The sequence below is a fragment of the Nicotiana attenuata genome, unplaced genomic scaffold (genome assembly GCF_001879085.1).
Source record: "Nicotiana attenuata strain UT unplaced genomic scaffold, NIATTr2, whole genome shotgun sequence".
NCBI classification, from domain to species: domain Eukaryota; kingdom Viridiplantae; phylum Streptophyta; class Magnoliopsida; order Solanales; family Solanaceae; genus Nicotiana; species Nicotiana attenuata.
In genome coordinates, this window is record NW_017673976.1 from 32,669 (window position 1) to 98,543 (window position 65,875).

General features: G+C 41.1%; 1 protein-coding gene across 1 annotated transcript; it reads right to left on the reverse strand.

Moving 5' to 3' along the window:
- Nucleotides 1-25,614: 25,614 nt before the first annotated feature.
- On the reverse strand, nucleotides 25,615-37,746 carry LOC109217745 (rootletin). The gene is made up of 3 exons (XM_019382013.1): nucleotides 36,549-37,746; nucleotides 34,744-35,430; nucleotides 25,615-26,564 (listed from the first exon to the last, which is right to left on the reverse strand). The coding sequence occupies exons 1-3, from the start codon at nucleotides 37,629-37,631 to the stop codon at nucleotides 25,980-25,982; spliced, it is 2,355 nt and encodes a 784-aa protein (XP_019237558.1). The 5' UTR covers nucleotides 37,632-37,746; the 3' UTR covers nucleotides 25,615-25,979.
- Between the last annotated feature and the right edge of the window lie 28,129 nt (nucleotides 37,747-65,875).

Sequence of the window (65,875 nt, forward strand, 5' to 3'; positions counted from 1 at the left end):
GCTACAATGTCCATATATTCGAGTAGCTGTTTCAAGGAAATAGAGAAGGAGGGAGAAGAAGTTCAAGGGGAAAGGAGTTAGTTAAAAAGCTCAACATCTGATCACCATATTTCAAATCCTGTTGGAGGAGAACATGGTGAGTTTTTACTAACATGTTTTTTTTTTGCAGGATATTATTTGATTGTACAAGTGATTTATATGTCAATTGAACTTCAATGGTGGTATTAGTGCTCAGCACTCATTCCAGTGGAGGGATATTACATATAGGCACTAGTACATTGGCTTGGCAATGCATCAGGAGAATGCCTAGAAGAAGTGGGCAGGATGGAGCAGAACACTAAAGGTTTCTCATACTATAAAACTGCTTCAATAAAAAGAGACAACAAAATGGTACTTAAAGTCAATGAAATTGTCAGAATGAGAATTGGGCAATCACACAAAAACAAAATGGACATGGGATACAGGGAATCAGGCAGATGAATGCAACATAAAGAACCAGTTATTGGAATACTCAAAGATTTGGTAGACACCATACCCAAATCCATATGGAGGAGGGGAATGTTAATGTGGTTTTGGTCTTTCCCTTGAACAAATCTCACTTGGTGGTATCAGTACTTTATACTCAATCCAAGGAGAGGCATTCAAGGAAGACACAATAGACAGCAGGAGCTACAAATCAAACTTAGAAAGGGCAAGAATTAACATGCACAGAAGAAAAATAATACCAACAACAACAGAAGCAAAGCAAGCAAACACATGTCACACAGATTAGCAATCCTATCTATACTCTATGGTTTAAGGAATCCCCAGGTGGTGGTATTAGTACTATGTACTCATTCCATCGGGGTGAACTTAAGCCTAGATTATAGTAACGCAACAAGCAAGTTTACAATGCTGGGTACAGAAATTATTGGATTCAATGCAAAATCATCACACAAGAAAGCAGGACATATTCAGACACGCAGTCTGCAGACAGCAAAGTTCTCTTTTTAACAGAAGTCAGCTGGATGATGCACATGCGAAAGAAAATAGTTAAGGACAAGGACATTTCAAGGTATTACATTCAGGGACTAGTCTTACAACATTCTACAAGGTTAGTAAGATTACAAACTTGTTTGGGAAGTATCACATACAATTCCACCAAGGCAAAAGCAGGGCGACTCATCGATCAATGGCAGCCCAACTGGAGCTTTGGCAACAGATGCTCTTCATAGCAACCGTAACAGCTAGGAGGGATCATCTTCAGGAACAAAGTCATCCCATCAGCACGGAGCAGTCCAATTCAAGAACATCCAGGACGATTCAACCAAGAAATGGAGCAATTAAGGAAGATAGGAGCAAGAATAAAAATGACAAATTGGAGTTAAGAGATTATAGGGGAATCGATGTTACCTATGTGAGCTACAGTGGGAAGGGAACGGATATAAGTGGAGCTCAAATGAAACATTACATGTAATAAAGAGATATATGCAAGGGAACACGTGTACATTAGGAAAGCTGAGTTTGAATAGGTTATTTTTTGCAAACAAAAGGAGAGGAATTTGGGCTTATTGGTGTGGCTACATATGCAAGTCAGAAACACGGATGGTCTGGGCTGGGGATTAGGCAGTGAAATTTTGGGCCTAGATAAGAAATTGGGCCGGCGATTACTGGATCAAATAACACTGGGCTGGGCGTTGATGCAAGGAACAATTAGGAGACCAATGTGGCTAAATATGCAAGTTGAGGAGATTGGAATCATGGGAGTAAATTGTGGTTATTTCTGCAAATCACCAACACTTTTTGAAGGGGGCTGATCAAGACGGTGACGGGCCAGTCCATTGGGCTTTTCAGGAGATTTTTCATTGGGCTAGTTTTTATGCAATGCTTATTAGAATTTTGTGATATCAATTTTGAGTACTATGCTCAATTTTGATAATAGGATTTATGTAGTATTCAATTTTTATTTTGTACACTTGTTAGGATTTCATGACACTTTGTTATGTTTTATATATATATAAATAAAAACTAGCCCTAGGCTCTGCCTAGTGGATTGCATAAAAAAAAAACCCTAAACCCTAGTTAAATCTGATCGTGTGCCAACAGGAAGTCCAAAGAGCAATTTAAACCTTAATGCTCCAGTTTTTGTTCCACAAATATATGCAACTCCTGTTATTCAAAATGCAGCAGCAACAAATGTGTTTCAAAAGGCAACAGGAGATATTATGCAACAGCCAAAAATGCTCAGTGAGGCCTTTACTGGTGATCGAATAGTAACAGTATTGCCAACATTTGAGAAGCAAGAAATGTGTAACAACTGAGCCAGCCATCTCATTGGAGGAGAGGGAAACTTTTGGATGCAATGGTAAGTTCTACTCCTCTAAAATCCTTTAAGTACAGCTACTCTTAGTACCGGTCGGGAGAGCAAGAGAGAATGGGAACAAGTGGGTAAAATCAAAACAACCACAAAAACAAGACTTATGCTGGTTAATATACAGGATGGAAAACACTCTATAGTATCTCAAGGAATTTGGTCAAGACATGCCAAATCCTGTGATTGGTGGAAAGAGACACATATGTTAAGGGTGAGGAAGGAATGAAATTCTAAGACAAAGTAGAGGTCCAGCAAAGCAGCACAAGAAAAAGTTGATTATCACCTATGCACAGTGACAACGTAAGAAGTCTCGTACAAGGGATAGAAGTTGGGACGGAGAGGAGTGAATGAGATGAGACAAACGTAAAGCGACTTCCGATGAGAAATGCCAAACAAAGACAGGTCGTCCAAACTACATCCACAAAGTCCAATCGTACAAAAGAAGAAAGCATGAATTTTGAAGAATTGATAAGAAAGGTAGAGGATGAAAGACAAGCAGACACAAATTGAAGAATTTCACAACATTGGAGAAGAAAGACCATCACTGTTACTTCTACATTATATTGTTTACCATCACATTAGTATTGTTCTATGTAATATCATCACAGAGTATTTTTATAAACTCGTGGATGATAATAGGAATATTTAGTGCTAGCTAGTTCTTTTTCTACATATTGTTAATAGGCGAGGCTTTTATTTGCCTCATTAGGATTGGTAAGGTAAGGTTAGCTTAGTATGTGTTGCGCTTGGTCCTATGCCTTTGGATTATCCAATTGGCATGAGATCTATGCCCTCGCTCTCTGCCGGCAGCTACACCATGATTCCTCTACATGAGGCTGCTATTTGGGCATTGTGAGGCGCAGAGGAGTGATTATATGGCCAAGGCATAAAGCAACACACTAGTGCTTATTGTCCCCCTTACTACTATACTTGTCCTAAACCCTAAACCTAAACCCTAACCCATGAGAATTTATTTTAATTTTTGGCTCACAAGAAGTTTTTACCGCCCTAGTGACACATAATCATAAGCTTGAATCAAAATTGGGTCAACGTAAGCTAGAGGTGAAGCAGAATGTGATTCACGTCGTGCCGTGGACGTTTAAATCAGGCACTTGTTGGGAGGCAACCCGACTTTACTACTTTTTTTATTTTCATTATTTTTTTGTATTATTTTTATAGTGTCAATTTTTATTTTCTAGAGACATGATATAAGCAAAATCTATTGGAATGATTGCCAAACAGCAAGCCAGATGTTTTAGAACTAAGTGTGGGGAAACCCGCACAAAAGAAAATATCTGGTTGAGTACCCCATGAGCTACTAGTACTTCGACCTTGACCTACCAGGGAGATTATTTTACCCTCTTATTAGTTATGGTGTGCACTAGGGACAATGCAAAATTTAATGGGGGTGGAGGGATTAAGGAGATTACCCTCAAATCGGAATAACAATATAAGAAAAGAAGTTTTAATGAATACGTGATTAAATTGGTACAAAGTGATAAACTAATGCAATGATAAGATAAATAAAGTAAATTATAACCACACGAATTGACAGCTGTAGCCTCGTGAGGGGCTATCCCTTGAACAAATGTACTCTCGAATCAAGTGATCAAGACACAAATTGAATAATAGACTTTAATGAAAAAATAACATATATTGCTTCTAAATAACGATGCAATTAGTAATCATTTACAAGTAAATCAGGACACACATTTATTATAGAAGGGAACCTAAGTTAGGATTTACTATTCTATAGTAAAAATCACAGATGCAGTTACCTATGAATACGTGCACGAGATTTATATGATCATAAGCAGTGCACATCCACACCGACCAGTCCTGGGGGTACTCCAGCCTTCATTATTATTTCAGTCTTTTTGTTAGAGTTTTGGAGAATGTTTCCTCGAGCTCGTTCGGAGTAAGAAGTCAATTCAGGGATCATGGACCCAGATTATTCTCAGGACGACATTCTGACCTCGTAATCTGGTTCGATTGGGACTCAAGGGTCAATATTCAATTCCTTACGTTCGGAGCCCGATCTATCATGTTGCGGATGAGCCCGATTTTTACCATATGAGATAGTTCCCCTCATTATTCGGAGAGTTAAACGAACAGAAATGATATGAGCTTTCGATTCTCACCTCAATATTCCGCGTCAAAAATCGACAATATGGACGACAATTGTCTCGTCGTCACGTCTAAATTGTCATTAAAAACTTGTTAGTTGCTGTCGGCCACTCATGGTATTTGAACCGTCGTTTGAACCTAAAAATACACCCTTCTTCATTCATTCAAACTTTACATCCAAACCTCTCTACTTTTGTTCCTTAAACATCTCTGCATTTTCTAGCACTTGTGTTCTGATTTCTGGAGATCTTTGTAAGTGAATCCCTTTAACTTCCTCTTTTCATCTCTTTCACTCTATTTAAAAAGAAATGGCAAAAACATCAAAAATAAGTTCCCAAAAGAGCTACTTCTATCTCAAAGATCGGTTGCAGAGAAGACTGTTCTGCGTACTGCTGTCGAGGATCCAGTAGCGGACCCCTCTTGAGCACGTTCATACCAGGTGGTTCTCGGTGCCGTCGATTTCAAGATTGAGAAACCTCCATCCATACGAGCCAGTGTGAGAAGAATATCGGGTACATCTGCTCGATCACTAAGAAACTCCCCACGTCAAAAAGAACTGCAAACTAGAGTTGATAAAGCATGGGGTGGTTCCAGACTCGAGGAAAGATATCACCACCCACATCAAGGAATATATTAAAGGTTACACTACTATCCCTTTACGCTTGGCCATATTGGACCCGGTTATCATCCAGTTCTGCAGAAGATACGAGGTATGCCTCGGCCAAATTCACCCTTTATCCTGGAGGATCGTGATCCTTTTCCGCGTTCTTCATGATCAAAAATCGATGATGCCTCATTCACCGTTGACCACCTTATGCACCTATACAGTTCCAACTCTTTGGGAGGGGGAGGGAACTGAATTAAACTTGCACGTCGGGCTAGTAAAGCTTCCATTCTCGAGCACCGATGAAGATCGGGATCGAGGTTGGCTAGGCCATTTTGTCTGCGTGAGGATCTCGGACCTGATCCCAGCCGAGTAATGTCGTTCCCCGAGAAGTGGAACACAAAATGTAAGGTAAATTTTCATTGTTGTCACGACCCGGCCGGATCGTTTTGAGTAATTACAACCATGTTTCCCAATAATACTTGATATTTTATGCCCAGGTATATATATGTGACTTGTCGCGGGGAGGTTTCAAGATGAATTAGGAACACTTAGTCCAATATTGAAGCTTAAGTTAAATAATGTTAGTAGCAACTAACGGTTCTTCACCGTGTGCCTTGCAATGTTGCATATCTCATTGGCAGCCGATGAAGAAGGAAGCGTCTAAAACGACCTGATCTCTTCTTGGGCAGCAGCAGCAAGAAAAGTTGATTTATCACCTATGCACAGTGGACAACGTAAGAAGTCTCGTACAAGGGATAGAAGTTGGGACGGGAGAGTGAATGAGGATGCAAACGTAAAGCGACTTCCGATGAGAAATGCCAAACAAAGACAGGTCGTCCAAACTACATCCACAAAGTCCAATCGTACAAAGAAGAAAGCATGAATTTTGAAGAATTGTTAAGAAAGGTAGAGGATGAAGACAAGCAGACACAAATTGAAGATTTCACAACATTGGAGAAGAAAGACCATCACTGTTACTTCTACATATTTATTGTTTACCATCACATTAGTATTGTTCTATGTAATATCATCACAGAGTATTTTATAAACTCTGTGATGATAATAGAATATTTAGTGCTAGCTAGTTCTTTTTTTCTACATATTTGTTAATAGGCGAGGCTTTTTATTTGCCTCATTAGGATTGGTAAGGTAAGGTTTAGCTTAGTATGTGTTGCGCTGGTCCTATGCCTTTGGATTATCCAATTGGCATGAGATCATATGCCCTCGTGAGACTTTGCCGGCAGCTACACCATGATTCCTCTACATGAGGCTGCTATATGGGCATTGTGAGGCGCAGAGGAGTGATTATATGGCCAAGGCATAAAGGCAACACTACTAGTGCTATTGTCCCCCTTACTTATACTTGTCCTAAACCCTAAACCCTAAACCCTAAACCCATGAGAATTTATTTAATTTTTGGCTCACAAGAATTTTTACCGCCCTAGGAACATAATCATAAGCTTGAATCAAAATTTGGGGTTCAATTCGTAAGCTAGAGGTGAAGGCAGAATGTGATTCACGTCGTGCCGTGACGTTAAATCAGGCACTTGTTGGGAGGCAACCCGACTTTACTACTTTTTTTATTTTCATTATTTTTTTGTATTATTTTTATAGTGTCAATTTTTTATTTTCTAGGAGACATGAAAAGCAAATCTATTGGAATGATGCAACAGCAAGCCAGATGTTTAGAACTAAGTGTGGGGAACCCGCACAAAAGAAAATATCTGGTTGAGTACCCCATGAGCTACTAGTACTTCGACCTTTGACCTACCAGGGAGATTATTTTACCCTCTTATTAGTTATGGTGTGCACTAGGGACAATGCAAAATTTTAATTGTGGGGTGAGGAGATTTTAAGGAGATTTACCCTCAAAATCGGATAACAATAGAATTTGTAAGTAGTTTTAAGAATACGTGGATTAAATTGGTACAAAGTGATAAACTAAATTGCAATTGAAATAAAGTATAATAAAGTAAATTTAAACCACACGAATTGAACAGCTGTAGCCTCGGGAGGTGGGCTACCCTTGAACAAAGTGTACTTCGATCAGTGTCAAGACACAATTGAATAAAGACTTTAATGAAAAAATAACAATATATTGCTTCTAAATACGTGCAATGAAATCTTTACAAGTAATCAGACCCCCTTTATATAGTAGGGGAGTCCTACTTTAGGTACAATTCTATATAAGGTAAAAATCTTCTGATTTCCTGATTTGCCAGTTCCTTATTGATACGTGCCGAGATTTCTGCCGTAATACCCGACCAGTCCTGGGGTACTCCAGCCTTCTATTATTTCAGTCTTTTGTTGGTTATACTGGCAATGTTTCCTCGAGCTCGTTCGGAGTAAGAGTCAATTCAGGGATCATGGACCCGATATTCTCGAGGACGGACATTCTGACCTCGTAATCTGGTTCGATGGGACTCAGGGTCAATATTCAATTCCTTACGTTCTGAGCCCGATCTATCATGTTGCGGATGAGCCCGATTTTAACCGTATAGAGATAGTCCCCTCATTTTTCGGAGAGTAAACGACGAGAAATGATATGAGCTTTCGATTCTCACCTCAATATTCCGCGTCAAAATCGACAATATGGACGAATGTCTCGTCGTCACGTCTTAATGTCATTAAAAACTTGTTAGTTGCTGGTCGGCCACTCATGGATTTGAACCGTCGTTTGGAACCTAAAAATACCCCTTCTTCATTCATTCAAACTTTACATCCAAACCTTCTCTACTTTTGTTCCTTAAACATCTCTGCATTTTCTAGCACTTGTGTTCTGATTTCTGGAGATCTTTGTAAGTGAATCCCTTTAACTTCCTCTTTTTCATCTCTTTCACTCTATTTAAAAAGAAATGGCAAAAACATCAAAAATAGTTCCCCAAAAAGAAGCTACTTCTATTTCACGGTCGGTTGCAGAGAAGACTGTTCTGCGTACTGCTGTCGAGGATCCAGTAGCGGACCCCTCTTGAGCACGTTCATACCAGGTGGGTTCTCGGTTGCCGTCGATTTCAAGATTGAGAAACCTCCATCCATACCGAGCCAGTGTGAGAAGATATCGGGGTACATCTGCTCGATCACTAAGAAATTCTCCCCACGGTCAAAAAGGACTGCAACTAGGTTGATAAGCATGTGGTGGTTCCCAGACTCGAGGAAGATATCACCACCCACATCAAGGAATATTTAAGTGTTTACACTTATCCCTTTACGCTTGGCCCATTGGACCCGGTTATCATCCAGTTCTGCAGAAGATACGAGGTATGCCTCGGCCAAATTCACCCTTTATCCTGGAGGATCGTGATCCTTTTCCGGTTCTTCATGATCAAAATCGATGGATGCTCATTCACCGTTGACCACCTTATGCACCTATACAGTTCCCAACTCTTTTGGGGGGGAGGGAACTGATTAAACTTGCACGTCGGGCTAGTAAAGCTCCATTCTCGAGCACCGATGAAGATCGGGATCGAGGTTGGCTAGGCCATTTTGTCTGCGTGAGGATCTCGGACCTGATCCCAGCCGAGTAAATGTCGTTCCCCGAGAAGTGGAACACAAAATGTAAGTAAATTTTCATTTGTTGTCACGACCCGGCCGATCGTTTTGAGTATTACAACCATGTTTCCCTAATTACTTGATATTTTATGCCCAGTTATAATTATGTGACTTGTCGGGGAGGTTTCAAGATGAATTGGAACACTTAGTTCCAATATTTGAAGCTTAAGTTAAAATAATTGACCGAATAATGATTTATGTATAAACGACCCTGGAACAGAATTTTGATGATTCCAATTGGTGATTTTGGACTTAGAAGTATGTTCGGAAAATTTTTTGGAATCCCGTAGTTAAATTAGGCTTGTAATGGCGAAAATAGGAAATTTAAGTTTGGAAGTTTGACCAGGGAGTTGACTTTTTGATATCGGGATCGAAATCCGATTCTAGAAATTAGAATAGGTTTGTTATGTAATTGATGACTATTGTGCAAAAATTTGATGTCAGTTCGTATTTATATCATAACAAGGTATCAAATTAGGGTGAGTGGAGAAGCAAGAAATGCAAAGAAAAACAACTTGGAGCATACTAGAGTTCGTGCAACGCGCGGATTGTGGCACAGCAGCCCTCTCAGCAACTTTGAAAACCAGTGCAGTATAGAGGTTTGGCGCTGGAGCTGGCACGCTACAACCTGAAGCTTTTCTTTTAAGTACTCATTTTGGGGTTTCATTTCCTCCATTCTTCTTGGACGAATTTTAGGGTTTTCCTCCTCTCTCTCAAGACCACCAACTCCTCTCTTCTTCAAGGTAAGCAATCCTCATTATCTTGGTGTGAAATTCTATCATTTCTACACTAGTTTTTATGAAATCTACGCATAAAATACTTAGACCTTCAAGAACTCAAAGGAAGGTTTTGCAAGATTTCTTCCAAAAAAGTAATCCTACACCCTTAGACTTACATGTACGGATTTATTATGGAAATATAAGTATGAATCAAGTATTAGAACTCATGGTATGGTGATTGGAAGCCATAAATTCCCAATTTAAATACGTAGCCATTGTAGATATAGAAAGATGATTATTTGATAAAATTTTGTTGGTTGGGTGTTGATGGATGGTCATGCATGTGATGTTGGAAGTAATAAATTGGTTAATAATGATGGTGTGCTAAATTGTTGGTAAATGGTGGTAGTTGGATGAACTAATTCTTTGGTTAAGAGATGTTTAGATTTATACGTACTAGGTGTTTGATAAAATGTTTAAATGGCCTAAACCATGGAATCGTTATTAATATTGGTTCCATTGGATGTTGATATTGTAGATTAAAGTTGCTTAGTGTAGTGGATAGTTGTAGTATCATTAAGGGACGAATTTCAAATATGTTGGCTAAATTTCTCTCTTGGAATTGAATTCCATGATGTTCTCGTATGTTTCAAGTTGGTTGACTTCGGGGTTTTATTTAAAGATTCGCCCATTATCATTTCGAATTGATTCCAAAATTTTGTGTGACTTTATCGAATTAATTGTGACTAGATACGAGGCATTCGAAGGTCAATTCACGAGGCAAAGGCCTATTAAAATAAAGAATTTCATGGGTTGATGTATATAACAGTTCTAAACTTGGTTCTGAGGGTATAAATCCCCGAATTAGGTATTATGTGATTGGTTTGGAGGTGATGCACATGCTAGGTGACGGGCGTGTGGGCGTGCACCGTATATTTGTGACTTCATTGATTCTATGGTGCTATGAAGTCGATTAACCTTGTCATTGTTCCCTATTTTCTCCATGTGTTATGGAGGCGAAGCTTAGACTCCTGTTAAAAATCATGTTGAGGCTATGTGCCAGTATTATTGAGACCTGCAGAGGTCTTGCTGCTGTTAAATCAATTGCTTAAGTTTCAATTATGTACTCAGTCATATTTATTCATTTCATATCATATCTCAATCTCTGTTGCCATTTATTAATGCAATATATCATCATTTTGGGCTGATTTTTTATGATATTTTTGAGCCGAGAGACTAGAGATATTGATGACTGAGTGAGGCCTAGGGCCTGATTGTGAGGATATTTATGGGATCGGGCTGCACGCCGCATCATATTTTATCGATTCATGCCATGATTGGCTTATGTGAGCGCAGGTACCTACTGAGTGCGAGTGCCAAGCGGTATGGGAGGATTGAGTGACTCTGAGAATTGAGTGACTGTGAGGACTAAGTGATTGTGAGGAAAGAGTGACTGTGAGGATTGAATGAATGGGAGGAGGAGTGAATTGATACTTAGAGAGTATGCAAGTGATTTTATCACTACATTACCTTACAGTTGGAATGCATAATAGATATGCAGATATAGAGATGAATAAATTCCTCATTTCAATATACTTGACACATTTTTCCTGTTTTGAGCTTAAACTATTTTTCTTGAAAGCAATGTCTACATTTCTGTGTTGTTATAACCGTATTGGGTTGTGCCTATTGAGCTCGTCACTACTTTTAGCTCAAGGTTAGGCTTGTTACTTATTGAGTTGGTTGTACTCATACTACACCCTGCACTTCGTGTGCAAATTAGGTACTTCCGGATACGGCAGTTGCTAGACTCTGGTGATTTATCTATTAGAGACTATCGAGGTAGCTGCCTTGGCGTTCGTAGACCTTGACTCTCTTTCCTTTTAGTTGTTTGTACTGTTCTATATTTCTAGACAAATTTCTTGTATCAGACAGACTATGTTATCCTTTAGATGCTCATGTACTCAGTGACACCAGGTTTTGGGAGTGTACTTGTACCAGATATTGTGGGATTTTCTGTTAAATCTAAATATTATGTTTTCAAACTTAAAAAAATTTGTGATTTATTGAGGTTATTGGCTTGCCTAGTATTGAGATAGGCGCCATCACGACATATGAGATTTTACAAGTTGGTATCAGAGCCTAGGTTACACAGGTCTCACGAGTCATGAGCAGGTTTAGTAGAGTCTTGCGGATCGGTGCGGAGACATCTGTACTTATCTTCGAGAGGCTGCATAACCCTTAGGAAAGTTTCACTTTCTTGTATTATAATTGTGCGACTTATTGATTCTGGGAACTAAATCTCTGTTATTCTATTCTCTCACAGATGGTGCTGACACGTGCTACCGGAGCGGGTGGACAGCCAACAGTACCACCAGTTAGGGCCACGAGAGGTCGGGGTCGTGTTAGAGGCTGAGGTACAACTAGTACAACAGCTAGAGCAACACCTATAGACCCACTAGTTGCTCCAGCTCAGGAGAAGATTCCAAATATAGTTGAGTCGGTGGGACCAGCTCAGGCGCCAACTATGCGTATTGTGATTATAGGCCTTTAGGAGGCCTTGGCCCAGATATTGACTATTTGCACTGGCCTTGCTCAGGTGGTTTCGGCTCAAGCCGCACCATCCAATTCTCTGGCCGGGGGAGGTACTCATATTCCCGTTGCTCGTACTCTAGAGCAGGTAGTGCAGGGACTTCAGATACCGGGGGTATTACTAGCCCAGCCGGTTGCAGCTGCTCAGGCCCAGGTGGGTCCTATTATGTATGATGATGAGCAGATGATACTAGAGAGATTTGAGAGACTTAAGCCTCCATCATTCAATGGAGCTAAGTCAGAGGATGCTCAGGAATTCTTGGACATATGCCAGTGGATTCTTCGCACAGTAGGTATTCTGGAGACCAGTGGGGTCTCATTTACTACTTTTCAGCTAGCCGGGGTAGCCTTCAGATGGTGGGAGACTCATGAGAGGAGCAGACCAGTTGGTACATCACCACCTTCACGGATTGAGTTCTCCGTATTATTCTTAGAGAACTTTTTGTCACTGACTCGCTGAGAGGAATTGCGCAGACAGTTCGAGCAGCTTTGTCAGGTAGACATGTCTGTGACTCAGTATGAGATGAGGTTTTCAGAATTGGCTCGTCATGCAGTCTAGTTGGTTCCCACAGAGAGGGAGAGGATTAGGAGGTTCATTAATGGCCTCAACTATTAGTTACGGTTATTGATAACCTAGGAGAGTTCACCATGTGCAAAGTTCGATGAGGTAGTTGATAGTGCTCGGTAGCTAGATATGGTCCGTGTTCAGGAGCGTGAAGAGAGAGAGGCCAAGAGGCCTTGTAGTCCAGGTAGTTCCAGTGGTGGTCCTTCTGGGGGGAAGCCCTATCACATTAGGGGTCGACCTTAAAGGCCCGCTCAGATGACTCGTCAAGGTCATCGTGGTGCATCAGCTAGCCACGATTCTTACAGTGCTCGTCCGCGTCAGTCATATCTCAGTGCTTTTCCAACTCAAAGTTCATCTGTACCAGGTCATCCTAGCAGTTATTCTGGTTCTCGTGGTCCGATTCAGTTCCCACCACCACTACCACCGGGAAGTTGCTTTGAGTGCAGGGAGTTTGGGCATTTGTGGAGACAATGTCCGTGCTGCTCGGGAGGTCCAGTTCACTAAAGGGGTCAGGCACCAGTTACTTCACCACCCGTTAAGCGAGCTCGGGGTGGGTCTCAAGTAGTTAGGGGTCACCCTTGAGGAGGAGGCCGATCAGGTGGTAGTCAGGCTCGATTCTATATTGTTCCTGCCAGGCCAGAGGCCATTGCTTCAGATGCAGTGATCATAGGTATTGTTGCAGTGTGCCATAAAGATGCTTCTACATTATTTGAACCTGGTTCTACTTATTCCTATGCATCATCATATTTTGCTCGTTATCTAGATATGCCCCGTAAGTCCTTAGTTTCACCTATACATGTATCTACGCCGGTGGGCGATACTATTATTGTGGATAGTTTGTATTGGTCGTGTGTGGTGACTATTAGGGGATTGGAGAGTAGAGTTGATCTTTTATTGCTTAGCATGGTCGATTTTGACGTGATTTTGGGTATGGATTTATTGTCTCCTTGTCATGATGTTCTAGACTTTCACGCTAAGACCGTGACATTGGCAATGCCAAGCTTGCCAAGGATCGAATAGAGAGGTTCTCCAGATTTTGTTCTCACTAGGGTAATTTCTTACTTAAGGACCCAACAGATGGTTGGGAAGGGATGTTTGTCTTATTTGCCCTTTGTGAGGGATGCCGATGCTAACACTCCTACTATTGATTCTATTCCGGTAGTACGAGACTTTCTGGATGTGTTTCCTGCAGATCTGCCGGGTATGCCGCCCGACAGGGATATTCACTTTGTGCTGGGCACTCAACCCATTTCTATTCTTCCGTATCGTATGGCACCAGTTGAGTTGAAAGAATTGAAAGAGTAGCTTCAAGAACTTCTTGATAAGGGGTTTATTAGGCCTAGTGTGTCGCCTTGGGGTGCACCAGTTCGGTTTGTGAAAAAGAAAGATGGTACTATGTGAATGTGCATTGACTACATGCAGTTAAATAAAGTTACAATCAAAAATAAGTACCATGTGTCACGCATTGATGATTTATTTGACCAACTTCAGGGAGCGAGGGTGTTCTCCAAAATTGATTTGAGGTTTGGGTATCACCAATTGAAGATTTGGGATTCGGATATCCTAAAGACAACATTCAGGACCCGTTATGGTCACTATGAGTTTCTTGTGATGTCTATTGGGCTAACCAACGCCCCAACAACATTTATGCACCTAATGAACAGTGTATTCCAGCCGTATCTTGATTCATTTGTCGTAGTATTTATTGATGATATCCTGGTATACTCATGTAACCAGGAGGAGCATGCACATCATTTGAGGATTGTACTACAGAGGCTGAGGGAAGAGAAACTTTATGCCAAATTCTCTAAGTGTGAGTTCTGGCTTAGTTCAGTGGCATTCTTGGGGCACGTGGCATCTAGCGAGGGGATTTGTGTAGATGCAAAGAAGATAGAGGCAATTCAGAGTTGACCTAGGCCATCTTCAGCTACAGAGATTCGGAGTTTTCTCTGCTTGGCCGGATATTATCATCGCTGTGTGGAGGGTTTTTTGTCCATTGCAGCGCCTATGACTAAGTTGACCCAGAAAGGTGCTCCCTTCAAGTGGTCAGATGAGTGCAAAGAGAGCTTTTAGAAACTCAAGACTGCCTTGACCACAACTCCAGTTTTAGTTTTGCCTTCAACGTCGAGTTCTTATACTATGCATTGTGATGCCTCTTGGATTGGTATCGGGTGTGTCTTAATGCAGGGGGTAGAGTAATTGCTTATGCTTCACGCCAATTGAAGCCACATGAGAAGAACTACCATGTTCATGATTTAGAGTTGGCAGCTATTGTCCATGCATTAAAGATTTGGAGACATTATCTCTATGGCGTGTATAGTGAAATATTTACAGATCATCAGAGTCTTCAGCATTTATTCAAAAAGAAGGATCTAAATTTGAGCAGATGGTTGGCTAAAAGACTATGATATTACCATCTTATATCATCCCGAGAATGCCAATGTGGTGGCCGATGTCTTGAGTAGAAAGGCAGTGAATATGGGCAGCCTTGCTTTTATTCCTGTTAGTGAGAGGCCACTTGCATCAGATGTTTAAGCTTTAGCCAATCAGTTCGTGAGGTTAGATGTCTCGGAGCCCAGTCGGGTTCTAGTTTGCGTGGTTTCTCGGCCTTCCCTATATAAAGAGCGTCAATATGATGATCCCCATTTGCTTGTCCTGAAGGACACAGTTCAGCACGGCGATGCCAAAGGTGTTACTATTGGAATGATGAGGTGTTGAGGATGCAGGGTCAAATTTATGTACCAAAGATAGATGGGCTGCGTGAGTTTATTCTTGAGGAGGCCCACAGTTCGCGGTATTCTATTCATCCGGGTGCTGCAAAGATGTATCAGGACTTGAGACAACATTATTGGTGGAGAAGGATGAAGAAAGATATAGTGGGATTCGTAGCTCGGTGTTAAAATTGTCAGCATGTGAAGTACGAGCATCAGAGACCCGACGGATTACTGCAGATGCTTGAAATTCCAGAGTGGACGTGGGAGCGTATCACCAAGGACTTCGTAGTTGGGCTTCTACGGACTTCGAGGAAGTTTGATGCTATTTGGGCGATTGTGGATAAGTTGACCAAGTCCGCTCATTTTGTTCCAGTTGGTACTCCGTACCGATCCGCAAGACTCTACTAGACTTGCTCATGACTCGTGAGACCTAAGTGAACCTAATGCTCTGATACCAAGCTCTCACGATCCAAAATCCACTAGAGGTCGTGCTGGCGCCTAACATCACTGTCAGGCAAGCCAATAGTGAATGCTTAACTTAATTACTCATTTTAGTATTCTTGAAATAATAATTTTCATCAATTAAATAGTAAAAAATAGAATTTACAGGGTTACTGATAATGTTTTCACAACTGCAATAAAGGAAAACCCATAAGTACTCCCAAAACCCGGTGTCACAAGTGCATGAGCATTTAAATAGGAAATAAAATAAAATACAACATCTGTTTGACATACAAATTAGACAGGAGAATACAAATAACTCTGATGGAGACTCTATAGGATGCGGATCGTAATATGAAATGCACCTCACGGTAAGTTCCCGCAATAGTCGCGCCTCTGCGCCCAAAAGATCACCAGATATATATATATATATATATATATATATATATATATATACACACCTGACAAAAATGTNAGATCACCAGATATATATATATATATATATATATATATATATATATATATACACACACCTGACAAAAATGTGCAGCAAGTGTAGCATGAGTACGTAAATCAATGCGTACCCAGTAAGTATCTAGCCTAACCCCACAGTAGTAGTGACAAGGGTTGACATCGACACTTACTAGTGATCCAATAAGACAGATATAGTACGAAGTAAATATATATGGGGCAGAGTAAATAAAGGAATTAAACAAGTATAAATATGTGGTACAATCCTTCTCTCAACAATAAGCACAACTCTCGATTAGCAGTCACCTCCTCCACCGGAGCATATATATACACCAGATGGGCCGTCATCATTTAAATCGAGAAAACTCCCAGATACACTTGCCTTTTGACAAATAATACGCACAATTCCATAGAAGTATTTTATAGAAATGCCAAGGCGTACGGCCCGATCCCATCATAATCTGGTATATAACCATAGGTAAATCTATTATATTTATATTGCCGAGGCGAACAGCCGGCCCCGATGAGAGTGTGGTACATAATACTGCCGAGGGGAACGGCCCGATCCCATAAGTTTGTGCATTGCCGAGGGTCGAACGGCACAAACCATAGATATATTTATCATGCCGAGGCCAACAGCTCGATCCCTTTATAATACAAAGCTTTGACGGGTCCTTGACCTCACTCACGAAGGGACATGTGAGTTATAAGGAGCTTTAGGAAAGCCTTTCAATGTGAACGCATAACACGGAAGAAATTCGTAAGAGGAACTCCATTATTCCGCGGAAAATCATGAAACTCGTGAAATCTCTACAATAGCAAGCCTATCACTTTACGCATGTCTAGTATCAATTCGTAATGCGAAATAAAAGAATTAAACGAGCAAAGATAAATCCCTATAATACAAGTATAGCATGATGTGAACCTAAGTCTACCCGAAACGTACCAAATCAATCCGAAATGACTTCAAATTTTGCATAGAACTCCTAAAGGACATTATGGACCTTTTCCGACTTTCGGAATCAAAATCCGACGTCCACTCCCGGTCAAAATTTCCGAAAACTTGAAAATTTCCAACTTTCGCCAAATGATCCCGAAATGACCTACAGACCTCCAAATCCACATCTGGACGCGCTCCTAAGACCAGAATCACCATACACAGCTATTCCCATGCTCGGAATCCCAAACGGACACCGATAACATTGAAATACTCTTCAACCCAAATTAATGAAATCCTTCCAAAATGCCACTTTCCTCAATAGGCACCGAAACGCTGCCGGATCATCCAAAATCCGATCCGGACATACGCCCAAGTCCAAAACCATCATACGAACCTGTTGGTACCTTCAAATCCCAATTCCGAGATTGTTTACTCAAAAGTCAGACCTTAGTCAATTTTTCCAACTTTAAGCTTCCGAAATGAGAATTTTCCATCTAAATCAACCTCGAACTTCCCGAAATTCAATTCCGATCATATGTACAAGTCATAATACCTGAAGTGAAGCTACTCATGGTCTCAAATCACCGAACGACGTGCTAGGGCTCAAAACGACCGGTCTGGTCGTTACATTATTGTTAAGCTCTTCATTCTTCATTTCTTCACAAGCTATACTTTGAGGAGATGATGTTTGTCCTTTTCTGCACAATTGAAGAGATTTTTCAATTTCTGGGTCGTAATTCGCCAACTCTTTTGTAGAAGAGCGGGTCATAAACTACCCGAAATCCTTAAAGCAAAGAATTTTTTTTTCTTGTTGAAAGAAAATCAAACTTAGTTCCTAAAATAGTAGTGGTAATACTAAAAAGAAGAAAATTCATATAAAAATTAAAATAGTAGTAGTAATTAATATAACTAGTGATACTAATTAAAAACAGAAAATAAAGTGTGTTTTTTTTAATGAAAAGAGCTAGTTGATCCTAGAAACAATAGTATGATACCGTAGAATAAAATAAAAATAAAAAAGATGAAGAAAGAAAATGATACTAAGACAGTAAGTAGTAATATTGTTAATAAGAGAAAACTAGAAAGACATTACTAGTAACAAAAAAAACAAAGATAATAATAATAATAATAATAATAATAATAATAATAATAATAATAATAATAATAATAATAAGTTTTCAAATTAATAACAAAACAATTAATCTGAAGTAGATGTTGCTAATCCCTGGCAACGGCGCCAAAAATTTGACGAGTGTCTGGCGTGTATATAAATTAAACTCGTACTTTGTCAAATTATAGTATAGAAAAATGTCGAACCCACAGAGATTAGTTTATCTATTCTAGAGACGTTTCTTATTACAATTACTATTTGAGAAAATCAGAAAGAGTTGATTTGTAAATTAACTAATTAAAGTGCATGAATAGAGCAATAGAAAATATTTTATTTTTCACAAATATAATAAAAAGGTGTTGGGGTCTTGACTTCACTTAATATTTTTATTATATAGTAGATTATTATTCTTCAATTTCTATTTCTCAAAAATGTATAAATCCCCCTCACGGTTACAAATATATATTATTACTTAAGTTGAATAATTAATTTCATTCCTCTCGGTTGTACAAATTAATCTTCAAAATATAATACTAAAGAACTAGAAATATATGATTGAATACATGCTCTTGTTAGTAAGTCCCTTTCGGTTACCCTACTTGTCATAATTGATTATTACACTATTCGCCCCTCTCGACTACAAATAAGTGTAAAACTAATTATAATATAAAAGAGATAGATCTTACTGAATAAATATTAACATCTATCAATACTACAATTATCTATATTATTTCTTACGCCTCTCTCGATTACAGAATTAATAAACAATTAATATGTATTACCTGATAGATAGACGTTAATAACTCAAATAAAGTCTAACTGTAAAAGAAGATAAAAGTTAAATATAAATTTTTAGCTCAAGCATGTGAATTTGAAGAATAATATCTACTATTATATAGAAATATTAAGATCTGTCTTTCTCCCAACACAAGAAAAGTTACTCCATAATGGAATTAGTATTGACAACAGATATATTCCTGCCCATTAAATAAGAAAATAGAAAGAAATATTCAAGAGAATAATTCCCCCGTATCGGACGATCATCAACAACCTTCAATGGCTCTAGGGAATCAGGAAAATACTGATCCCACTCATGTCGCATAATGGACGTGCCCGCGATCAACAATGGAGCTGATGTGGTCACTTGTGAAGTCCTTGGCGACAGCTCAAGGCTGAATGACGGCATATCATGAGGAGCAACGTGTGGCTCAAGGTGTTCACCCAGCTGATCATCTCTAATATCCTCCACGGGTGCCTCAACACCCCCTTGCTGAGGACCCCGTCCTCGCCGACCACCATGACCTCGTGGGACACCCCTTCCTCTCTAGCCACGCCTGCCACGTCTACCACGTTCAGGCTCCACTGGTGGCCCATGATGGTACACCTCGGGAGGCACATAAGCAGCCTTCTATCCTATGTGCTCATCATCTCGGGCACGTCTCAATGTCTCGGCAACAAGATCAGTAACCTGACGGCCAAACACGTGAAAAGTTGTGGTTCCCTCGCCGGTATGCTGCAGCATCTGCAGTCCCAACTGGTAGAACTGATGTAAGCCAATAGCCTGCATAACAGGTAAAAAATTAATTACGAAAGGATAATGTAAAGTTATAAGTAAGTATAACAAATAACATACTAGTGCCTCATACCTCCCGGCATACGGAATGTATCGACCACCAGCACGATGAACGGAATTCCCCACGAGAAGTCGGGTAACGCTGCGATACCAACCCATATTCTCATGCTTGCCATCCATACGCTCAGGTGGAGGGGGTGGCGGAATCAGGTCATACCTCTGGTCCCAAACCTCAATCTGGGCCTCTAGCCAGGCCAAGTATGTGTAGCCAACCGTGCAACGATCATCACTCTGGTAATGTGTCCTAAGCTAAGTGGGAGGAATAGGTACAAGCTGCGGTCGACCAAACTGGCGCAGGACTCGCTCGGTGGCATGATGCTTGACTATATCGAGACATATCAGTGGGATGGAAGAGCTCCACATAGCTTGGCCGCGGGAGCAATAATCGGGAAAACTAGCTATGAGCACATCACTGTATGGCCTCCATACGAACTATTTATTAAACATAAGAATCGTGAGTAAATGCAACACATATAAAGCTAGGCCAGGTAAACATAAGTATATATGTACCTGCGGGCCTTCAAGTAAATCTAACAAATCCCTGTAATAGGGGAGATGATGTCGAGCCTCGACCTCGCGTCCGTAGCCTCACCTATCAACCCACCTCCAAGCTAAAGGGAGAAACGATGGAGGTGGTGCATCCGGAGCGATCGGTGGTAGAGGTGGTTGGAACTGCAGGAACCGCTCCCTGGCCAAACCTAATGTAGATTGTGGACGTAAAATTTAAGGTATTTTTTACTATGTAATGTTATAATCATGAAAATAATTAACTATGTTTTCACCTGCGGCAGCAGTAAAAATTCGGCAACGTCTCTTTGGGTGCCCATGCACGCCCGACACATCTGCCTATACAGGTAACCTAGAACAGTTGCACCCCAGCTGTAACCAGGTAAATCATCTAGCCGCTCCAGATGATGTAGAAATCTCAAACTGACTAGGTTTCCCGAAGTGATCGGGAACAGTACACCACCAAACATCAGCAGCAACAACAATCTCGTGTGCTGGTCGATATCCTCCGACGCTGAATTATTCGTAATCTCCGCATCCATCGCCGCCAGATGCTGCCGGACGTGCGTCAGCTGCAATTGACTGGCCCCACTCAATGCAGTCGGCTCCGCTGGCTGGAAAATGGTGAGCCGCTGCAATATATGCAGGTAATCCACTCCCGTATAGTCTCTAAGAGCATGCGGGTAAGCTATAGGTAATCCATCAACCGGCAGGCCGAAAAGAACCTCCACATCCTCAAGCGTGATGGTAGCCTCACTGATGGGTAAATGAAACGGGTGTGCCACCGGTCGCCACCGCTCTATCATAGCCATGATCAACGTCCAGTCAAACTGCAACCAGCTGATCTCTATGATCCAGGAGAAACCCATATCTTGAAGGCGTCTAACTATACGGGGATGGAGTGGGTGGTCCCTAATAAACTCTCACATATCATCTATACGTCTAGGGTGGAATTTCTGGGACAGACACTGCCCATCCCAGATGTGTGAAGACCTATGGTTTCCCTGTAGCAATAGTAGCTCTCGAGATGTAGGTCCGGGATGCACAAGGGGAACCTCCATGACGATGTTTGTAAATTGAACAATATTAGTTAAAGTATTTTTCTTTTTAATTGCTTAACATCTTTAAATATGTTGCAATATCTAATAATAAATCGATATTTTTACTATATTATTAGTTTTGTTGATACATTTTCTATATTATTATTTTATATATTAGTTTATTACATTATTTTATATGTTAGTTTATTATTTCATATGTTAGTTTATTATTTTATATGTTTGTTTCTTACTCAGCTATTTTTGGGTATAATAGATGTCACTACCCGGATTTTCCACCGTCAGGATCGTGGTCGCGCCTAACTTTTCACAACGCCAGGCAAGCCAACATGTAAAGATCTAATACGCTAACCGCTATCCAAAATAATAAATAATAATAATTAAACCAAAACAAAGTAAAGAAGTGCGAAAATCTATAGTAATCCAAAAACTAATATATGACTACCCAAAATCTGGTGTCACAATCCACGAACTTCTAAGAGTCACTACAAATACTGGTTTAAAGAAAATACATATGTTCTAGAAATAAAAGAAAACAGGGAAACTAGGATAACTGGAAGGGGACTCCAGGGTCTGCGACCGCCGACAGATCTACCTTGGGTCTCCTGTTGGACTGAAGGCAGCAACCCAACTCTGATCAATGCGGTCCAGTATCAAAATCTGCACAGAAAGTGCAGAGTGAAATATCAGTACAACCGACCCCATGTACTGTAAGTGTCAAGCCTAACCTCGGCGAAGTAGTGATGAGGCTAGGACGCGACAATAACATGAACCTGTGCAGTTAAATCATATACAAGAAAATAACAACAAATGGAAATTTAAGCAGATATTAACGGGAAGGGGGAGAAACATGCTGGGGGGAATATCAAATCCTGAAATAGTGCAGTAAGGAAACGCAGTAAATAACATGCTTTACACCAACGAAAGTAATAACGTAGCAAACAAGTGCACGACATCACCCTTCGTACTTTTACTCTCGCCCTTACCATAAGAAACAATAGAAACGGCACGGCATCACCCTTCGTGCATTAACTCTCTCATAACATGGCACGGCATCACCCTTCGTGCATTATCACTCACAGAATACGGCACGGCATCACCCTTCGTGCATTATCACTCACTCACAATGCATTGCACGGCATCACCCTTCGTGCTTTAACACTCTCCCTCACCAAAACAATGAACAATAACAACAGGGAGATAGAAATATCAATAACCAGTCTTACTTCAACATTTAATTCCACAATACCAGTCTCAACTCTGAGTTAATACTCAATCAGTACCAAGCTTTGTAAAACATGATAAGAGTTGTTCAACACATGAAATAACAAGTCTAATCATGAAATATATGATCAAAGAGTACAACAGTTACAAGAATAAGACTAACTCGCATGCTATGACTCGACGACAACGCATAGGTACTCGTCACCTTACCTATACGTTGTACTCAATATCAAACACGTAGAAAATAGACTCAACAATACCTAATCCCTCAAGCTAAGGTTAGCCACAACACTTACCTCAATTCCACGGCCAAACTCAAGCCTCAATTATCGCTTTTCCTCTAGTTTCCACCTCCAATCCACTCGTATCTAGTCATAATTAACTTAATAATATCAATTATCACTAAAGAAATCAATTCCAATGCACAATTACAAGTTTCCCAACATTTTCCCCAAAAAGTCAAAAACCGACCCCGGGCTCGCTTGGTAACTCGAGGTTTGGACTATTCACCCCCAAGCCCAAATATGTAATTAGTTTCGGAATCCGACCCCAAATCGAGGTCTAAATTCCAATTATACAAAATTTCCTAATTCTACCCAAACCCCCAATTTTCACCATGAAAACCCTAGATTTTAGGTTGAAAATTGATGAAACGCAATGGGTAATCGAAGAAAGCAGTTTAGAATCATTTACCAACACTTTGGGGAAGAATTTGTCTCTTGAAAATCGCCTCTAAGCCTTCTAGTTTTGAAAAATATGAAAGAATGGCCTAATTCCGTTTTTGGTTCTATTTTTAAAACACTGGACAGGTCTTCATCGCGTTTGCGATGCATTGCGGCCAGAAGGGCCTTCGTGTTCGCGAAGAGCTGCTCGCGTTCGCGATGGTCTGCCCCCCTGACCATCGCGTTCGCAGGCCTGGGACCGCGTTCGCGAAGAGCAACTCAATGATTCCCCAGCCCACCTCCATTTTACTATACGTGTTCGCATGCTGCCGGTCGCGTTCGCGAAGAGCAGCCCCCCAGTGCTCCATGTTCGCGATCATGGGTAAGCGTTCACGATGAACAATCCCCTTCCCAGCCCAGGTTACACTTCGCGTTCGCGAGAGTATCTTCGCGAACACGAAGAAGAAAAACCAGAAACACTGACTGCAGCAAAACACACTAGATTTCTAAGTGTAAATCACCCCGTAGCCTATCCGAAACTCACCCGAGCCCTCGAGGCTCCAAACCAAACATGCACACAAGTCTTAAAACATCATACGAACTTGCTCTCGTGATCAAAACGCCAAAATAACACCTAGAACTACGAATTTAGCATCAAATTGCATGAAATTTTCAAGAAAGTTCAAAAGTTCTATTTTCTCAACCAAAGGTCCGAATCACGTCAAATCAGTCCCGTTTCTCTCCAAATTTCACATATAAGGTACAAATATCATAACAGACCTGTACCGGGCTCCAGAACCACAATACGAACCCGGTATCAACAAAATTAATTATTAACCAAATTCTTAAAACCTTTATAATTCCAGTTTAACAATTTTCATCATAAAATTCATTTCTCGGGCTAGGGACCTCGAAATTCGATTCCGGGCATACGCCCAGGTCCCATATTTTACTACGGAGCCTCCGGGACCATCAAAACACAGTCCGGGTCCGTTTTCTCAAAATGTTGAGCGAAGTCAACTAAAATCAACTTTTAAAGGCAAAACCTATTATTTTCTCAAATTTTCACATAAAGGCTTTTCGAAAACGCACTCGGACTGCGCACGCAAATCGAGGAGAAATAAGATGAGGTTTTGAAGGCAAAACCCCGAATTGGGTTCTAAAATACGAGATGACCTTTTGGGTGATCACAATATAATTAAATTATTAATTTCCATAACTATACATGATATAATTAATAAGTATTCATATAAAATACTTAGTTTGACAAATTTTCTATATTGTTGTTTTTTTTGTTATTTTCTTACATTTGTTGACTAAAATTCGAGAGAGTTTAGGGTTAATAGATAATTAAATGATTAATTTCAATAACTACAAACATAATTTAGTAATTATTCATATAAGAGATACTTAGGTTAATAAATTTTCTATATTAATATTTCATATGTTAGTTTACAATATTTTTCCACTAAAGTGACACTACTCTAAATGGTCATGAACAAAGTCAACTACCATTAGTTAAAATTTATTATCAGTATTACTACACTAAAGGGCACTACATTACAATTACGGGCACTACATTATAATTACGGGCACAACATGACACTAAAGGATACGAAACAACAATAAGTCAAATATTAATATACGTACAACAATAAAATCCAAATAACATTAATTATTCATAAAATAACAATTTATCTATTTTACTAATTTTTTAGCACATAAATAATCTAATCCGGATAAAAAATAACAAATTAATTAAATCACAAAACAATCATGAAAAAACCAGACCACAGTAAAAAATAACTAATAAGCATTGTTTATAGCAACTAATAACATTAGTTATTCATAAAATAATAATTTACCTATGTTACTAATTTTTAAGAACATAAATAATCATATCCGAATAAAAAACAACATATTAATTAAACCACAAAACAATCACGAAAAAACATAGACCACAGTAAAAAACAATATTAAGCATTTTTTATATATGAATTTTACCAAAAAGTAAGCCGGAATATCTCGATTTAAAATTTTTTGAAATGTGAATTTTATGATTCGGGGGCCGAAACGAGCAATCCACTACACGATAACGCCTTAGATCCGGCATTAGCTTGCTAAAATATGTAGAAGATACACTTTTTGTAGGACGGATGGGCTCCAATGGGGATTTTTTGCTTTAAAAAGTTGGGGAGGGGACCGCTGAAATGGGGAAATGAGGGTTTGGGGAGTTACTGGTTTTCTGATCGGGGAAGGAGATGGCTCGCTTTTTTAAGTAGGTATAGCACATGTATACTGACTTTTTTCTTCACAAAAAAAAAAAAGAAAGAAAGAAAGAAAGAAAAAAAGTGTGGCGCTAAGAAATGATCTTAGACGGAGACCTTTATACTAAAAACAGTACTAGTTACCACACAAAGTAAAAGTAAGCCAAAATGAATAAAAAGAAACGATGCTGAGCCTTCCTATTTGTTTGTGCGCCATCCAGTCTCCGCCTCAGCAAGGTAATGCAAAGGAATCAAACGCCCTATAATCATTAGGGCTATGCTCTCTCCAAGAAGGTCATTTTTGTCTGTTACACCCTTTGACAAAAGTCATCATCACCAACAAAGCTCCCCCACAAATGCTTTTATTAATGGTCAGGGAAAGCTCCCAGTAAACCCAAGCCATAAGTCTTCCAAATTTCATAGTTAAGTTGCCAAAGATTCATGATGCCACTATATTTGCAGAAGCAGCCAACTCTGCCAATTGCTTGCCACCAAGCATGGATACAAGCTCAGATGATATGAGAAGTTTCGGCAAATCTTCAATTTCTTCTTCCTTGAAATTATAAATTGGTTGAAGTTTTCTTGCTTCAACCTCGGCAGCATCAGCCTCTGCCATTAAAGCCTCAGCTTCTTCCTGGTGACCCAACTCCAAAGCCGCTGATCTCTCAGCTCTAGCCGCTCTAGCAATTAGAATTAGCCTCTGGAACCTAATCATAGCCAACTCTTTTTCCTTCGATGAAATCTGCACTTCAGTTTCCTGCAGCCTATCAACGGTGTGGCATATTTTCTCCTCAAGCTTCTTAAGCTCTAACTTAGTGCTGTCCTTTTTGCACTGTATTTCTTCCTTTTCAATGCACAAGGCCTTAGCCTCTGCAGCTAGTCGTGCTGCTTCTTTAAAATTTCTTGTAGTAGCAGCAACCTTCTTCTCTGCCTCCAACTCTGGAATTCTCCTGTCAATGAAAAGAAGCCGCTGCTTACAGGATTCAACTTCCTGCTGGATACTTGACTTAGTTGAAGATAACTCCTGCAAGTGGATATGCAAAAGAATATTAGAGAGATGGAAATTGAAGAAATGTTAAAGCATTTTCCAAGCATTTCACATTAAATTAATGAAAACTATGACCTTCATTAGACTGAAAGCCAGTAGTCATGCTTACAACTTTCAGGTACTAGGTTCCAAAAATAATACTTATAAGTCTTGCTTAGTGTTACTATCAGTTGCATATAAAATGCGTCCATGAATACATTTGATGAGCCCCAAGAAGCTCAAACATTTCAAATGCAATACTTGTTGAATATCCCATGCATGAACATGCAATTCTTCAAAATACTAATGCTGATATTTATTAGGGAAAAGGCACAAGTACCCCCAAACCTATGACCGAAGTTCCAACTACCCCCCTAAACTTTTTTTCCCCATAATTATTTGCACCTTATAGTACTGACCTAGACCCAAATGTGAAAACACCTCCTTCAAGCGCGTAGGAACTTAAAAGAAAAAGGCAGTAAACTACACGAAATGGCCACGTGTTAGTCTCAAAGCTAATTTTCAAGAGCCCTTCGTCCAAAACACACTTGACTTTATGAACATATTACCACCCATTTTCAAGAGCTTTAAATTGATGTTGGATCTCAAAATTCAACAAAAACTAAGCCAAATTGGCACCAATCAAGCTCAAATTTCAACTACAACTCCACAACATCATCACCAAATCCAAGTAATCAATTTGACCAACAACCAAGAATCTCAAAAAAACACATTTTTTTATTCTTTAAGATTCTTCAACAATGGTGGATTCGAAATTCTTTCTCCATTTTTCGAATCTCAGTAGCAACTAAGGATCTAGAATGAGTTTAGCACTTGAATCTCAACTTCAACAACTTTTGAATATGCTTAGCGCCTCCAATTCTTTTTCAAGCTCATACAAGAACAATAACGATTGTCATTTTTATTTTTTCCATTATATTTTGGAATTAAAAAGAAAAAAAAAAGGAAGAAAATGAAATAGATTTAAAAAATTATTAAAAAATTGCGAAATTACATGTGGCAGCGCGTGTATTTCTTGTCTACCAAGAGTTTGGTTATCTATGCTACGTCACCACTTAGGGTGGCATTTATTATACTAAAATAGTTCAAGGGGGTAATAGGACCCCCGAAAAGGTAAGATATGTAGTTAGAACTTCGGTCATAGGATGGGGGGTACTCCCTATTTATTATTTGTAAATCATAAGCTTTACACACATTGTTATACATTTAAAACAAAGTTTGACCTATGTAGAAACACTCTAAAGATTAAAGAGTTCTAGGACAAGTCAAATTAAGACAGAACATACGTGTAGCCAACATAAGAAGAATGAACTTGATGTGAGATTAAATGGGATTGTGATGCCTAAACGCGGACAATTTAGATGTCAGTTTTTCAAGAGATTTGCATGATAGATGAAGATGTAACAAAACAACAACAACAACAACAACAACAACAACAACAACAACAACAGAGCCAGTGGAATACCACAAGTAGGGTATGGGAGGGTAATGTGTACGTAGACCTTACTCCTTCTTAAGAAGGTAGAGAGGATGTTTCCGATAGACTCTCGCCTCAAGAACAGTGAAAAGGAAGCAATAAACAAATAATAGCAGCAACAAGATACTAGGCAATGGAAGCAAATGGCAAAGCATGCAATAGTAAAGATCTAGGAATACGAAAATAGATGAAGATGTAACACATAAAGTTAAAATTTGATGGCCAAAATGAAAGAGTGCTAGAGGACGTATCATGTGATAGAGGATACTTACCAAAGTGAAAAGCAAGGTTTATAGAAAGGTTGTGAGACCAGCAATGCTATATATGAGCGAATATTAGGCCCATATACGCAAGAAGAGTATTGCAAAAATGTAAATGTTAAGATGGATGTGTGACTCGGGCAAAAGGTGCAAGTAGTGCACGGAGGGAAAATTGTTTGAGATAGTTGGCCATGCCATACGAGGACCTTCAGATGCATTAACCAGTAGATGAGACACCATGATAGTCAAAGATATTAAATAAGATGAGGTAGCACTAGAATCGCATGGAGGAAAGTTATTTCAAAAGACTTTCAATTTCTTGAAATCCAAGAGTGAATCATAGGATAGAATGGAAGCAAAGTATCCATTATTGTCGCACCAAATAAAACTCGTGATTTGTTCCAGAGGACAATTACTGAGTAGTGGGACAAGTCTAAATGTGGAACGAGTATAAAGGATTCATATAACCAAGTAGTTTGGGATTAAGGAGTAGTAGTAGTTGTTTTTTTATAAGCACCTCAAAGTACTTTCCTGGCATAGTGTTTAAAACTATAACCACAATAGATGATGCTTTCATGTAACTTCTCCACTTTGTAGTACCTTACTCTTAAGATTTTAACTACTCTAATACTCTTTTGAAATGAATTCTGCAATTAGAATTCTTATAAAAAGATTTCAAAAAAATACAAAAACCTACACTAATAAGAGGAAGTACTTCGTTAAAGACGCTCTTTTGAACCCTGGCAGCATTTGACATACTGCAATTTCCATGATTTAAAAATGAAAAAAGAGAATTCAGTTATTCATATGGTTGCTGACTTTCTAAGTGTTTACACAGCTAAAATAGTAAAGTGTTGTGCACTACACGAGATCTTAGCCAAAACACCGAGAAAGCTATAATAGCAATCTGTCAAGCAACAGAATGCTGGTGCCTGCTAATTTGAGTACCGACTCCTGAGCAAGAAGTTGCTATCCAGATAAAAGGTTTCTCCCCAGATTGCTAGTGAAGTTTCTATTCAAATAAGATTCACCAGCTAATATGTGTTCAAGCGCATGTATCCCCCCCCCCCCCCACCCAACCCGGCTCTCTCTTCTCCATATTACACCAAAAAGCCAAAATAAAAGGACTCGAGCTCTCATCTATGAATATCTCAAGTTCCTTCCTTCCTTCCCAAATGAACCACCTACACAAGCTGGGAGTGTTTCTCAGGTCCTCCTGCAAGTTTTATCTTTATGTTGCTCGGACTCTCCGAAAATATTGCCGGGTGCGTGTCGGATCCTCTAAAAATAGTGTATTTTTGGAGGATCCGACACGGGTGCGGCATCATTTTGGAGAGTCCGCGCAACATAGGTTTTACCGATTTATTTCCCTCCAAACAGAAGAGGTTTACCTGATTGTTCTGCCTATTGCTCACCTTACTCCAAATATTCAAGAGCAGTTACCAGAGTTGAGACACCATTGGGCAGTGCAAAGGCATATGCCCTTTTTTGTAGGTTGACCACTTTAGCATCCCTTTCAAGGTTGTCATATTTGCTGCAGAAGGCATACCCCTTTTCTGTAAGTTGCTTTGAGTCAACAGAGTCTCATAGGTAACGACCTACTGTTTGTTGCTTAACAGGAAATGCAATTCAACCCCCAAAAATACGCACAACCCTGTTGTAGAATGCCTGGTTAATGGGCATCCGGTCCAATCAGAATCGGAAAACCCAACAAGGCTAAGGGACGTTTTGAAGTGTTCCTTAGGCAAAATGTAGCGTGGTAAAGAGACTGCATAAACTGACAAACCAGATTCACCGCATGAGAAATCTCAGGCCTGGTGACTGTTAGATATTGTAGAGCTCCCACAATGCTACGGTACTTGGTGGGATCGGCGGAGGATCCAGTTGCTTCATGAAGCCCATGCTTTTGAGCTAGAGGAGTTTGTACGGCTCGAGAGCATAACATGTTGCTGCATTGCAAAATATCTTGAGCATATTTACCTTGACTGAGGTATATACCATCTGGAAAATGATCTGCTACCATGAAGGAATTGAAAACTCTTAAGAAAATAAACTTAGGAGCACACGTGAATTGTATTGCTTCCATACCTTTTTCATACATCTGGTATGCTCAACAGTGCAATATATACACATGCATGTTGCTGCAACAGTTGAGTCATTTTAGGACTCCAAAAGCTAGAGTTCTTCTAATCTAAATACAATGCAATATAATCAACTTTATCTCTACTGTTACAACACATATTTGCACACAACTACAACTCTACAGCAGCCCAACTCTATCGTATCTCTAACAGAGACTGTCTCATTCATCTATCAATATCAAGACATAAATTTCCTGTCATTTCCCACTTTTATACGAGTACTTGCAAAACTAATCCCATAGCCCTCTAATGTGTTTCCATACACATGTTACATGAGCAGAGAAGCTGTACAAGAACTCCTTAAAGGATCCTCTTCATTTGCAGAGAAAGCTTCTATTGAGCAGCCTGAGATCCATAAATGAACCTCTGATATACCTTAGAATGTGAATCACCACATTCCAATGACTGTCACAAGGAGCTTGGAGAAACTGGCTAAGAACACTGATAGTTAATGTGATGACTTTTTTTAAGGTAATAGTGAATGAGATGTCTTGTCGTGAGATCGTAAAGTTTTATTGAGTTTGCCAACAATATTTGATAACGAATGGAGTCCGTAGGGCTCCCACTATCCAGGAAGAAACATAACATTCGGTCCATAGGAGTATCAACAGGTTTGCATTTAAACATGCCAGTTTCTTTCAATACGTTCAAAGCATACTTCCTTTGTGAAATGACAGTTCCATTGCTGTACTGCGCCACCTAATGCCTAGGAAGTATCTTAGTTTACCTATGTCTTTGGTCTGAAAGTAATCGACAAGATGTTGTTTAAATTGAGTAATGCTCTCATGATCAGACAGCAATACTTAAATGTCCAAACCATGCCCTTGGTCATTGCGTGGGACCATACAAAGATCGGCAGGAGACACAATAACCCAGAGTCCCTCGGAGCAGGGAGGTTGCTCCATGTATACCTCCTCGACAACTTCCCCATGAAGAAAGGCATTTTTGATATCCAACTGATAAAGGGATAAATGAAACATGGCTGTCATGGAGATAAGGAGGTGAACTGATGCAATCTTCGTTACTAGAGAGGAAGTATCACCATTATCAAAACCATCAATCAGAGTATACCTCTTTGTTACCAATCTAGTTTTGAGAGGATCAACCTCCCCATCAGCACTCATCTTGACAGTGCACATCCAGCAACATCCAATTGCTGTTTTGCCCGGCAGTAAAGGAACTATCTCCCAAGTACCATTATAATGAATAACAGTCATTTCCACAATCATAGCCTGACGCCAACCTAGATGAGCCATCGCCTCTGCCACAGTCTTAGTTATTTTGACAGTGTATGATTTGGTAACAAAGGCATGAAATGAAGGTGACAAATGGTAATAAGTCACGAAAATATAAACAACATTAGTGTTGCGTGTAGTTCAAATATCGTTTCGAAGTGCAATAGAGAGATCAATATCATCAGATGAGGGCTTGACCGAAGCACGGGATGTCAATAAAGCAGGCAACTAGTCACTCAGTGGACATTGTTTAGTTATCATGAACAGAAACCTCTACTGGATTAGCTGGTGGAGGGTTCTTGAAGAGGAGAGGAGCTAGAGTGAGAGTTTGGAGACAAGAATTGGAACAAGAAGGATCTTCGAGAAGGCATTTTGACTTAGTGAATTTGGTGAGACGCATGGGATGTCTCGAAAAAGGTTACATCTGCTGAGATAAAGTACTTGTGTAATAGTATCATAGAATTGTAACCTTTTTGGAGACACGAGTACCCCAAGAAGATACATTTGATGAACTTTGATTGAAAACCTGCTTAATTTATCAAGAAAACCCTCAACCTGCAATCGCATATCCACAAGCGAACCACTCCAACACAAAATATCGATCAAGATAAGCTGGCATGCACCAATTCAAAATTGGTATAAACTTAATACCGATGGAGCATACAAAAAATGTGACAAAAATTCAGGAATAGGAGGAGTGTTTAGAGATCACACAGGAAGTTGGATCATTGGGTTCCAAAAACAAGTTACTACCATTTCTCCTTTACATGCTGAATTGCAGGCAATATACGAGGGGCTCCAAATTGCCATAAACTTCAACTTTTTCCCCCTTGAGGTGGAAACAGATTCAACAGAGGCCATCAATGCAATACAGCATGACCATATAGTTTTCTCTAACATTGTTTATGCATGCAGATCATTAATGCACCAGCGGAAGGACCTCCTGCTTCGACATAACTTCCGTGAAGGCAACCAAGTGGCGCATCTACTAGCTAAGGACGTCACCAGCAAAAACTTTAAGCAATTCAGTTCGGACAGGCCAAAGCTCCACGCAATTCCACCTCTTTTAGTGAAGCTACAACTGACGACGGAACAAAATGAAGTCTGCCTTTTGGAAAAATCTTTATCTACTTCTGCTTGTAATATGTTAAGAACATTAGGTAACCAAAATATTGCTTGTGATATTCCACCAATGAGTGGGAACTTTTCACCTATTTGTAACAAGCTAAATGACTTCTAGCTAATATAATATATATTCCGTTACTATCAAAAAAAAAAACCCAGTGTATTCCCAGAAGAGGGGTCGGGTGAGGGTAGTATGTAGGCAGACCTTACTCCTACCTTGTGAAGGTAGAGAGACTATTTCCGGTAGACCCTCGGCTCAATACCCAGTGCAACGGCATATTCTCAAAATTAATATACGAGATGTTTCTGACCCACTCTCCACATTCTTGCAATATGGGCTTGTGTGCTGAAACAACTTAGGCAAGGTTTCTTGTTTAATGGCTCTAAGAACTTCATTCCACTCTGATGAAATTAAATATTTGTCGATTCTATAGGTTTTGTGCACTGTTATCTCCTCTCTCCCAAAGTGTACAATCCTCCCTGCAAAGTAAATCTATTAGGGTAATATCCTGTATAAAATCAGAAAAAGCTCTCATGGAACTTGAGCTTCTTGTACATATCTGTACTTGGTGAATCTAGCAACATTAAAGTCCGCCCAATAACCAAGGGCAATCTCATAATCCTCTTATTGCTGCCAATTCCATCCACAACTCATCCCTTTCATTTTTTGTGTGTGCTCAATATACCACCGTAAAAAAACCATCTAAATTCTTCTCTCACACTTCCAAATAAACAAGAGATAGAATAATTCCCACGTTGTTGTTCTAAACTTAAAAGCCTTTTATCTCAAATTACTAAAATCCTCTCCCAACCCTGCTACCTTCAGCTTTATGTTCGGCCCATGCAGCCCATCTATTACCCCAAACTATCTGGAGAATGAGCCAAATGTTTTGTAAAAGCAATTTAATCCTAGTATCTTGAGAAGTTAAGAGTTTACGATAAGTAGAAGTAAAATATGCACTGGAAGTTTAGATAGCATAACAAGAGTGAAGTTGAGGTGAAATTAGATGGTATTGAGGATTCTAAATACATAAAATTTAGATATTTATACTCAATATTTCAGGAGAATGGTATGTAACAACAGAAAACTAAAACAGAATGACAGAAACAGAGGTGTGCTATGAGAATGCTAAGCGACAGGCAGATACCTAACAAAATGGAAGACATGAACAGTTGTAAGACAAGCTATGTATGGGAGAGAATGTCGTGACTTTAAGGCCCATATCAATTAGATTAGTGTCGCAGCAATGCGAATGTTAAAATGAATGTCTCCTCAAATGATTACATCAGCAGAAAGGCACAAGTAATATACACGGAGGATAAAATGAGAAAATGTCACAGGAGATGATTTGGTCATGTCCTGCACAAACGTCCAAATGCACCACTCTAAACTATGATGATTAAAGGTGTAATGAGCAATACCTAAAGTCTCATGGAGAAAGTTGTATAACACGTGCAATTTTTTAGAATTCATGCAGAATTAACAAATAATAAAATACAATGGAAGTAAAAGATCCATATAGACAGTACCGGCTAGTGATGATTAATGCTTAGTCATGTTGGCGTGCTTGCACTAGGTCCGGTGTTTACTAGGAGTCCTTTGGTATGCCCACAGACTTGTATGTCACTAGAAAATGTATAGAACTTTGAACTTCCAGAGTTATAGAACCTCAAACTATTGAATAGTGAGATGAAACTGGTTCAAGTGGAATAGATTGGATAATAAGGATGCATATAACTGATCCCGAGTAGCTCACGATTGAGTAATTGTTGTTCTAAGTAATTTAAGCCTAATAAATTATGAACAACATATTTTCACTTTAAGGTTAGAATGCAGAAATAGTGCAATTATCTTATTTGACGTAGATATTGCTCTAATAGGAGAATCTGAATACAGATACTCAAAGCAGAACTAACCTGAAGTGAAGATCTTGCAGCAAAAGTTTCCTGTTTGAGAATTTGCACGTCCTCTGAGATCCTTTCTTCACTTTTGGCAAGATTCACTCTATAGGCCTTGGATTTCGAGATGAACATCGACAGACTTTTTCTAAGACCAGCAACTTCTTCGTACATGTTTGCTTCATCCGCAGCACTCCTGGAAAGATTCTTAATCTTTTCTCCTCTGGATTCTTCTTGAGAAAGGTAGTTATCAATATCCTTCTTTTTTCTCAGCAAAACTTCATTCTCGACCATTAGCTCAGAAAGGCATGACTGCAATTTATCATAATTATTATCTATACTTGCTTGAACCTCTTTAAAGCAAGAGACAACCCCATCAATCCTATTCTCAACTTTTTGAATGAGAGCATCATTTTCTGCTATTTCTGCTTCCTTCTCTTTCACTAAAGCAAGCAGTTTCCTCAATTCTTCGGCCAATTCTTCTTTTCTCATGCAAAGAACATCTATTTCCCTTTGGTCATCCTCCACTGATTGATCAATGGATTCATTCAAAATGGATTTAGCTTCATGAACTAGTTGGGATTGAATTTCTAATTCGAACTTGCTGACTTCTATGGCTTCAACTGATGAAAGCCACTCAGCACTGTCTTTTGAAGACATTGTTTCTGCATTCATGAGGACTGAATCTGCACTACTTGCAGCTTCCTGAAAAAAAAATCATCAAGTTAAAAAATTTCAACCTATCTGAATTAAATCAGCTGAAAATACTTTACACACAAGAAATGGTTCTAACATCAATACATGTTTCCAGTAAAACTTACAACATGAGAAATACAATAGTTCAGAAGATCTTTTTTTTTCCTTTTTTCTTTTGAGACCAGTATTTGAAAAAGTTCAGGAGGAACAATTACTTTATACAATGCATTTATTTACATGACTTAAGAAATAATGGAAATACATGATTATATTACGCCAGAGTATCTAGCAAGTCCATATCCATATGAAAAAACAAAATATGTTTTTGTTGTATCTGCTCTTGCTGGGGTAAGTAGCATTACCTTACCTAGAATAGACAGTTCACAAGTTTTTTCCTATATGATCGTGGATCGTCTTACTCAAATCCTCTTTAACTCCTTCCGCTTGGCTCCACTTCTGAAGTAATGAACACTTACACAACTTACTTTGGTGTGCCAGATGTTCCGCCTCATGAGCCATTAAATGGGACTGCCATCTCATCTGAATTGACCACTTCCAATCTCAACAAACATCGTTTTTGCTCAATGCTATAGCGAAGATGTGTGTAATCAGCCTTAATATATAAACTTTCTTTTTTGGGAAAAAGGTCATATATAGAACTTCACATGAGCTCCTTAAGGTGGAATACGGATTAAGATCTAGATTTTACCATGTAGAGAGAAGCCTTTACAAGATTGAAATAATTATGACACGTGTCGTATTTGTGAAGAAGATTATAACATGTCATAGATGAAGAATTTAGAATTAGATAATCCCTTGTTTAAAATTAGATAAAACCACTACTATAAAAAGGGAAACAATTTGCTACCATACAGACAATGGTTTGAGCAGCCTAAACACAGATACATGTAGATTCACCTGAAGATCCAAATTCAAGCAGAGGAAAATAAAGAAAAGAGAAAATAATCATTCAGATAAGTGCTATGTTATGCAATGCCACCAAATTACTTAAAAATGATGACTAGAACAAATTTGCAGAAGCATTTTTAGATGGAGGATAGTAACACAAGGAGAGGAAAACAAAAAAGGTTTATCAACTTTAGCAACCAATAGTCTGCATATCTCACCTCTGAAAATCTTCTTAGCAAATAAACACATTCCTCCTCAGCTTGAATAAGTGAGTCAAGAACCTCCTGCATCTTAGTGTCAACGACATCACAGTATGTCTCGGCATCTCTGAGCAGGATGACCAACCGATCCTTCTCCTTCTCTACCAAAGCAAGATTTTCACTGACCCTTTCAGCGGTCTCGAAATCCTCTGCCTCGCAAGCTTCATCCAGCTTCTTCTCCAACTCCCTATGGCGGGAAGATGCCCCATTGAAGTCGTCGACAGCTTTTCTTCTCCTATGGATAGATTCTTTCCGCATTGCGGAGACCGACGTTACTGCCTCCCGCGCCAACTTAAGCTTGTCTGCAATGCTGGCCCTGATTTGCTCGAATTTCAACTCAACAGGGTGTGCTTTAGCATTTAGATGACTAGCATCCATATTTTCCGAAATAGGAGTAGCCGACGCCAAGTTACCATTTCTGTCAGAGTCAGTGCCATTGGAATCCTGCTCTTTGGCTGCAGTAGTAGAAGTGGGGATATTGTTTTCTTGCTGCCTCAACTCCTCAGCTTCCTCTTCAAGCTTTTGTTCTTCATGGGATGCGGATACTATCTCATTGAGATGGGTATGGGGCAAGGGGTGAGATTGTGGTCGGTTGTCAGAAGCATAATCTCTATCTCTGCCATATCCTATCCTTAAACCAGCTTTTTTTCTTCTCCTACTGGAACTCTGCCGAGATAGTGCCGGCAGATCAGATGGAGATTGGGTTTCATCTTCTTCTTCTTCGAGCAGTAGAGATTGAGAGGGAGTCATCAGAGTGAGATCCGAGAAAAGATTCTCATCAAGGGGTTCATTGGATACAGCAGGAAGCTGCATAGATATAGATGGGGAAGAAGCCGATGCATCGGCATCGGCCACGGTGGACAATTGCCCGACATCTGCACCCGGATTGAAGAGAACCATCCCCTCAAACAGCGAACCCATTTCGTCTTTCTTCGAGGAGTCCTCTTTAGTCATCGATTCCATTTCTGCTTCCTCCCGTACGGCCGTCGTTCTACTTCGCATATCTTCCCGCAATTCCTCCGTATTAAATTCAGCTTTCATCTTCAAAGGGTAATTATCTTATAATATAAGATCTAATCGGGGAAAAAGTATAATACTCCTACAAAATAATTAATATAATATGAGATTTAAGGGAATCAAAGGTAACCAAAAAATAATCAAAGGCGAGTTTCATAAATATCAAGCTTCGGTTTGGCCAAATTTAAAAAAAAAAATACTTTTAGTCAATAGTATGGTTTCCGTGGCAGCGGTTTTTACTATTTTGCTTATTGCTATTACTTCTTTTTTATTTTTTTTCAAAGTCAACGGTCTTTCAAAACATGCTCTTTATTTTTGTTTAAGATAGGATTAAAGTCGCATATACACTTTCCTTTCCAAAGCTCAAAAAATTATAGTCAATAGTTCTTTTCCAAAAGTACTTCGAAGCTCTATGATTTTATGCTTGATCAAATTATTTGTGAATTCTTTGTTGGTACTAGAAATATAGTTTGTATTTGAACAATTTTTTCAAAAAGTATTTTTAAGGTCAAACTAAAAAAAAGGGCGTGTACATATCTATTTAACAATTACTATCAAACAAAAATAATTTTAATTTGTTTTATCAAAGACTATAATAAAAATATTTCTTATTTAATTTGAGAATTTATAATATTTACAAAAACAAAATGTAGGGAAGACAATGGAAAAAACTACGCTGAAGCCATAAGAATAAACAACATTTTAACGGATAATTATTTTTTTTAATGATAAAGGATAACTTTGTCAAAAAACATAGTAATAAGGGTATTTTAGTACAAAAAACTTCTTAAGAAATTAAAGTAGTGAACGTAGAGATCATTAATTCCTATTTCATGACCTTCCGAAGCGTCAAAAGATAATGTTAGTCGTGGCAGAGTAATGAATATTAGTCACTAGGTCATTTTCGATGGGCCCACAAATTTCAGGTTAATCGGAGTCTGTTAACTTTTTAGCACCGCTAGGATACAAGTGGCCATGCATAGCACGAGTAAGTTCCATATGGTTGTGCATAGTACTCTTATGACCCTGAAATGCCAAAATAATGATGTTCGTCATGGTAAGTATTGCTCACAAGTCAGTACCAATGATTCTAACAATTTTGCCAATCGAAGTATGCAACAAAATTCAAGAAAATCAGCATGTATATATTACACAAAAAATGGGTATAATCATTAATTATGTTTCATGTCCCTAAAAGTAAAAAAGCGATGTTACTCATGGAGTGTATTGTTCACTAGACCTTTTTCAATGGACCTATCAAATTTCAGGTCAGTCAGAGTCCGTCAATTTTTTGAGCACTGTAAGATCCAAGCGGTCATGTATAGCATGGATAGGTTCCATGTGGCCGTGCATAATATTCGTATGACCCCAAAATGCCAGAAAAATATTCGTCATGGTGAGTATTACTCACATGATAGTATCCAATGGATACACCAAATTTTAAGTCAATCAGAGTTCGGCAATCAAATTCATGAAAATCATTATGTATATAAACAGACGAAAAGATGGACATAATTAGGAGTGTACAAACGGAATCGGAATATCGCACCAAACCGAAAAGTCAAACCAACCCGATTATAAAACCCGACTAGGTTAGGTTTGGTTTGATTTGGTTTGGTATTGAGTAAAAAAATCCGAACCGAACCGACATATAAATATATAATTTTTATATATGCTTTTAAGAATTTATACAGAATTTTCTTTAAAAAATATCTAAAATATTTGGGATTCTCTTATGGGATATAATATTTAATAGAATATGAAGTGCTCCATATTTATTAACCTTAAATAATGGATTGTATGATCACTTTCTTATCAAGTATAAACGAAATGCATCAATCTCTTTGTTCTTCCATATTCATATCTCAAGATATATTAAATTCTTATATCTTTTTCAAATTTGAAGTGGTTATTACTATTTAGGTATCATATTGAATTTTGTGTTTAATTACTAAAACCTTGAAAGTGTACATCAACGAAAAATTATTGTGAGACGACTAAAAAATTAACTATCATGTGTTACTAAGAAAATTTTTCCATAAGAATATTTTAATAGAAAATATGTTTGTAATTTTTAAAAAAAAATTTACTAAGCATATATTTAATTGTAGAAAAATCAACAAAAGTAAGATTGAAATAATATTTAAGTAACAGAAAACTCGAAAAACTGAAAAACCCGACAAAACCGAACCAATCCAAATCGATATAGTTGGTTTTTTGATTCGATTCTGATAAAAATCGGACCAACCCGATCCATGTACACCCCTAGACATAATCATCAATTCCTATTTCATGGCCCTGAAATGCCAAGAAATACCGTTAGTCATGGTAAGCATTGCTCATTAGGCCGTTTTCGATGGACCCACCAAATTTAGGTTCGTCAACTTTTTGAGTACCGGTAGGATCCAAGCGGTCATGCATAACACGAATAGGTTATGTTGTACATAGTATTCTAATGACACCAAAACGCCAAAAATGGTCGTCATCGTGAATATTGCACATAGGGTCGTATCTGATGGATCTATAAATTTTTAGGCCATTCAGAATCCGGCAACCAAATTAAGGAATACATATAAATGATGATTTCCAAAGCATATATCGATAAGAGATATGATACTGTCGTATGCAATATAAATTACCCAACTATGAATCGGGGTCGAATTCACTGGGAGTTATAAGGGGTGTTAGGAGTATATACTTGAAGAAAGCGAATGGATTAACTAAATTTGCACTTCCACAAAGAGTTATGATTTCTACTTCTACTACTACTCTAATGATTGCAAGCTAAGGAAAATAAACTAGAAATGAACGAATATTGTTGGTATTTTTCCTTAATAGTTTAAAAGCCTGGGGATGTGACCATACCCTAGGTGATCGCCTAATGGGATAGAGAAGTTAATACTTGTTTTGTTGATTGAGGTGTATTGTAGCTCTCAACTCTATATTACCCACTCAATACCTCTCGGTTAGAGAGTGATTTTGCCCAATTTGGCTTTCTCAAGTCCAAATGGGTATGAAACCAAATAGCTGATATGAGTTCAAGTCGGGTTCTTACTATCTCTAGTTTGAACCCTTTAATTAGCCTAATCAATCTCTCAATTAGCCTAATTCTTTGTTAGCTAAGTTATCCTAGACTAGGTCCCTCTTTCTCAAGTTGAGACTAAATCAAAAAGGCATGAATCAAAGTTTGCAACCGTTAATTCTAATATTCAAGCATGAACTAAGCTAAATAATCAACACTCAATCATAAACAAGCATTATATTAAATACCCATAAGGTTTTCACATTAGCGTTGGGTCATAACCCTAGTAAGAATCTAACTACTCATAATGGGAATTGAAGAAAATAAAGAATAAAAACGAATTAAACTCATAATCAAAGATTAAAATGATGAAATATAATGTTTAAATACTCAAATAATCACAAACTTCCTAAAATTGCAAAAGGTAATGGCTACAGTAGCTTTGAACTTCCAAACTTGACCTAAATTTGTAAAACTCGTCTATTTATAGTAGGCCAAACAAAAATGCCCCTCGAGGTTTTGCGGCCGCACAATTTCATGTGCGGTTCGCAAATTTCTTCAGTTGGCAGGAGAGTGGATTCTGCAACCGCCCATTTCTGGATTGCGGCTGCAAAGCAACTTCTGCAGCCGCACAATTCTAGAGGCTCAAAGGGGTTGACTAGGGATAACGACATTGGTAAACTCAAACGGGCCAAGGAGAGCCTACAATCACTTCTCAAACCAAGCAAAACTTAGGATTTCACCTTGAAACACATTCGGGGATAGTTCTAGCCCCTTCGCACGCATACTTGGACTAGCAACAATTTATCCCACCCCTCACGCAATTAGATTGTAAAAGAGGATAGAGTCGAGAACCTACAACGATCACATTCAAGTTTAAAGATCACTATGGTCCGAATACCAAAGTCAATCTCAAGAGTCACAAAGTCATTAACTAGACTTATTTCTTTTGAAAACCTTGTCTCTAACCATAAGCACGTAGTTAGGCGTGTTGGTGCCAAATGAAGCATGGTTGACTCTTCAAGCATGACTTAATTAGGTCTTTTATTCATTACTACTACTATTATTATCTAAACACAAAAACAGATTAGTTCCCTTAAGAAGGTTGTCACGCCATCCATCGTTGGGACGAGTCACCCGGTTCACATAACAACTACCTTGGAAAGAACCGTTGCATTAAGAAAACCAAAAGCTTATTATCTACTAAAACATAAAAAGAAGCTACTTAACAAAACAAGAACTAATATGGAAACAAAAATAAAGAAGCTAAGAAAAGAGAGAATTTTATCAAATTATTACATGCCAAATGTATCAAGGTGTACCAAATATGTCAAATAAATTCTAACCCCCCGAATAAAAATAAGCATTGTCTCCGATGCTTAGCAAAATAAGAGTAAAGGAGTAAAGGGTAAAGAAAACTCCCTATGGCTCCTTGGACATCTCTGTGTCCCCAGCAATGTCATCGCCTTCCAGATCAACAAACTGGATCTCATCATCCTCGAATCTAAGTGTGGCTGGGTTCGCGAACATCTAACGTACTACCTCAGCAGTGTCGGCAGCAAGGTTTGGCTCTTCAAACTGGCCACCTAGTTCTACCGGTGCAGATGGGCTGAAGGATTTGGGGCACACTGGTGCGGGTCAAGCAGCATGTCAAAAGGAAGGTCTCCGACTGTAGCAATTTTGTTCACCTCTCTCCGGAGCTTATCCACTGACTTCTTGCTAGCCTGGGACTTCCTCATCTTCTTTACTTCCTTTCCCAGCTCTTCAATCACCGACCCGTGTTGTACCAAGGTGCTCATAACTGTCTTCCGATTTTCCAAAATCTTCTTTAGTGTCTCATCAATGGTCGAGGGAACCTGAGGTGCATGAGAAGTGGACTGCGCTGCAACAGTACTGGACAAGTCAGACAGCTTTGCAGTAGTTGTCTGTATCTAGTTATTGAGACTCGCCAATATCTAGGAGACTTGCAGTGTAGATAGTGGGGCAGTAGGCATGGGCACTGACCTTAGAGCTGAGGTGGAAGTTGTGGCAGGAGCTGTAGTAGAGGCTATGGATGATAGCGGAGGCATAGCTGCGGCACTGGAGGAAGGCTTAGCCGAAGTGGATGGAACATCAACTGTCTCAAAAACTACGATGAAAGCTAATCAGACTGGCCTGTAGTGGTAGGAGGCTGAACTTTCTTCTTCGGGTTGCTGGCATCCATCAGTGAGTACCAAGTAAAAGGCTTCTTCGGCTTCACCTTTGTCTCATAATCCCTCGGCTCTACCTTTGCATCGGTGAGATATTCTGTAATAGCGTTGGGATACGGGTAGGATGATTCATTTTCCCGTGCAATCACTGACATGTTGGCCTACATCACAGCACACACATTGATTGTGTACCTGGCCATAATAGATGCCATAAGAACTGCACGACGAATAGGAAGGTGAGTTTTGTTCTGGCACGGATCCAACCTGCTGCACACAAATGTCTACCACCTATTGCCTCAAAACTCAAAGTGCTATGCTGAATAGGAACTCCAGCGGTAATCCATGGTGGTAGTGGCCCTGGTGGTGCTAGAATCTCAGCCAACCAAGGTCGTACTTACTCTCCCAGTGCGCACTTCTCTAAATACTCCTTCGTCTCAACATTCTCGAAGCACAAGTACGTGTTGAGTGTGTGCTGAACAAACCTCACCTTGAGGTTACGTACTTTGGTCACCTTCGTCCCCTTTTTATATGAGCCACATTGGCATAGAATCACAGACAAGGTATTCTTTGGCATCCATTACACTCTGAGTAAACCATATCCACCCCTTGCGTGACCTGAATTGTCTCAAAATGGTTGGGTTGTACCTCTCCAAATTAGTCAACAGAAATTATAGCTCAAGAGTTAGCGACCTCACTGGCCACCACATATGGAAGCTGGTGAAGGCGGCCAGGATGACAAAGCGGTCCTCCCAAACCTCTTTCTTCTTTGATATTTCAAGGCCGGCAGTTGTAGCATCTCCCCCTCTGCCATCATCGGGGATATCATGAACTGGTGTATCCTGTGCCTCAGGGATTGGTGTAGCCGATGGCTCAGAATCCTGACTAGCACTCTCTGATCCATCGGAAGTGCTATGAGATGAGGACGGCTCATCCCTGAGTTGGTATCTCTCTTGCGGCCTCGACTGTATGGCAGGCTACTCCTGAACAGAGGCTGTGTTGCCCTCTGACACTTCCCTAGACGAGACATATGAGCTAGTCTCAGAGAGGCCTACACCTCTCCCTCTCCCGGCTATTGCTTTCTTCCTTATTGTCTTTGGTTGGCCAAGGGTTAAGGCACTCTTGCCTCGACCCTAAGAAGATTCACCTCTCCCTTTTGAAGTGTCGCCTCGTCCTTTGGATCGAACCATTGTCTGTATTCAAGAAAAGGCAATTGTTAGTTGCAATTCGATGTTCAAACATATATGGGAGACATGTGAGCACAAGAGAAACTATAAACACAGTGGGAGATACAATTGAATCATGCCAGCAGGGGTAAGTGATCTGCGGTCCGCATAATTTTTCTTGCGGCCGTAGATGGAGAATCACGGACCGCACATTTTTGTTGTGCGGACGCAGAAATAAAGTGCGGTCCACACAATTTGACTTGCGGCCGCACCTCTAAAACCCAAAAATGCCAACTCTCTGATGATAGAGAATCGGCCAATGTGCGGCAACAACAGAATTTCTCCAGTCCGCACGATTAAACTTGCGACCGCATATTGGAGCCTCAAAGTAAGGAGTCTCTGATGACAGTAAATGTGTTGTTTTGCGGCCGCGATGGGAATTCTATGGGCCGGAAATTTTAACTTGCGCCGCAGATCCTTCTTCACTAAGTTGCCCTAAATTCTGCATCTGCAAACCGCACGAATTCAAGTGCCAAAAATTACGTACAGGTCAAACTTTTCTACCTAGGTTTTTCAATTTCTTGCACAATTTGACATGGAAACATTATAAAAACATGAAATTACACTAACCCAGTCCTGATAGAGCATATATCAAGTTAACCCAATTAAGATTTACCCCACATGGACACACAATTGAACTCGAATAACAAATGGCTTAAAAAGAACTAACAATCTACAAATTAAACTAACTAAAAATATTAACGTGAAATTGAAGCATACCAGATAGAGTGTGTGTAATAAGTGACTGATCAAAGTGGCTGTGTGTGGACAGATGAAATCTCCAAGAAAATTCAACAAAGCACAATTTTTATTTAGAGAGTGAAAAGTGTAAATTTGGCCCTATTCCTCTATTTATACTTATGGTTTGCTATGGGAAAGAAGGGCAAGTGCAGCCGCACATTTTTATGTGCGGTCCGCACTCTATTACCTGGGGACCTCATCTCAGATTTTCATCTGAGGTCTCATGTGCGGCCGTAGAATTCACGTGCGGTTGCAGATCGACCTTCGCACTGACAGGCTAAAACTTCAGAGAGTTGGTATTTTCAACATCTCAATTGTGCGGTCCGCAAGATAAATGTGCGGCCGCAATACGCTGTGCTATAGCACCAACAAATGTGCGGTCCACACAAATCAACTACGATCCGCATTCCTTAGAACACTTAGCCAAATTTTTCGTCCACAATTCCTCTAAGCCACACTCAGCCCTGTAGCACACTTCAAATTAATTTAGAACAAAAATAACACCTAACTACTAAAGAAAAAGGAAAAGAAACATGGGTTGCCTCCCAAGAAGCGCTTGATTTAACATCGTGACACGACTGTTGATACCCAATTTTTCCCTCATATTTAAAATTGTATATATATACTTTCAAAATAGTATATTTTCATCATCATTTAGTTTATGAACCTATACAGGCATTTTACATACTTTTTTAAGGTTTTAAATCAATCTCTTTCTGCATTTTGAGTTTTAATCATCAAAACTCATCATTTATAGTTTTATACCAACATGTATGTTTTTATATATTTTACTGCATTTTTTATAATTGCATTTGTATTTTTTAGGCTGATTGCACATTTTTACAATAATAGCCCATTTCATGTAAAATTACGTTAATGCAAAAAGTATCTTTTTATATTTTTATAATGTTAATTTATATTTTTAATCATTTTAGTACATAAATAATATTTTTGTTATTTATTAATTATTTTATAAATTATTTTTTTGCTAAATATGGGGTATTTAAATAATAGCCTAATTGTAAACCTATTTTTTGGACCTAATACACTAGACCAATACCCCATACACCATCCCAATAACCCTCAGCCCAAATCAATTAATCCAATTCCACAAACTGGTCGGTACCCGTCTATTTTAACCCGCCCCAGTCCTGTTTTGAAGTCCTGGCCGTTAATCTCTAAGATCAACGGCCTACAATTAACCTACCCTTTTTATTACCCAACCCCAAACCCTAATTCCCCATTCCCTCTAAACACGCCGCCCTTAAAAGAGGGGTTCATTGCTACCCCAGTACTCCAGGATGCTCAGGTCCGTCTAGTGGGCCTTATGGAGAGTGTCACTCGGGCAGGCTTACTACTGTAGCACCAGCCGTCTCTCAGGCTGGGGGAAGAGCACGGACTCCCGCTACCCGCACTTCGGAGCAGATAGCTCCCCAGTTTCTAACTCCAGCAGTTCGGCCAGGTGTGGTAGCTCAGACCGGTAATGGAGTAGCTATGTCTGCCAATGCTTTGTGGAGGTTGGACAGGTTCACCAAGCTGTTCACTACTACTTATGGTGGTACATCTTTAGAGGATCCCCAGGATTACTTAGACAGTTGTCATGAGGTTCTTCGGAACATGGGGATAGTGGAGACCAATGGGGTTGACTTTGCTGCTTTTCGCCTGTCAGGTTTCGCCAAGACTTAGTGGAGGGATTATTGTTTGGCTAGGCCAGCTGGGTCGCCTGCCTTGACTTGGGATCAGTTCTCTCAGCTATTTCTGGAGAAGTTTCTTCCTATCACTCAGAGGGAGGACTATCGGAGGCAGTTTGAGCATCTCCAGCAGGGTTCTATGACCGTCACTCAGTACGAGACCAGATTCATTGCTTTGGCCCGTCATGCTCTTATTATACTTCCCATTGAGAGAGAGAGGGTGAGGAGGTTCATTGAGGGACTCGCTCAGCCGATTCGATTGCAGATGGCTAAGGAGACTGGAAGCGAGATTTCTTTTCAGGATGCGGCCAATGTGGCCAGGAGAGTTGAGATGGTTCTATTGCAGGGGAGTGGTCAGGGGTATGACAAGAGGCCCCGTCATTCAAGCAGGTTCAGTGGTGCCTCATCTGGAGGTAGGGATTCTTTTGGTAGGGGCCATCTTCTGTGAGGCCCGTGAAAGATTTTTTCTATAAACCCGAAAGCTCGTAGTGCCAAATTAGGAATATGTGTTAGTTCGGACCCTTTTGGACTAAACTATGCATTAAAAAGTCAAGAAATTATGTTTTCCAGAAGAGTGCAATTCTGCGGTCGAGAATGCGATCGCATATCAAGTATGCGGACCACATTTCTACCGCAGAGTGAGTCAGTGTGTTGGGCAAATTTGAAGTCAACTATGCGATCGCATAACCAAAATGCGGACCGCGTAGTCGTCGTATAATTTCCTAGGGATTTTGTGAAGGGCAGTTCTGCGGTGCATTATGCGACCGCAGAACGTGAATGCGGACCGCATTTCTGCCGCAAACCCAGTCAGTGTGCCCAGTTTTTGGGAGCATTTTTGTGATCCATTCTGCGGACCGCACTTCGACTTTGCGATCGCAAGTGCGACCGCAAATCTGACTCGGGCTCTTATTTTCGATATTTTAAAATCCGACCCACCCCGTTAAAAACACCACAAGAGGCCATTTTTTGTTATTTTTCACAACATAGAGAGAGAGAGAGAGAGAGAGAGAGAGAGAGAGAGAGAGAGAGAGAGAGAGAGAGGGAGTTCTAGAGTGAGAAGGAGTAACATTCATCAAGCTGTCTCTAAATCCATGCCCAAATCATTGAAGATTGTTAATTGAGGCTACTAGGTCTTCATCGTAATTGGTAAGTAACTGTACCCTCATCAATAATTTCAAACATTTATGTTAAAGTAAGTAATTAGCAAGGGGGTACATGGGGTATAAGGCTAGAAATCTTGCATGCATAAGTAACAATAAGGTATGGGAAGATTGTGAATTTAAAAGATGGTAATTGGGGTAGAAAGTGATGAAATCTCTTACAAAAGGAACCAAGAACCACAATGTACACCTAGTGCTTGACAATATGCTCAAATGAGCTAGAATCTTAGTCGTATCTCTAATTCTTGGCTAAATTCATGGCTCTCATAAAATAGATCGAAGTTGCTAGGGAATTCCGAATTTATTGTAAGGAATCAATGGAGACTCCATTGAGGTATGTATGGCTAACCCTTTTCTTTTTAGTGTTGAATTCTTAGTGTTCAAATGGTTGGCTTGAAATTTCAAATTGATTCTACTTGATTAGTTGCATTAATGTGTTGGGTGACGGACTCCCGTTCCGCATTGTTCTATGTGTTTATCTGAAATCATGTTAATTGATAAGGTGATCATGTCTTTCGAGTGTTCGTTATTTCCTTAAGCATGTGCATGCCTTGTATGATAGCCTTTGACAAATGAATGATGGAATTACATGAACAAATTGACAAAGGGAAGACTTGTGTTGTGTTGATGAGTCTAAGTGCCAAGGAACAAATAAATGAAAAGAGGTGTTGTACCTGGTGTGGGAAAAAGATGGAAGGAAATGGGAACTAAAGAGTAATTAAAAGAGGTTATGTCCCAAGTGAGATGGCTTAGCCGATCGGGCCGAGATCGAACGCTATGCTGTACACATGGTGGCATTTATATTGGGTTCCAGAACATTATTATGAATATGGATATGTCTCACTTGGGATGGCTTAGCCGGTCGGGCCGAGACCGGACTCCGTGTTAAAAACCCCACGGTGGTATTATATTTTAAAGATATGGTATTTGGCATTGAAGAATATTAACCTAAAAGAACGGAAAGACTTAACCAAAAATCATGTAACTTTCTGGGTGCTCCTCCTTGAATTTCTATGATGTAATTGTTGATGATGTAACTGTCTTCCATTGGTTCACTGTTCATCCTATTAAGAATTGTGTTGCCATACATACTAGTATTATTCGACAGTACTAACGTCCCTTTTGTCGGGGGCACTACATCTTTGAATGGATGTAGGTGGTTCCGTTGTTGATAATGCCGATCGCGGATAGTGGTGCACCCTTGTTCCCTTCACAGCTGTCTCGGTGAGCCCCCATTCCTCCCAGGGGTTTGCAGCTCTTCTTTGTGTAAGTTATTACATTTTGAGGTATGGCCGGGGCCTAGTCGCCAGCATCATCATTTTGGTTTCTTGTATTCTTAGAGGCTCTGTAGACGTTTCTGTGGGTCATGTATGGGTGCCGGGGTGGTCCTAGAATCACGTTGTGTTTTGAAACTTTTCATTTTAGACTGTCAACTGTATGTACTTTTGGAAACTAAACTATGGCATGTACTAAACTATAACTGTATGGAAATCTTGGAAGTTTAAACTACGGCTTATGTTGTGTTATAAAATAAGACGTCCATGAACAAATGTAAAACCCTTTTTTTATCCTTCAATTTCACTAAAAGGAATCGGGTCCCGTAATTTTATCGAGTTGGGTAGGAAGTGTTCAGGTAAGGCTTGCTCGATCGGGTTTCCTCGGTCGCGCGCCGATCGCGCTCGCCGAGGTCGGGGCGTGACATCTTCCCAGGCCGTTTCATTCAGCACTCCAGACTTCCATGGTGCTCCAGGTAGCCGTGGTTCTCATGTGCAGTATTCTGATCAGCAGTCCTATCGTGCACCATCAGCTCCTATCAGAGAACCTCCTCTTCAGAGCTATTCTCATGGTCAACCGGCCCGCCAGGGTCGGTCTCTGTTTCCTCAGCCACAGCACTCAAGTGGATGCTTTGAGTGTGGTGAGTATGGTCATATCCGGAGGGCTTGTTCGAGATTAGTGGGTGTTCAGTCGCAGCAGTAAGGTTCTCGTGCCATGGTTCAGGCACCAGGTATTCTACCGCCCGCTCAGCCAGCTAGAGGTGGGAGTAGAGGTGCTAGAGGTGGAGGTAGAGGTATTAGAGGTGGAGGTCAGGCCGCTAGAGGTGGAGGCCAGCCAGCAGGAGGCTGTCCAAGAGACGTAGCTCATGAGTGGTGGGGCCTAGCCCCGATGTTATGCTATACTAGGCAGACCTGAGGCTGAGGCCTCTAATGCAGTTATCACAGGTAAGGTTTCAGTGTGCAGAGAGATGCCTCAGTTCTATTTGATCCAGGGTCCACATATTCTTATGTATCATCTTATTTTGCCCCTTATCTGGTTGTGCCTCGTGATTCTTTGAGTACTCCTGTATATGTGCCTACACCGGTGGGTGATTCTATTGTGGTAGATCGTGTTTATCGTGCTTGCGTGGTTGTTATTGGGGGTCTTGAGACCCATGTAGATACCCTACTTCTCGATATGGTGGATTTCGATGTCATTCTGGGGATGGATTGGTTATCCCCTTATCATGCTATATTGGATTGCTATGCCAAGACCGTGACCTTAGCACTATCGGGGTTGCCTCGTTTGGAGTGGAGAGGGACTCCTGGTCATTTTACCAGTAGGGTTATATCATATGTGAAGGCTCAGCGTATGGTTGATAATGGATATTTGGCCTATTTGGCGTATGTTCGTGATTCTAGTGCTGAGGTTCCTTCTATGGATTCTGTGCCCGTTGTTCGTGAGTTTCCAGAGGTATTCCCTTCAGACCTGCCGGGGATGCCGTCCGACAGGGACATTGATTTTTGCATTGATTTGGCTCCGGGCACTCAGCCCATTTCTATTCCGCCATATTATATGGCCCCGCCAGAGTTGAAAGAATTAAAAGAGCAGTTGCATGACTTGCTGGATAAGGGCTTTATTAGACCGAGTGTCTCGCCTTGTGGTGCGCCGGTGTTGTTTGTTAAGAAAAAGGATGGATCGATGAGGATGTGTATAGATTATCGGCAGTTGAACAAGGTCACAATCAAGAATAAGTACCCATTGCCGAGGATTGATGATTTATTTGACCAGCTTCAGGGTGCCCAAGTGTTTTCTAAGATCGACTAGAGATCTGGCTACCACCAGTTGAGGATTAGGGCATCCGATGTCCTTAAGACAGCTTTCTGCACACGGTACGGGCATTATGAGTTCTTGGTGATGTCATTCGGGTTGACAAATACCCCTGCAGCTTTCATGGATTTGATGAACCGAGTGTTCAGGCCTTATTTGGATTCCTTCTTGATTGTCTTCATTGATGATATTTTGATATATTCCCGCAGCCGGGAGGAGCACGAGCAGCATCTTCGAGTCGTTCTTCAGACTCTGAGGGACAATCAGTTGTATGCCAAGTTTTCAAAGTGCGAGTTTTGGTTGAGTTCAGTTGCATTCTTGGGCCACGTTGTATCAGCAAAGGGTATTCAGGTAGATCCGAAGAATATAGAGGCAGTCAAGAACTGGCCTCGACCCACATTAGCTACAGAGATTTGGAGTTTCTTGGGTTTGGCGGGTAATTACCGTCGATTTGTGGAGGGGTTTTCATCTATTGCAGCCCCGATGACTAGGTTGACCCAGAAGGGTGCCCAGTTCAGGTGGTCGAACGAGTGTGAGGCGAGCTTTCTGAAGCACAAGACAGCTTTGGCTACGGCACCTGTGTTGGTATTGCCTACCGGTTCAGGGCCATATACAGTTTATTGTGATGCATTGCGTATTGGACTTGGTGCGGTATTGATGCAGAATGGCAAGGTTATTGCATATGCTTCACGAAAGTTGAAGATCCACGAGAAGAATTATCCAGTTCATGATTTGGAGTTAGTAGCCATTGTTCACGCGCTGAAGATTTGGAGGCATTATTTGTATGGCGTGTCATGTGAGGTGTTCACAGATCACAAGAGTTTGCAATACTTGTTCAAGCAGAAGGATCTAAATTTGAGGCAGAGGAGATGGTTGGAGCTGTTGAAAGACTATGATATCACCATCTTGTATCATCCGGGAAAGGCCAATGTAGTGGCCGATGCATTGAGTAGGAAGTCAACCAGTATGGGCAGCCTTGCGTATATTCCAGTCGGTGAGAGGCCGCTTGCTTTGGATGTTCAGGCTTTAGCCAATCAGTTCGTGAGGTTGGATGTTTCTAAGCCCAGCCGTGTGCTAGCTTGCACAGTCGCTCGTTCTTCATTATTTTAGTGTATCCATGATCGGCAGTATGATAATCCTCATTTGCTTGTCCTTAGAGACACGGTGCGGCACGGAGGTGCCAAGCAGGTTATAGTTGGGGATGATAGAGTTCTGAGGATGCAGGGTCGTATTTGTGTGCCTAATGTGGATGGGCTTTCGTGAGTTGATTCTAGAGGAGGCCCATAGTTCCCGGTATTCTATCCATCCGGGTGCCGCTAAGATGTATCAGGATTTACGGCAGCATTATTGGTGGAGAAGGATGAAAAAGGACATTGTTGCCTATGTAGCTCAGTGTTTGAATTGTCAGCAGGTAAAGTACGAGCATCAGAGACCTGGTGGTTTGTTTCAGAAGATTGAGATTCCTGAGTAGAAGTGGGAGCGGATCACTATGGACTTCGTTGTTGGACTCCCACGGACTCAGAGCAAGTTCGATGCGGTATGGTTTATTGTTGATAGGCTGACCAAGTCGGCGTATTTCATCCATATGGCAGTTTCCTATTCCTCGGAGCGGTTGGCTGAGATCTATATCCGAGAGATTGTTCATCTTCATGGTGTGCCCGTGTCTATCATTTATGACCGAGGTACGCAGTTTACCTCGCATTTTTGGAGGGCAGTTCAGCATGAGTTGGGTACTCAGGTCGAGTTGAGCACAGCATTTCATCCTCAGACGGACGGACAGTCCAAGCGTACTATTCAGATTTTGGAGGATATGCTTCGAGCATGTGTTATTTACTTTGGAGGTTCTTGGGATCAGTTCTTGCCATTAGCAGAGTTTGCCTACAACAACAGCTACCAGTCGAGCATTCAGATGGCCCCCTATGAGGCATTATATGGTAGGCGGTGTCGGTCGCCGGTTGGGTGGTTTGAGCCGGGAAAGCCTCGGTTGTTGGGTACAGATTTAGTTCAGGATGCTTTGGATAAGGTGAAGATCATTCAGGATAGGCTTCGTACCGCTCAGTCCAGGCAGAAGAGTTATGCCGACCGCAAGGTTCGTGATATGGCATTCATGGTCGGAGAGCGAGTTTTGCTCTGGGTGTCGCCCATGAAGGGCGTGATGAGATTTGGGAAGAAGGGCAAGCTAAGCCCTAGGCCATTGGTCCTTTTGAGATTCTTGATGGAGTGGGAGAGGTGGCTTACAGACTTGCGTTGCCGCCGAGTTTATCAGATTTGCACCCAGTGTTTCATGTGTCCATGCTTCAGAAGTATCACGGCGATCCATCCCACGTGTTAAACTTCAGCACTATCCAGTTGGACAAGGACTTGACCTATGAGGAGGAGCCGGTAGCTATTCTATTCCGTTCGTCAGTTGAGATCGAAGAAGTTCCCTTCAGTTCGTGTTCAGTGGAGAGGTCAGCCTGCCGAGGCAGCTACCCGGGAGTCCCAGTTCGATATGCGGAGTCGATATCCCCATCCTTTCCCCGACTCAGGTACTTCTTTTCCATGTCCGTTCGAGGACGAACGGTTGTTTTAGAGGTGGAGGATGTGATGACCCAAAAGGCCATCACTTGATTTACAAGTCAATTCTATGTTCTGAGTTAAAAACCTCCTTTTATTCTGCCTCGATTTGCGTGCATGGTCCGGGCGTATATCCGGGATGCTTTTATGTGAAAATTTGATAAAAATGCTAATTTTGCCTTTAAAATTGAATTTAAGCTGACTTCGATCAACATTTTGGGTAAACGGACCCGGACACGTGATTTGAAGGTCCTGGAGGGTCCGTAGAAAAATATGGGACTTAAGCGTATGCCCGGAATTGAATTCCGAGGTCCCAAGCCCGAGAAATGAATTTTTTGAAGAAAATTGTTTAACTGAAATTTTAAGAGTTTGTGGAAATTTAAATGTGTATGAATTTGATGGTATCGGGCCCGTTTTTTGGTTTCGGAGCCCGGTACAGGTCTTATATGGTATTTAAGTTGTGCCTGTAAAATTTGGTAAGAAACGAACTTCATATGATGTGAATCGGACCCTCGGTTGTGAAATTTGAAACTTAAGAGTTCTTGAGATTTTTCTTTGATTTTGATGCTAAACTCGTAGTTCGAGGTGTTATTTTGGCGATTTGATCGCGCAAGCAAGTTCGTTTGATGTTTTTAGGTTAGTGTGCATGTTTGGTTTGGAGCCCCGAGGGTTCGGGTGAGTTTTGGATAGGCCACGGAGTGAAATTGGACTTAAGAAATCTCAGCTCGTATCTTGTATTTTTGCCCAGGCCTCTGATCTCGCAATTGCGAGATCAGGCTTCGCAAATGCGAAGTCCTCAGGCTTGGGAAATGCGACCCAGGCGTCGCAAATGCGAACCAAGCCTGGGCAGGCCGTCTTCGCAAATGCAAGCTTTGGGTGGGAATTGCGATGCCCGCCCATCGCAAATGCGATTCTTCCCTTCGCAATTGCAAAGGTGACACCATTTCTCAGGGGTCGCAAATGCGACTGTTTCTTCGCATTTGCGAAGATAGGAGACTTTCAAAGGGTTTACAATTGCGAACTCCTGGTCGCAACTGCGACATCTGCACCTGTGTAACTTATAACTTAGATGAAATTTCTTCATTTTTCAAACTTTCTCAAAACCTAAACTCTCTTGGGCGATTTTCCAAAGACAAGTTCTTCTACAAATCATTAGTAAGTCATTTCTAACTCATTTTCTTCAATCTATATCATCTTTTTACATGGTTTCAATTCAAAATCAAGGGTTTTTCATGGGAAATTGGGTCATTTTGGGTGGAACTTAGGATTTTCGAATTTTAGGGATTTGGACCTCGATTTGACGTCCAATTTCAAAATAAATTATATATTTGAGTTCGTGGGTGAATGGGTAATCGGGTTTTGGTTCGAACCTCGGGTTTTGACCAAGCGGGCCCGGGGTCGATTTTCGACTTTTTGGGAAAATGATAGAAAACCTATAGTTAAGCATTGGGTATGAATTCTTTAGCATTTATTGACGTTGTTAAATTAATTTGGGCTAGATATAAGTAACTTGGAGGCGAATTCTAAAGGAAAAGCGGTGTTTGAGGCTTGAGTTGGCCGTGGAAGTTCGAGGTAAGTGTTTGGCCTAACCTTAGCTTGAGGGAATATGTGTTGTGTCTTAATTGCTATGTGTTGGTGTCAAGTACGACGTATAGGTGAGGTGACGAGAATATATACGTTGGTGTCAAGCATGCCCGTGAGTCTTATATTCGGATTTATTGTGATTTTACTATATATTGAACATGCTTAACTTGATGGTTAACAACCGTGGGACAAGAATTATGATTATCTTCGTGGTATTTGTTTATCGTTGAGCATTGGCTCCAGTTGAGGTTTCATTTGTGAAGTTAATTGTTGGTACAAGATTGGTTATAGCTGATCCCCTTGCCGGGACGTATTTAATTCTTACTGTTGGTTCCCTTGCCGGGATATGTTTATTCTTGTTGTTGGTTCCCTTGCCGGGATATTGTTGTTTCCTTATTGTTCCCTTGCCGGGATTCTTTTGTGATTTGCGTTGATTTGTATATTGGGATCGGGTTGCACGCCGCAACAATATTATATGGGATCAGGTTGCAGCGGCAACAAGGAGTAATAAGAGAGGACATGAGGCGTCGGTTTGCGTGCCGCAACAATGATATATGAGTTGGATCAGGCTGCACGCCGCAACAATGATATATGAGTTGGATTGGGTTGCACACCGCAACAGTGATATATGAGTTGGATCGGGTTGCATGCTGCAACAGTATTCTATGATTTGGATCGGGTTGCACGCCGCAATAGTGTTATATGATTTGGAACGGGTTGCGCGCCGTAACAATAAAGAATAAAAGTGGACATTGATTCGTTACTGTTTCTTTATTCTGGCTGATGTGAAATTTAAGATGTTCTTTATGCTTTTCTCCTGAGATTCTATTGGTACTTAATATTCCCCACAGCATGTTCCTCTTCCCATCTTTAACTGCTAGTTCATGTTATTATTACTCACCGTATATACTTCAACTGCATAGGTTTATTTGGTAGTCCTGTCCTAGCCTCGTCACTACTTCGCCGAGGTTAGGCTCGACACTTACCAGCACATGGGGTCGGTTGTGCTGATACTATACACTGCACTGTGTGCAGATCTCGGTACCGGAGCTTTTGGACCTTAGCGAGGTTGCTGCCTTCAGTCCAGCGGAGACCCGAGGTAGTCCTGCAGACGTCCGCAGGCCTTGGCGTCGCCATTTATCTTTTATATTCTGTTTTCATTTACTTCAGAGACAGATTGTATCTTTCTTTCCAGACAACTGTTTGTAGTAATTGTAGAAGGTCCGTGATATTGTGACACCAGTTCTGTGTAGAGATGTATTTTGTATTTTTCGTACTAGTATTTGGCTAAGTTATCAGATTTCGTCTTCCACATTTCTTTTATTATTATTATTATTTCGTTGTTGATCGTATGTTGATTTAAAATTGTTAAAAGGTTAAGAGAAAGGGGTGTTAAGATATATAATACTTGGCTTGCCTAGCTTTTACAAGTGGGCGCCATCACGACTCCCGAGGGTGGGAAGTCCGGATCGTGACAATAAGATAGCGAAGCGCCCCATGATCCGTGTGTACAATGACTCTATCACCCATCAAGTACGAGCGGAACTTCTCAACTTCAAACACAATGGCAAGGAGCTCTTTATCCGTAACGGTATAGTTGACTTGGGCACTATTCATGGTCTTACTAGCATAGTAGATGATGACGTCCAAATCCACCACTAAAAAGTAAATGGACACGGTCGCATGCAATATAATATACCCAACTATGAGTCGGGGTCGAATCCACAGAGAACAATATGTAGGCGATTAGGAATGTAAGAGAATTATCACTTGTTATGCAATGCCAAACACTTAGAATTGGTTTTTGAAAAGATTTATACCTAAATGCGGAAATGTAAACTAACCTAGAAAGCAAGTAAAATGATCAACGGCTACAAGGATGAATGCATCGGGAATTACACTCAAGTAAAGATCCAATGTATTTCACAATTTTACAAATATGAGCGAGTTTATGTTAATTAGCCACGGATAATAATTCTTAATTAGCTTCTTCCAAAGACTAATAAGACTTCCTAATTGAATTATCCCTAAAACAATTAAGAGATTAAGCACGCCCGGATATGGCTACAAGTAGTTCAATCCTATCCCTAGGTAGAATCTATAAAGGGTTAAAGCCTCAAGTTCTTGTTAATTAATCTTTCCCAACCCCAAATTATCTTTTCCAAAAATAATTCGGAGTTAATGGGCGAGTCCTAGGGTTAGCTAATCCCTTTGGAAACATTAAAGAACAAGAATAATTAAAGAAACAACAACTCACTTCATAAATAAATGAAAATCATTCAATACATAAGCACAACAAGGTATTTAATCCACACTTTAACTATGAATATTTCCATAAACAAGATTCAAGTATTGGAAATCAATACTACACACTTAAATATTCAATACAAAGCAAGGAAATGAAGAAATAAACATAAATGGGTAAGAAATCCTTAACCACAAGCTTGAAATCTTTAAAACCCAAGTGTGTGTGCAAAACTCTAGGTTCAAAACTTGTTCTCCCTAGTTCTAAGAACTGAAAATATGCCAAAGATATTTTACAAATGAGCTAAGTCGGGTATTAAATGGTTTGGGGACAAAAAATGTGAAATTCCAGAATTGCCCAGGTCTGCTGCTCGATTTTCGCATTTGCGAACATAAGTTCCCAATTGCGAACTATGCCCATACTGCTCCACTTCGCATTTGCAAAGGTTGAATGATTTGGTTGACTTCGCATTTGCGAAGACTGCCTAATTGGTCTACCTTCGCAATTCCCATGAATTCCTCGCAATTCCCAGCACTGATTTCTTCGCAATTCCCAGGATCATGTCGCATTTGGGAGAACTGAAGCCCTTTTCCAGATTTTCTTCTTTTTAGCTTCTTTTTGACTCGTTTCACTTGGTTTCCTCAAGATCACCTCTAAATCAACATAGAACATGTAATATAGAAGTAAATGACATTAAACACGTGATTTTATCACTTCAAACATAGCAAAAATATAGGCTTAAAGACAAGATAAGTTGGTAAAATACCAACTTATCAAACCCCCAAACTTAAACTATTGCTTGTCCTCAAGCAATGAAAGCAACAAAATCTCTTCCCAAGTATTTAACTCAACATTGCATCCTTATCATGCCAAGCCAAAAAGGTCTACTATTGTCACGATCCTAAATCCCAACCCGGTCGTGATGGCGCCTCTCGTGAAGACAAGGCCAGCCGACTAACCCAATTTACCTTTTTAAATAGTTAATCAACATAAAACAGTCTAAAACATGATTTAATAGTATTAATTAGCGGATAATATCGACAAAGTGCGAAAATATAATCCAACACAGCCCTAACCGGGGTGTCACAAGTCATGATCATCTATAAGTCATAATACAAGTCTGCTAAGTCTGTAAACTAGTACATCTGTCTAAAACATGATAGAAATGATAAAAGAGGAGAAGCACGGAAAATGCGGACGCCATGCAGCTACCTCGTGTACTCCGAATGTCCGCCTGAAGCTGGAAGGATCAGCACTCGGGAGCGGAACCAGCTACGCCTGAATCTGCACACAAGGTGCAGGAAGTAAAGTGAGTACTCCAACTCAGTGAGTAACAAATGTAAATAATGACTGAAAGTAAGAAAACACGTAAGGCACAAGACATTCTATAATGAAGCAGTAAAACTAGTTAAAAACAATAAACTAGTGAAAATCAAGTAAAAATCCTTTTTCCAACAATGAACAGGTGATTGACAGACAATTAAGGTATAGTAAATAAAAAGGAACCCGCCCCTTGGGAATAGTATCCACAAATCCGCCCCTCGGGCAACATCTCAGAACAATACCAGCCCCTCGGGCTCAATCTCACAATACAATGGGTACCCGCGCTCACTAGGGGTGTGCAGACTCCTGGAGGGGCCCCTTACGGCCTAAGCGCAATAACAAGCCATCTCCTGGCATCAAATCTAGGCCCTCGGCCTCATATCAATCAAGCCACCTCGTGGCATACATATCTCAGGCCCTCGGCCTCAAATTAGTATCAGTGTTTCCTCACAACATAGGCCCTCGGCCTTACTCAGTCAAAGATCCTCACAAGCCCCTCAGGCAATAGTAAAAGAACGTTTCTCGTCAACAAGCGTGTGTCTCACCTGAACATAGCACTACGATGTGCAATCCGGGGTTTCAAAAACTCAGGACATCATTTACAATCATTACTCACCTCGAACCGGCTAAATCTCTAGCTCGCGACGCCTTTGCCCCTCGAATCGGCCTCCACGCGCTTCGAATCTAATCAAAATCAGAACGAGGACGTCAAAATATGCTAAGGGAACAAAGCCCAAGCGAAAACAATCAATAAAGGGCACAAATCCCGAAATTACCAAAACCCGACCCCCAGGCCCACGACTCGAAATTCAGAATTTTTCACACCAATGGATTCCTTATCTCCCCACGAGTTCATACATATCAAGAATACTAAAATCGGAGTCCAAATGACCCCTCAAATTCTCATTTAAAGGCTTCTTAAACTCAAGCCCTAATCCCCCATTTTTAGCCCTTAAATTCCTTAAATTACAGCCTTATTCCATGAAATACTACGATAGAAATGTGTTTTAGGTCCAAAATCCTTACCTCAATGAAGTTCCCTTGAAATCCCTCTCTCAAATCGTCCAAAAACCTCCAAGGCCGAAGTCAAAAATGGTGAAATAACCCAAAATTCACGAAGGACTTCTTTTAATTCTTCTGCCCAATTATTTCGCATCTGCAGCACTATAGCCGCTCCTGCAGTACCGCATTTGCGGTTATTCCTCCGCTTCTGCGGAATTCGCTTAGACGCCCAAAATCGCATCTGCGATAAGTCTTACGCACCTGCGACTCCGCAGGTGCGATCCCACACCGCATCTGCGGTTCCCGGCAAAATCCCAAAATCCCGCTTCTGCGGCTCATCTCACGCACGTGCGGCACCGCACCTGCAGTCCCCAAACCGCAGGTGCGGAAACACCAGAAGCAGCAATCCAAGAGCTGCAATAACACCTCAAACTCTGCGTTAACCACCCGAAATCACCCCGAGGCCCCCGGGATCTCAACCAAAAGCACAAACATAACCTAATACCTTATTCAAACTTGTTCCAATCATCAAAAAACACTTCAAACAACATCAAATCAACCAAAACACCTCGGATTCAAGCCTAAGTTTCTAAAAACTTCCGAATTCCGCTTTCGATCAAAAACCCAACCAAACCTCGTCCGAATAACCTGAAATTTTGCACACACATCCCAAATGACACAACGAAGATATTGCAACTCTCGGAATTCCATTCCGACCCCTATATCAAAATCTCGCCTACCAACCGGAAATCGCCAAAATATCAACTTCGCCAATTCAAGCCTAAATCTTCTCCAAACCTCCAAAACCCATTCCGATCACACTCCTAAGTCCCAAATCACCTCCCGAAGATAACCGAACCATCGGAACTCACATCCGAGCCCTATAACACATAAGTAAACATCCGGTTGACTTTTCCAACTTAAGCCTTCTAAAAGAGACTAAGTGTCTCAAACTTCACCAAAACCAATCCGAATTCAATCCGACCAACCCGATACCTCAAAACACAGATAAACAAAACATAAAGAAACAGAAACGGGGGAAACGAAGCGGTAACTCATGAGATGACTGGCCGGGCCGTCACATCCTCCCCAACTTAAACAAACGTTCGTCCTCGAACGAGTCAAGAAATATACCTGAAGCCTCAAACAGGTGAGGATATCTGCTCCGTATCTCCCGCTCGGTCTCCCAGGTAGCCTCCTCCACGGGCCGACCTCTCCACTGCACTTTCACCGAAGCTACATCTTTTGATCTCAACTTCCGAACCTGACGCTCCAGAATAGCTGTTGGCTCTACATCATAAATCAAATCACCCTCCAACTGAACCGTGCTGATGTCCAGAACATGAGGGTCCCCAATATACTTCCGGAGCATAGAAACATGGAACACCGGATGCACACTCGACAAGCTGGGTGGCAAGGCAAGCTCATAAGCCACCTCCCCAATCCTCCGAAGTACCTCAAAAGGCCCAATGAACCGCGGACTCAACTTCCCTTTCTTTCCAAATCTCATAGCACCCTTCGTGGGAGAAACCTTCAACAGGACCTTCTCACCGACCATGTAGGACACATCTCGAACCTTCCTGTCAGCATAACTCTTTTGCCTCGACTGCGCTGTACGAAGTCTCTCCTGAATCACCTTCACCTTATCTAAAGCATCCTGAACCAAATCTGTCCCCAATAGCCTAGCCTCACCGGGCTCGAACCAACTAACTGGAGATCTACACCGCCTCCCGTACAAAGCCTCATATGGGGCCATCTGAATACTCGACTGGTAGTTGTTGTTATAAGCAAACTCAGCAAGCGGTAGAAACTGATCCCGTGACCCTCCGAAATCAATAACGCAAGCGCGTAGCATATCCTCCAATATCTGAATAGTGCGCTCGGACTGCCCGTCCGTCTGAGGGTGAAAAGCTGTGCTCAACTCCACCTGAGTACCCAACTCCAGCTGGAAAACTTCCAAAACTGGGAAGTAAACTGAGTGCCCCGATCTGAAATAATGGAAACTGGGACACCATGCAACCGAACAATCTCCCGAATATATATCTCTGCTAACCGCTCGGAAGAATAAGTAGTACAGATAGGAATGAAGTGCGCGGACTTGGTCAGCCTATCCACAATCACCCAAATAGCATCGAACTTCTTCAAAGTCCGTGGGAGCCCAACTACAAAGTCCATAGTGATCCGCTCCCACTTCCACTCTGGAATATCCATCCGCTGAAGCAAGCCACCCGATCTCTGATGCTCATATTTCACCTGCTGACAATTGAGACACCGAGCTACAAATCCCACAATATCTTTCTTCATTCTCCGCCACCAGTAATGCTGTCTCAGATCCTGATACATCTTCGCGGCTCCTGGATGAATAGAATACCGCGAGCTATGGGCCTCCTCCAGAATCAACTCCCGAAGCCCATCCACATTGGGCACACAAATCCGGCCCTGCATCCTCAATACCCCATCATCTCCAATAGTCACATCTCTGGCATCATCATGCTAAAATCTGTCCCTAAGGACAAGCAAATGTGGATCATCATATTGGCGCTCTCTGCTACGCTCATATAGGGAAGACCGAGAAATCACACAAGCCAATACCTGACTGGGCTCCGAAATATCCAACCTCACGAACCGATTGGCCAAAGCCTGAATATCAACCGCAAGAGGTCTCTCCCCAACTGGAATATATGCCAAACTCCCCATACTCACTGCTTTTCGGCTCCAAGCATTGGCCACCACATTGGCCTTTCCCGGATGGTACAATATAGTGATATCATAATCCTTAAGTAACTCCAACCATCTCCGCTGCCTCAAATTAAGATCCTTTTGCTTGAACAAATGCTGAAGGCTGCGATGATCAGTGAATACCTCACAAGATACGCCATACAAGTAATGCCTCCAAATCTTCAACGCATGAACTATGGAAGCCAACTCCAAATCATGAACGGGGTAGTTCTTCTCATGGGGCTTCAACTGACGAGAAGCATAAGCAATAACTCTACCCTCCTGCATCAACACACAACCAATCCCTACTCTCGAAGCATCACAATACACGGTATATGAACCTGAAGCTGATGGCAAAACCAACACTGGAGCTGTGGTCAAAGCTGTCTTGAGCTTCTGAAAGCTCTCCTCACACTCGTCCGACCATACAAATGAAACACCCTTCTGAGTCAACTTGGTCAAAGGCGATGCGATAGATGAGAATCCCTGAACAAACCGACGATAATAGCCTGCCAAACCAAGAAAGTTACGAATCTCAGTGGCTGAGGACGGTCTGGGCCAACTCTGAACCGCCTCTATCTTCTTTGGATCAACCTGAATACCCTCACTGGACACCACATGTCCCAAGAATGCCACTGAACTGAGCCAAAACTCACACTTGGAGAACTTTGCATAAAGCTTCTCCTCCCTCAATCTCTGCAACACAACCCTCGAATGCTCCGCGCGCTCCTCCTGACTGCACGAATATACCAGAATATCATCAATGAAAACTATGACAAATGAGTCAAGATAAGGCCGGAACACGCTGTTCATCAAATGTATGAATGCGGCTGGGGCATTGGTCAGCCTAAAAGACATAACCAGGAACTCATAATGACCATATCTGGTCCTGAAGGCCGTCTTAAGAATATCCGAATCCCTGATCTTCAACTGGTGATAACCCGAACGGAGATCAATCTTGGAGAATACCCTCGCTCCCTGAAGCTGGTCAAATAAATCATCAATGCGAGGCAAAGATACTTGTTCTTAATTGTTACCTTGTTCAATTGCCTATAATCAATGCACATCCTCATAGTGCCATCCTTTTTTCTTCACAAACAGAACCGGCGCACCCCAAGGTGACACACTAGGCCAAATGAACCCCTTATCGAGGAGTTCCTGAAGCTGCTCCTTTAACTCTTTCAACTCCGCTGGTGCCATACGATACGGAGGAATAGAAATGGGCTGAGTGCCCGGCACCAGGTCAATACCAAAATCAATATCCCTGTCCGGTGGCATACCCGATAGGTCTGCAAGAAATACATCAGGGAAATCCCTCACAACTGGGATAGAATCAATATTGGGAGCCTCAACTCCGACATCCCTCACAAAGGCAAGATACGAAAGACAACCCTTCCCAACCATACGCTGGGCTTTCAAGAAAGAGATTACTCTACTAGGAACATAATCAGTCACGCCTCGCCACTCGATCTGTGGCACACTCGGTATAGCCAATGTGACTGTCTTAGCATGACAGTCCAGAATAGCGCAACATGGAGACAGCCAATCCATGCCCAAAATAACATCGAAATCCACCATACTCAATAATAAAAGATCCACTCGGATCTCCAGACCCCTAATAGTCACCATACACGACCATTACACACGGTCTACAACAACAGTATCGCCCACCGGGGTAGATACATGAACAGGTAAAGCGATAAACTCACGGGGCGTACCTAAATAACGAGCAAAGTATGATGACACATAAGAATAGGTGGAACCGGGCTCAAATAATATAGAGGCATCTCTATGGCAGACTGAAACAATACCTGTAATAACAACATCTAAAGCGATAGCATCGGGTCTGCCTGGAAGAGCATAAAAACGGGCCTGACCGCCCCCTGATCGACCTCCCCTTTTGGGGCGACCCCTGGCTGACTGACCCCCACCCCTAGCTGGCTGGGCAAGTGGTGGTGGAGCAATTGGCGCTGAAACTGATGACTGGCCCCTCTGCTGGGATGAACTAGCAACACGACGGGGACACTGCCTCCACATGTGGCCCATCTCGCCACACTCGTAACAACTCCCAGGTGCTGGAGAAGGGGACTGATGGGAACCCCTCGTACCGGAATGACCAGCAGATGCACTCGGCGTAGAAGAGCCCTGAATAGATAGAGCACGGGATGAGCTCTAAGCTGGAAGGGTACTAAGTGAAGAATGGCCCTGGTGTGAACTGTGGGAACCATGACCTGATGACGCCTCTCGATAACCTGAGCGATCAGACTGACCATGTCGGAACTGTCGGCCTCTGGCGTGCTGAAACTGGCCCCTCGAAGGAGCACCACTATAGCTACCAGATCCTCGAGGCCTCTTGGCCTCCCTTTCCTCCCGCTCCTGGCAACGGACAGACTTAATCTCCCGGGCAATATCCACAACCTCCTCGAATGTAGCACCAGTCACCCTCTCACTGGTCATGAGAATACGGAGTTGATAAGTAAGACCATCGACAAATCTCATGATCCTCTCTTTATCTGTCAGGACCAACCAGATGGCATGACGAGCCAACTCAGAGAACCTCAACTCATACTGTGACACGGTCATCTCCCCCTGACGCAACCACTCAAACTGCCTGCGTGGCTCCTCTCTACGAGACTGCGGCACATACTTCTCCAGAAAGAGAACGGAGAACTGCTGCCAGGAAAGGGTGCTGCACCAACAGGCCTACGCCTCTCAAAATCCTCCCACCAAGTAAAAGCAGGTCCTGAAAACTGATAGGTAGTGAAAGTGACCCCGCTGGTCTCCAGAATACCGGTTGTGTGAAGCATCCTATGACACTTGTCCAAAAAGCCCTGGGCATCCTCGCCCTCTGCCCCACTGAAGGTCGGAGGCTGAAGTCTACCTAATCTCTCCAACCTACGCTGCTCATCCTCTGGCATGACATGAACTACATAGTCCTGAGCAGCGGCAACCGGCTGAGCTGGGTGTGCCCCCGGCGTCTGAAGTCCCTGCACGACCTGCTCAGGTGTGCGGGCGGCGGGAGTCTGACTGCCTCTCCCGGCCTGAGAAGTAGCTGCGGCTGTAGTGGCTGAAACTGTCACGCCCCAAATTCGAGGGACATGACTGGCGCCCGACCGGGTAGCCCCAGCCAAGAGAACCTGGATGCCTTTCCTAACCCACATGTTACCCCACGTTTGCCAAATAATTAATCAAGAACACTTTTTGATTTACAAAACACATACATACTTACATAATAGTAATGAAATCACCAACTCGTTACCAATGTATGAAAACACAGATCTACACAAGTTTCTAACCCACATCTATTGTCTACGGAGCCTCTAATAGTACAACAGGATAATACAGTATTTGCCGGTAACAAGGCTCCGGCTATACCTTACACAAAATCAACTAATGCTCCGGAAACAGTGTGGCCTGAACCACGCAGGGCCCCGAGAGGAAAGGGGCTCACCAAAAAGCTGATGGATGACGAAGGGGAGCTACGATCGGTGGACTGGAGTACCTGCTACGGATCCACCTACAATCATAACACGAATGTAGGGCCCCCGGCAAAAGGGACGTTAGTACATTTGAATTGTACTGGTATGTATGAACAAACTTTGCTCCAAGTAAACTCGAACCATAAGCAAGTAAGTAGCAGTAATAAAAGCGACAATCAAATCCACAAGGAGGGAACAATTAAGCCAACAGGTATAGAATCTCTCCTCCATAAACAAGCATGTAATTGTAA

What these genes read in the sequence shown, in the direction of transcription:
- LOC109217745 (XM_019382013.1), bottom strand. Translation starts at nt 37,631, where the DNA reads ATGAAAGCTGAATTTAATACGGAGGAATTGCGGGAAGATATGCGAAGT. An exon ending in TGCTAAGAAGATTTTCAGAG is followed by an intron (nt 35,431 to 36,548) that starts GTGAGATATGCA and finishes TTTTTTTTTCAG; the next exon opens with GAAGCTGCAAGTAGTGCAGA. An exon ending in CTGCAAGATCTTCACTTCAG is followed by an intron (nt 26,565 to 34,743) that starts GTTAGTTCTGCT and finishes ATCCACTTGCAG; the next exon opens with GAGTTATCTTCAACTAAGTC.